At 47.1% G+C, this 72089-nt stretch overlaps 1 protein-coding gene across 1 annotated transcript; it reads left to right on the top strand.

Annotated features, from left to right (window-relative positions):
- Positions 1-58844: 58844 nt before the first annotated feature.
- Positions 58845-67898, top strand: LOC143809645 (uncharacterized). Its single transcript, XM_077292701.1, has 2 exons — positions 58845-58941; positions 67246-67898. Exons 1-2 carry the CDS (start codon positions 58878-58880, stop codon positions 67647-67649), a joined length of 468 nt encoding a protein of 155 aa, XP_077148816.1. The 5' UTR covers positions 58845-58877; the 3' UTR covers positions 67650-67898.
- Positions 67899-72089: the final 4191 nt, after the last annotated feature.

The following is a 72089-nucleotide window of genomic DNA, read 5'->3' as shown; positions in this document are numbered from 1 at the left end:
TCGCCATTGGTAATTTGCAACCTAAATTTATTTTGTCTGTGACTTTAATTTGCTCATTGTCTTCCTACCCTGTTATGGCGTTTGTGGATTCAGGTGCTGCCCTGAGTCTTATGGATCTGTCATTTGCCAGGCGCTGTGGTTTTGTTCTTGAGCCATTGGTAAATCCTATCCCTCTTAGAGGTATTGATGCTACGCCATTGGCGGAAAATAAACCGCAGTTTTGGACACAGGTAACCATGTGTATGACTCCTGAACATCGGGAGGTGATTCGTTTTCTTGTTCTGCATAAAATGCAGGATTTGGTCGTTTTGGGTCTACCATGGTTACAGACTCATAATCCAGTCTTGGATTGGAAGGCAATGTCTGTGTCAAGTTGGGGCTGTCAGGGAATTCATGGTGATTCCCCGCCGGTGTCTATTGCTTCCTCTACTCCTTCGGAAGTTCCTGAGTATTTGTCTGATTTTCAGGATGTATTCAGCGAGTCCAGGTCCAGTGCTCTGCCTCCTCATAGGGACTGTGACTGCGCTATAGATTTGATTCCAAGTAGTAAATTTCCTAAGGGAAGACTATTTAATCTGTCGGTACCTGAGCATACCGCAATGCGTTCATATATCAAGGAATCTCTGGAGAAGGGGCATATCCGTCCATCCTCTTCCCCTCTTGGTGCGGGATTCTTTTTTGTGGCCAAGAAGGACGGATCTTTGAGACCTTGTATTGACTATCGGCTTCTGAATAAAATCACTGTTAAATTTCAGTATCCTTTGCCTCTATTGTCGGACTTGTTTGCCCGGATTAAAGGTGCCAAGTGGTTCACCAAGATAGATCTTTGTGGTGCGTACAACCTTGTGCGCATTAAGCAGGGAGATGAATGGAAAACTGCATTTAATACGCCCAAAGGTCATTTTGAGTACTTGGTGATGCCTTTTGGGCTCTCTAATGCTCCTTCAGTGTTTCAGTCCTTTATGCATGATATTTTCCGGAAGTATCTGGATAAATTTATGATTGTTTATCTGGATGATATTCTGGTTTTTTCTGATGATTGGGACTCGCATGTAGAGCAGGTCAGGATGGTGTTTCAGGTCTTGCGTGAGAATGCCTTGTTTGTTAAGGGCTCAAAGTGTCTCTTTGGAGTACAGAAGGTTCCCTTTTTGGGGCTTATTTTTTCCCCTTCTGCGGTGGAGATGGACCCAGTCAAGGTCCGAGCTATTCATGATTGGACTCAACCCACGTCAGTTAAAAGTCTTCAGAAGTTCTTGGGTTTTGCTAACTTCTACCGTCGTTTTATCGCTAATTTTTCTAGCGTTGTTAAACCTTTGACGGATATGACCAAGAAAGGTTCTGATGTTGCTAACTGGGCTCCTGCAGCCGTGGAAGCTTTCCAAGAGTTGAAGCGCCGGTTTACTTCAGCGCCTGTTTTGTGCCAGCCTGATGTCTCACTTCCCTTTCAGGTTGAAGTGGATGCTTCTGAGATTGGGGCAGGGGCCGTTTTGTCGCAGAGAGGCCCTGGTTGCTCTGTTATGAGACCATGTGCTTTTTTCTCTAGGAAGTTTTCGCCTGCTGAGCGGAATTATGATGTTGGCAATCGGGAGTTGCTGGCCATGAAGTGGGCATTTGAGGAGTGGCGTCATTGGCTCGAGGGTGCTAAGCATCGTGTGGTGGTCTTGACTGATCACAAAAATCTGATGTATCTCGAGTCTGCTAAACGCCTGAATCCTAGACAGGCCCGTTGGTCATTGTTTTTCTCCCGTTTTGACTTTGTGGTCTCGTATTTACCAGGTTCAAAGAATGTGAAGGCTGATGCTCTTTCAAGGAGCTTTGTGCCTGACTCTCCTGGAGTCGCAGAACCAGTTGGTATTCTTAAAGAGGGAGTAATCTTGTCAGCCATTTCTCCGGATTTGCGACGTGTGTTGCAGAGATTTCAGGCTGGTAGACCTGACTCTTGTCCACCTGACAGACTGTTTGTTCCTGATAAGTGGACCAGCAGAGTCATTTCCGAGGTTCATTCCTCGGTGTTGGCAGGGCATCCGGGAATTTTTGGCACCAGAGATTTGGTGGCTAGGTCCTTTTGGTGGCCTTCCTTGTCACGGGATGTGCGGTCATTTGTGCAGTCCTGTGGGACTTGTGCTCGAGCTAAGCCTTGCTGTTCTCATGCCAGCGGGTTGCTCTTGCCCTTGCCTGTCCCGAAGAGGCCTTGGACACACATTTCCATGGATTTCATTTCAGATCTTCCGGTGTCTCAGGGCATGTCTGTCATCTGGGTGGTATGTGATCGCTTTTCCAAGATGGTCCATTTGGTATCTTTGCCTAAGCTGCCTTCCTCTTCCGATCTGGTTCCTTTGTTCTTTCAGAATGTGGTTCGTTTACACGGCATTCCTGAGAATATCGTGTCTGACAGAGGATCCCAGTTTGTTTCCAGGTTCTGGCGATCCTTTTGTGCTAAGATGGGCATTGATTTGTCGTTTTCGTCTGCCTTTCATCCTCAGACTAATGGACAAACGGAACGAACTAATCAGACTCTGGAGTCTTATTTGAGGTGTTTTGTTTCTGCAGATCAGGATGATTGGGTGACCTTCTTGCCGTTGGCTGAGTTTGCCCTTAATAATCGGGCTAGTTCCGCTACTTTGGTTTCGCCATTTTTCTGCAACTCTGGTTTCCATCCTCGTTTTTCCTCGGGACATGTGGAGCCTTCTGACTGTCCTGGGGTAGATTCTGTGGTGGATAGGTTGCAGCAGATTTGGAATCATGTGGTGGACAACTTAAAGTTGTCACAGGAGAAGGCTCAGCGTTTTGCCAACCGCCGCCGCGGTGTGGGTCCCCGACTTCGTGTTGGGGATTTGGTATGGCTGTCTTCTCGATTTGTTCCTATGAAGGTCTCCTCTCCTAAATTTAAGCCTCGCTTCATCGGTCCTTACAAGATATTGGAAATCCTTAATCCTGTGTCCTTTCGCTTGGATCTTCCGGTGTCGTTTGCCATTCACAACGTGTTCCATAGGTCTTTGTTGCGGCGGTACGTTGTACCTGTGGTTCCTTCTGTTGAGCCTCCTGCTCCGGTGTTGGTTGAGGGCGAGTTGGAGTACGTGGTGGAGAAGATCTTGGATTCTCGTCTCTCCAGGCGGAGGCTTCAGTATCTGGTCAAGTGGAAGGGCTATGGTCAGGAGGATAATTCCTGGGTGGTTGCCTCTGATGTGCATGCGGCCGATTTAGTTCGGGCCTTTCACGCTGCTCATCCTGATCGCCCTGGTGGTCTTGGTGAGGGTTCGGTGACCCCTCCTTAAAGGGGGGGTACTGTTGTGAATTAGACTTTTTTGGCTCCCTCTTGTGGTCACTAGTGATATGACTCTGGGATTGTCTTTCCTCAGTTTGGCACCCACCTGGGTCGTTAGTCCAGGGGTGTTGCTATATTAACTTCCTGAATTCTCAGTCTGGTGCTTGGCATCGTTGTAATCAGTCCTTTCTGTTTGCTCCTGTCTGCTGATCCTGGTTCTTGCAAAATTAAGCTAAGTCTTGCTTCCTTGATTTTTGGTTATTTGCATTGCTCTTATTTTTTGTCCAGCTTGTACTAAATGTGATTCTTGATTTTGCTGGAAGCTCTAGGGGGCTGGTATTCTCCCCCCGGGCCGTTAGACAGTTCGGGGGTTCTTGAATATCCAGCGTGGAAATTTTGATAGGGTTTTTGCTGACCGTATAAGTCATCTTACTATATTCTGCTATTAGTCAGTGGGCCTCTCTTTGCTAAATACCTAGTTCATTCTTACGTTTGTCTTTTCTTCTTACCTCACCGTTATTATTTGTTGGGGGCTTGTATCCAACTTTTGGGGTCTTTTCTCTGGAGGCAAGAAAGGTCTATCTTTTCCCTTCTAGGGTTAGTTAGTTCTCCGGCTGGCGCGAGACGTCTAGAACCAACGTAGGCACGTTCCCCGGCTGCTGCTATTTGTGGTGCTAGGATTAGATATACGGTCAGCCCAGTTACCACTGCCCTATGAGCTGGTTTTTTGTGTTTGCAGACTTGGTATTTATTTCTGAGACCCTCTGCCATTGGGGTCATAACAGACATCCTCACCGTTTCCCCATCTTCGGTGACGTCAGCACACCTTGACTCCTCGACTAGCAGACCAGCTGAAGAAGATGTCACTGCTGAGTGTCTTTATTGCATGGGAACCAGACACTTCTCAAGACTGGGTAAGTTCAAACGAAGCACTTTACTGGAACTTTTGACCAGAGCGGGTGGTAGAGTCCTTGGCTCAGAATAACAGACAGCATACGGAAAACAAACTTCTTCGTGTATAAGGCTCCAACTTGGAGCTGTAGTTGTCCTTGCAGGACTAGACTGCTCTTTAGCAGGGCTCGGCCATTATCAGGCAACGCCCACACCGGGTTCTGGAGCTGCAGAACGGAGACCATACACCGGCTCTGTATGACAGGCGGCTTAAACACACCAAAGCTCCCAGAAGGCAGAGAAACAGTCATTAACTTTGATGGAGAGGAAGTACTCTTGCCAGTGACAGCCTCTCCTACTGGCCCAGGGTTTTGGAGTACAGGCTTCACAGGGCAAAGACCATCTGAATGTTCCTTACAACCACAGGGATGCCGTATTTCAATCTCAGCACCAAATTCAGGCTGCAGATTTGCAAGCCCCCTCTTATTAGACCTCTTGGATCTTACTTGGGTGGCTGCTTTGGCAGGTTGTGGAACAGGTGAGTCTTGGACGGTCATGGATGGAAGCGACGGTTTACCTACAGGTTTCTTTCGTCTGGACCGTCTCTGTGAGCTTGGAGGGGAAGACTTCTCAGGAGATGCAGTACTTGGCTCATCGAAGGCTTTACAGAAGGCCACCAGGAAGGCTGGCAGATTCGAGGTGATGGGATCCCCTGCTTCCCAGAGGGGGTTGAGCCACATCAAGGCATCTCCTCTTAGGTAGGTCATTAAGAAACCTACTTTAACCCGGTCTGTGGCGAAATAGGCACCATTCCACTTGAAATAACGCAAGCACCGCTCCAAGAACACACGACATTGCTTTGGATCCCCATCGTAACATGGAGGATCTGCTGGGACGGGTTCGTCATTGGGAGCGCAGGCTTGAAGTCGATCAAACAGCTCATTAGAGATGACAATTGTGGGAGGAGCAGTGTAGGACTTGATCTCAGACCGGGTAAATATTTTCCTCGGAGGCCAATACTGGCAAGAAGAGAGCTCATCTTGCTCCGAGAGCGAAGGCACATGGGAGTCAGCGGGGACCATGGCCTGTGCAAACTGTAACGCTCGCGCCCTGACTGGTAGGCGTGAGCTCGGGGGGTTTGTGGCCCCACTGTGCCACAAACCAGACTACCCTGGAAGGGGCGTGACTATGACAGCTGCCTGGGTTTTCACTGGAGCCCCTGATGGTGAGGTCAGGCTTGTGCAGCAGGCAGCTGCCAGGTGCTACTCCAGGGCGGTGTCTGGCTGTGGCTGCTGATCCCACTTGGGAGACAGGAATGCCAGGATTGGTGCGGGCATCAGGCAGGACTGGCAGAAGAGCACAACTGAAACTCAGACGAGTAGGCTGGCACGGCTGAGACAGGGCCGGCAGAGACACAGCAGAGATCACAGGGCTGGCAGAGACACGGCAGAGAACACAGGGCTGGCAGAGACACGACAGAGAACACAGGGCTGGCAGGAACACAGGACTGGCAGGGACGGCAGGAAACACAGGACTGGCTAGGACGGCAGGAAACACAGGACTGGAAGGCACGGCAGGAACCGTAGGACTGGCAGGAACACGGGATTGGCAGGAACACTGGATTGGCAGGCACGGCAGAGAACACAGGACTGGTTGATGTGGTGTAAGAAGGAACAGGTAGGGACCTGTTCACACTAGAGGTGCAGGTACGGATATGTAGTTAGGAGGAACAGGTAGGGACTAGTGTTGAGCGATACCTTCCGATATCGGAAAGTATCAGTATCGGCCGATACCGTCAAAGTATCGGATCTAATCCGATACCGATACCCGATCCCAATGCAAGTCAATGGGACGAAAATATCGGAATTAAAATATACCCTTTCTTTCCTTGTAGGTTAATTCTACATGAAGGAAAACAACTAAGAATAATGTAGGATGTATTGGGGGAGGTGACGGAGACATTAAAGGCACAGAGGTTTAGCCCAATCAAATAGAATAGCAGGATTTTTATTTTTTTTTATGACGTTCGGCGTTAGAAAGATTTTGACTGTTATTTTTTTTTTTTTTATTTTGTCAGATATTGATGTTTCACTACTTCCACGCCCTTCACCTTCTTTTTTACTTCTCCCACACTTTCTTCTTCATTATCCTCATCATCAGCTTCTTTGACATCAACTTCTTCACCTTATTCATCTTCTTCTTCATCTTCTACCTATTATTTTTTTTGTTACATTGTTCATATTCTTTTTATTTTACTATTATCTTCTTCATATTCTACTTCTTCATCATATTCTTATTTGTGACAGGCATTCCCGTAGTTGTTATCTATAAAAGTTTGAAGATTACACCTTCCGTTCTGCCTGTCACAAAACAGTTACATTTGTCCGCGTTCAGTTTGGCCTGCAGCATCAGGCTTTATCCAGGGGCACCACGAGGAGGAACGGACTCACCCCCATACACTGCTTAGTCTTCTTCTGCTTATAATTTAGATAATATCTTTTGCTCTGATATTTAGTGTTATGCTTAATGTTCTTCTGCTCTTTGTTCTGCAGCCTCTTGTTCTTCTGCTTCTCGGTCTTCCAGGTCGTCGTCGTCTCCAGGGTCGTCGTCTCCAGGGTCGTCGTCATCGGGGTGGTCTTCAGGGTCATCGTCTCCAGGGTCGTCGTCATCACGGTGGTTGTCGTCTCTGGTGTCGTCGTCATCTTAGGGGTGGTCTTCTGGGTCATCGTGTTTAGTCTCTTGAACTTGGAAATGTAGCAGAAGGTACAAGAAGGCTGAGAAAATGCCGAGAAACAGCTGATGGAACTGGAACTCGGATGGCTACCCGAAGGTCCAAGAGCCAATGGAACTACCGAGGACCAGCTGACGTTACTGGAACCCGGTTACTAAGCAGGAGGTACCCGTGCCTGAAAGCACTACCAAGGACCACCTGACGTTGGTGGAACTCGGATACCCAGAGGGAGGCACCTAAGCCAAAGGCTCTGCCCGGAACCAGCTGACGGTGCTGGAACCAGGATGGGGAGCAGAAGGTACAAGAGCAAAAGACACTGCCGAGAACCAGCTGACGGTACTGGAACCCGGATGGGTAGCCGAAGGTCCAAGAGCCAATGGAACTACCGAGGACCAGCTGACGTTACTGGAACCCGGTTACTAAGCAGGAGGTACCCGTGCCTGAAAGCACTACCAAGGACCACCTGACGTTGGTGGAACTCGGATACCCAGAGGGAGGCACCTAAGCCAAAGGCTCTGCCCGGAACCAGCTGACGGTGCTGGAACCAGGATGGGGACCTATTCAAGCTTGTCTTCCTAGAGCCCCAACTAGCAGTGTTGGAGCAAAGGGTCAGCAGGAGGAGGAGAGGGAGCAGAGTGTAGGCCGAAGCCTGCACTGGCGGCAGCTTTGGGTCTGTTGTGTCTGCGTGGCAGTTGCAGGACACGTTTCCGGCTGCACAGCAGGGGAACAGCTGGCGGTGCTGAACCCCACTGACACATTGGCGAGGTGTTTGGCTCTGTGCAGCCAGCACATCTGGGCCCCAACTGGCGGTGTTAGAGCCCAGGGTCAGCAGGAGGAGGAGAGGGAGCGGAGTGTAGGCCGAAGCCTAATTGAACCAATTTCAAAGGTAACCTTAAACCCCCCCCTCAGGTGTTCCAAACTAGAAGAGCCACAGCTTATGCAACAGTAGTGCTGCACAAGACAAAGGTTGCTCTTTTAATTTTTCTCCTTGCACACGCTGAATGAAACACGTATAACATTTAGCCCTTTATACAGTCAAACTGTGTTGGAGGCGCGAGTTCCCTTCGTAATGAGACGCAGCACAGATGTCAAGAATCCCACCTTGGTGCTGGGTGCAGCCTCCTGAGCGTTGTTATTTGCTGTACAGGAGTCTGCGCTGTCGTGTTATCCCTTGGCCTAGCGCTGTTAGCGCTCCCCATCTTCTGACATCATTTAATGTCGGCCGGTGCGGTTCGCGATGACCATGAATCCCAGCCCCGCAGTGTCTTAACATTGTTAAAACACTGCGGGGCTGGGATTCATGGCCTGGCGCAGTACATATGTTCGCCTCTCACACTCGGGTCCTTACACCCGCTTCAGACTGTGCGGCGTCAGCTGATCCCTTATCGCATGCCACGGCCATGAAGCCGCACCGTCTGAGGAAGGCGGAAGGACATGAGGGACAGGCGAACATATGCACTGCTCATGCCCATCAATCACACCCTCACAGTCCAAATAAATAAGACACCGAGGGGCGTTGTGTCGGGCAGGGCGGCCGCAGAGGCGCAGGCAGCCAAACAATGATGCCAGAAGACGGGCAGCGCTACCAAGGGGGTTGCAGCGTGTCATTACAAAGGAAAGTCACACCTCCGGGACGGTTAAATGGTCACACAGAGGACACATTTTAGACGTGTTTTCAGTTCCACATGTGCGAGGAGAATACGTTTATGAGCCACCTTGCACACATGCAGCATTACTGCCGTACAAGGTGGCTGTAAAACATAGAAACACCTGGGGGAGGGGGGACAGGTTTCCTTCAATTTCAGTTCTTGTGTCTGCGTGGCATTTGCAGGACACGTTGCCGGCTACACAGCAGGGGAACAGCTGGCGGTGCTGAACCCCACTGACACATTGGCGAGGTGTTTTTCTCTGTGCAGCTAGCAGTACCGGGCCCCAACTGGCGGTGTTAGAGCCCAGGGTCAGCAGGAGGAGGAGAGGGAGCAGAGTGTAGGCCGAAGCCTGCACTGGCGGCAGTGCAGCGCCCCAGAGTCCTGGTCGTTGCAGTACTGTGGCTCCGCCACTAAGGGGAGCTATGGTACGTCTGATGGCACTGAAGGAGTTCATCTGACCAGGTATCACAGACACCAATACATTTCACAGTCGGGCCTCCAGGGGGAGCTAAGGGTTCTATTCACTAGGCCACTCCCCACCATTGTGGGTAAACTGGGGGTCAGGCAGGAAGTTAGATGAGAAAGCTGACTGGGTTGGAACCAGGCAACACCTTGTGGCAGAGGGTGTTGTGGGGGAAGAGACAGTAGGGTCTCTGTCAGGGGTGGGATCCTGACAGAGGCTTGGCAACTTGAACGAACGTAACGGGACCGTGCCTGCTCAGGATAGCGGCGGTGCCCAAGGAAGGATCAGAAGCGAGATAGATTGTGCTGAGTGAGAAACGAGATCAAAGCAAGAGGAGAAATACCAGTAGGAGTCGTGCTGTGAGACCGGGGCAACATCCTACTGAGGCGCACTACCGGTGGCCAGAACGCCAAGGGAGTATTACAACATTCAGCTTCAGGCAATACTCTAAACAGCGGCAGGACAGTCAGTCTAAGGCGGGCTGTCTCACTTAAATCACCTATGCAGTCTTGGGGGGCAACTTGTGGAGAGGGGCGACTCTAGGGTCCCGGAAGAGCTCCGAGCCTACCCGTCAAACGGGTGCCGTCCCAACCGTAACATCAGGGAGGGACGGAGGATTAGCAGAACATCATCTAATCGAGTTGTGAGGGAACTTAAGAAACAGACACAACAGTTGTGGGGACTTTCTGTAAGCACAGCAGGGAAGGACCGCAACACATAGCGTTAGAAGGAAGGCACAGATTTCCACCTGCAAAGAGGACTCTAGAGGTGCCATTGGACCGGCCGGACTTGCGCAGCCTGGTTATCCGGATTCCGGACTGAGGACCCAGAGATCTTCAGTAAAGAGGTAAAGAGACTGCAAACTTGGTGTCCTCGTTATTTACTGCACTGCACCACTATCATCATCTATCCACATCACTCACTGTGCGCCCCTCGGCAGGGTCACGGACCGGGGCCTAGCCACCGTGACAACCCCAGAGCAGAGACTCGGAGGCCCGGTACCGGGTACCCCTCGGCCCTGCGGCAGTGGGGGCGCTGCAGCAGCTTTGTGTCTGCGTGGCTGTTGCAGGACACGTTGCCGGCTACACAGCAGGGGAACAGCTGGCGTTGCTGAACCCCACTGACACATTGGCTGGTGTTTTCCTCTGTGCAGCTAGCAGTACCGGGCCCCAACTGGCGGTGTTAGAGCCCAGGCTCTGCAGGGGGAGCAGAGTGTAGGCCGAAGCCTAATTGAACCAATTTTAAAGGTAACCTTTAACCCCCCCTCAGGTGTTACAAAGTAGAAGAGCCACAGCTTATGCAGCAGTAGTGCTGCACAAGTCAAAGGTTGCTCTTTTAATTTTTCTCCTTGCACACGCTGAATGAAACACGTATAACATTTAGCCCTTTATACAGTCAAACTGTGTTGGAGGCGAGAGTTCCCTTCGTAATGAGACGCAGCACAGCTGGCAAAAATACCACCTTGGTGCTTGGCGCGGCCTCCTGAGCATCGCATTTTGCTGTACAGGAGTCTGCGTTGTTGCGTTATCCCTTGGCCATGCGCTGCCCGTCTTCTGACATTATTTAATGTCGGCTGGTGCGGTTCGCGATGACCATGAATCCCAGCCCCGCAGTGTCTTAACATTGTTAAAACACTGCGGGGCTGGGATTCATGGCCTGGCGCAGTACATATGTTCGCCTCTCACACTCGGGTCCTTACACCCGCTTCAGACTGTGCGGCGTCAGCTGATCCCTTATCGCATGCCACGGCCATGAAGCCGCACAGTCTGAGGAAGGCGGAAGGAGATGAGGGACAGGCGAACATATGCACTGCTCATGCCCATCAATCACACCCTCGCAGTCCAAATAAATAAGACACCGAGGGGCGTTGTGTCGGGCAGGGCGGCCGCAGAGGCGCAGGCAGCCAAACAATGATGCCAGAAGACGGGCAGCGCTACCAAGGGGGTTGCAGCGTGTCATTACAAAGGAAAGTCACACCTCCTGGACGGTTAAATGGTCACACAGAGGACACATTTTAGACGTGTTTTCAGTTCCACATGTGCGAGGAGAATACGTTTATGAGCCACCTTGCACACATGCAGCATTACTGCCGTACAAGGTGGCTGTAAAACATAGAAACACCTGGGGGAGGGGGGACAGGTTTCCTTCAATTTCAGTTCTTGTGTCTGCGTGGCATTTGCAGGACACGTTGCCGGCTACACAGCAGGGGAACAGCTGGCGGTGCTGAACCCCACTGACACATTGGCGAGGTGTTTTTCTCTGTGCAGCTAGCAGTACCGGGCCCCAACTGGCGGTGTTAGAGCCCAGGGTCAGCAGGAGGAGGAGAGGGAGCAGAGTGTAGGCCGAAGCCTGCACTGGCGGCAGCTTTGTGTCTGCGTGGCTGTTGCAGGACACGTTGCCGGCTACACAGCAGGGGAACAGCTGGCGTTGCTGAACCCCACTGACACATTGGCTGGTGTTTTCCTCTGTGCAGCTAGCAGTACCGGGCCCCAACTGGCGGTGTTAGAGCCCAGGCTCTGCAGGGGGAGCAGAGTGTAGGCCGAAGCCTAATTGAACCAATTTTAAAGGTAACCTTTAACCCCCCCTCAGGTGTTACAAAGTAGAAGAGCCACAGCTTATGCAGCAGTAGTGCTGCACAAGTCAAAGGTTGCTCTTTTAATTTTTCTCCTTGCACACGCTGAATGAAACACGTATAACATTTAGCCCTTTATACAGTCAAACTGTGTTGGAGGCGAGAGTTCCCTTCGTAATGAGACGCAGCACAGCTGGCAAAAATGCCACCTTGGTGCTTGGCGCGGCCTCCTGAGCATCGCATTTTGCTGTACAGGAGTCTGCGTTGTTGCGTTATCCCTTGGCCATGCGCTGCCCGTCTTCTGACATTATTTAATGTCGGCTGGTGCGGTTCGCGATGACCATGAATCCCAGCCCCGCAGTGTCTTAACATTGTTAAAACACTGCGGGGCTGGGATTCATGGCCTGGCGCAGTACATATGTTCGCCTCTCACACTCGGGTCCTTACACCCGCTTCAGACTGTGCGGCGTCAGCTGATCCCTTATCGCATGCCACGGCCATGAAGCCGCACAGTCTGAGGAAGGCGGAAGGAGATGAGGGACAGGCGAACATATGCACTGCTCATGCCCATCAATCACACCCTCGCAGTCCAAATAAATAAGACACCGAGGGGCGTTGTGTCGGGCAGGGCGGCCGCAGAGGTGCAGGCAGCCAAACAATGATGCCAGAAGACGGGCAGCGCTACCAAGGGGGTTGCAGCGTGTCATTACAAAGGAAAGTCACACCTCCTGGACGGTTAAATGGTCACACAGAGGACACATTTTAGACGTGTTTTCAGTTCCACATGTGCGAGGAGAATACGTTTATGAGCCACCTTGCACACATGCAGCATTACTGCCGTACAAGGTGGCTGTAAAACATAGAAACACCTGGGGGAGGGGGGACAGGTTTCCTTCAATTTCAGTTCTTGTGTCTGCGTGGCATTTGCAGGACACGTTGCCGGCTACACAGCAGGGGAACAGCTGGCGGTGCTGAACCCCACTGACACATTGGCGAGGTGTTTTTCTCTGTGCAGCTAGCAGTACCGGGCCCCAACTGGCGGTGTTAGAGCCCAGGGTCAGCAGGAGGAGGAGAGGGAGCAGAGTGTAGGCCGAAGCCTGCACTGGCGGCAGTGCAGCGCCCCAGAGTCCTGGTCGTTGCAGTACTGTAGCTCCGCCACTAAGGGGAGCTATGGTACGTCTGATGGCACTGAAGGAGTTCATCTGACCAGGTATCACAGACACCAATACATTTCACAGTCGGGCCTCCAGGGGGAGCTAAGGGTTCTATTCATTAGGCCACTCCCCACCATTGTGGGTAAACTGGGGATCAGGCAGGAAGTTAGATGAGAAAGCTGACTGGGTTGGAACCAGGCAACACCTTGTGGCAGAGGGTGTTGTGGGGGAAGAGACAGTAGGGTCTCTGTCAGGGGTGGGATCCTGACAGAGGCTTGGCAACTTGAACGAACGTAACGGGACCGTGCCTGCTCAGGATAGCGGCGGTGCCCAAGGAAGGATCAGAAGCGAGATAGATTGTGCTGAGTGAGAAACGAGATCAAAGCAAGAGGAGAAATACCAGTAGGAGCCGTGCTGTGAGACCGGGGCAACATCCTACTGAGGCGCACTACCGGTGGCCGGAACGCCGAGGGAGTATTACAACATTCAGCTTCAGGCAATACTCTAAACAGCGGCAGGACAGTCAGTCTAAGGCGGGCTGTCTCACTTAAATCACCTATGCAGTCTTGGGGGGCAACTTGTGGAGAGGGGCGACTCTAGGGTCCCGGAAGAGCTCCGAGCCTACCCGTCAAACGGGTGCCGTCCCAACCGTAACATCAGGGAGGGACGGAGGATTAGCAGAACATCATCTAATCGAGTTGTGAGGGAACTTAAGAAACAGACACAACAGTTGTGGAGACTTTCTGTAAGCACAGCAGGGAAGGACCGCAACACATAGCGCTAGAAGGAAGGCACAGATTTCCACCTGCAAAGAGGACTCTAGAGGTGCCATTGGACCGGCCGGACTTGCGCAGCCTGGTTATCCGGATTCCGGACTGAGGACCCAGAGATCTTCAGTAAAGAGGTAAAGAGACTGCAAACTTGGTGTCCTCGTTATTTACTGCACTGCACCACTATCATCATCTATCCACATCACTCACTGTGCGCCCCTCGGCAGGGTCACGGACCGGGGCCTAGCCACCATGACAACCCCAGAGCAGAGACTCGGAGGCCCGGTACCGGGTACCCATCGGCCCTGCGGCAGTGGGGGCGTTGCAGCAGCTTTGTGTCTGCGTGGCTGTTGCAGGACACGTTGCCGGCTACACAGCAGGGGAACAGCTGGCGTTGCTGAACCCCACTGACACATTGGCTGGTGTTTTCCTCTGTGCAGCTAGCAGTACCGGGCCCCAACTGGCGGTGTTAGAGCCCAGGCTCTGCAGGGGGAGCAGAGTGTAGGCCGAAGCCTAATTGAACCAATTTTAAAGGTAACCTTTAACCCCCCCTCAGGTGTTATAAAGTAGAAGAGCCACAGCTTATGCAGCAGTAGTGCTGCACAAGTCAAAGGTTGCTCTTTTAATTTTTCTCCTTGCACACGCTGAATGAAACACGTATAACATTTAGCCCTTTATACAGTCAAACTGTGTTGGAGGCGAGAGTTCCCTTCGTAATGAGACGCAGCACAGCTGGCAAAAATACCACCTTGGTGCTTGGCGCGGCCTCCTGAGCATCGCATTTTGCTGTACAGGAGTCTGCGTTGTTGCGTTATCCCTTGGCCATGCGCTGCCCGTCTTCTGACATTATTTAATGTCGGCTGGTGCGGTTCGCGATGACCATGAATCCCAGCCCTGCAGTGTCTTAACATTGTTAAAACACTGCGGGGCTGGGATTCATGGCCTGGCGCAGTACATATGTTCGCCTCTCACACTCGGGTCCTTACACCCGCTTCAGACTGTGCGGCGTCAGCTGATCCCTTATCGCATGCCACGGCCATGAAGCCGCACAGTCTGAGGAAGGCGGAAGGAGATGAGGGACAGGCGAACATATGCACTGCTCATGCCCATGAATCACACCCTCGCAGTCCAAATAAATAAGACACCGAGGGGCGTTGTGTCGGGCAGGGCGGCCGCAGAGGTGCAGGCAGCCAAACAACGATGCCAGAAGACGGGCAGCGCTACCAAGGGGGTTGCAGCGTGTCATTACAAAGGAAAGTCACACCTCCGGGACGGTTAAATGGTCACACAGAGGACACATTTTAGACGTGTTTTCAGTTCCACATGTGCGAGGAGAATACGTTTATGAGCCACCTTGCACACATGCAGCATTACTGCCGTACAAGGTGGCTGTAAAACATAGAAACACCTGGGGGAGGGGGGACAGGTTTCCTTCAATTTCAGTTCTTGTGTCTGCGTGGCATTTGCAGGACACGTTGCCGGCTACACAGCAGGGGAACAGCTGGCGGTGCTGAACCCCACTGTCACATTGGCTGGTGTATTTCTCTGTGCAGCTAGCAGTACCGGGCACCAACTGGCGTTGTTAGAGCCCAGGGTCAGCAGGAGGAGCAGGGGGAGCAGAGTGTAGGCCGAAGCCTGCACTGGCGGCAGCTTTGGGTCTGTTGTGTCTGCGTGGCTGTTGCAGGACACGTTGCCGGCTACACAGCAGGGGAACAGCTGGCGGTGCTGAACCCCACTGACACATTGGCGAGGTGTTTGGCTCTGTGCAGCCAGCACATCTGGGCCCCAACTGGCGGTGTTAGAGCCCAGGGTCAGCAGGAGGAGGAGAGGGAGCGGAGTGTAGGCCGAAGCCTAATTGAACCAATTTCAAAGGTAACCTTTAACCCCCCCTCAGGTGTTACAAACTAGAAGAGCCACAGCTTATGCAGCAGTAATGCTGCACAAGTCAAAGGTTGCTCTTTTAATTTTGCTCCTTGCACACGCTGAAAGGAACACGTATAACATTTAGGCCCTTACACAGTCAAACTGATTTTGAGGCGTGAGTTCCCTTCGTAAAGAGACGCAGTACAGCTGGCAAAAATGCCACCTTGGTGCTTTGCGCGGCCTCCTGAGCATCGTTATTTGTTGCACAGGAGTCTGTGCTGTCGTGTTATCCCTTGGCCTTGCGCTGTTAGCGCTGCCCGTCCTCTGACATCATTTCATGTCGGCCGGTGCGGTTTGCGATGACCATGAATCCCAGCCCCGCAGTGTCTTAACATTGTTAAAACACTGCGGGGCTGGGATTCATGGCCTGGCGCAGTACATATGTTCGCCTCTCGCTTGGGTTCTTACACCCGCTTCAGACTATGCGGCGTCAGCTGATCCCTTATCGCATGCCACGAACATGAAGACGCACAGTCCGAAGAAGGCGGAAGGAGATGAGGGACAGGCGAAGAAATGCACCGTTCATGCCCGTCAATCACACCCTCGCAGTCCAAATAAATAAGACACCGAGGGGCGTTGTGTGGGGCAAGGCGGCCGCAGAGGCGCAGGCAGCCAAACAATGATGCCAGAAGACGGGCAGCGCTACCAAGGAGCTTGTTGCGTGTCAATACAAAGGAAAATCACACCTGAGGGACGTTTTAATGGTCGCAGAGGACTCATTTTAGACGTGTTCAGTTCAACATGGGCAAGGATAATAAGTTTCTGAGCCACCTTGCACACATGCAGCATTACTGCTGTACAAGGTGGCTGTAAAACATAGAAACACCTGGGGGAGGGGGGACAGGTTTCCTTCAATTTCAGTTCTTGTGTCTGCGTGGCTGTTGCAGGACACGTTGCCGGCTACACAGCAGGGGAACAGCTGGCGTTGCTGAACCCCACTGACACATTGGCGAGGTGTTTTTCTCTGTGCAGCCAGCACTTCTGGACAGCAACTAGCGGTGTCTGGCTAGCCCGGGCTCTGCAGGTGGAGCAGAGTGTAGGCCGCAGCCTGCACTGGAGCAAGTTGAAAGGGAACCTTTAACCCCCCCCCCAGGCGTTTGTAGCTGAAAGAGCCATCTTGTACAGCACTAATGCTGGAAAAGGTAAACTTAGCTCTTTTAATTATGGTCCTTGCACATGCTGAACCTAACACTTTTGAAATGTGTCCCCTCACACGGTTAAACCGTCCGGTCGGTGGAACTTTCCTTTGTCATGTGACGCAGCACAGCCGTCATTCTTACCCCCTTGGCGCCGTGCGCCTCCTCCTCAGCGTTGTTTGAATCTGTCCCGGAGTCTGCGCTGTTATGTTATCCCTTGGCCAGGCACACTTAGCGCTGCCCGTCTTCTGACATCATTTGGTGTCAGGATGGCTGCGCCTGGCTGGAGGAGATCCCGCCTCGCTGTGTCATCTAATGTAATCACTCTGCGGACCTGTGATCCATGGGCATGAGCAGTGCATATCCTCGCCTCTCACTCCACTCCCTACGGCTTCTTCAGACTGTGCGGCGTCACGGCCGTGGCATGCTATTAGGGATCAGCTGACAGCGCACAGTCTGAAGAAGGCGTAAGGAGATGAGTGAGAGGCGGAGGTTCAGATATGCACTGCTAATGTCCATGGATCACAGGTCCGCAGTGGGATTAAATCAGAAGACACTACGAGGCGGGATCTCGTCCAGCGCGGCCGCACAGGCGCAGCCATCCTGACACCAAATGATGTCAGAAGACGGGCAGCGCTAAGTGTGCCTGGCCAAGGGATAACATAACAGCGCAGACTCCGGGACAGATTCAAACAACGCTGAGGAGGAGGCGCACGGCGCCAAGGGGGTAAGAATGACGGCTGCGCTGCGTCACATGACAAAGGAAAGTTCCACCGACCGGACGGTTTAACCGTGTGAGGGGACACATTTCAAAAGTGTTAGGCTCAGCATGTGCAAGGAGCATGACGAAAAGAGGCACTTTTTCCCTTTGCATCATTACTGCTGCACAAGGTGTCTCCTTCAGTAACAAACGCCTGGGGGGGGGGGGTACAGGTTCCCTTAAATTTAACTTGTTATGCCTGCGTGGCGGTCGCAGGACACGTTGCCGTATACACAGCAGGGGAGCAGCAGGCATTACTGAACCCCACTAGCACATTGGCGAGGTGTTTGGCTCTGTGCGGACAGCACTTCTGGACGGCAACTAGCGGTTTTGGAGCCCAGGGACAGGAGGAGGAGGTGGAGGTGGAGGAGATTGGAGGGATTGCCACACACACAGCTGGGGAACAGCTGACGTTACTGAACCCCAATAACAGAGGAGAGACTGTTGGGACTGTGCGGACAGCACTTCTGGACGGCAACTAGCGGTGTTGGAGCCCAGGGACAGGAGGAGGAGGAGGAGGTGGTGGAGGAGATAGGAGGGATTGCCACACACACAGCTGGGGAACAGCTGACGTTACTGAACCCCAATAACAGAGGAGGGACTGTTGGGACTGTGCGGACAGCACTTCTGGACGGCAACTAGCGGTGTTGGAGCCCAGGGACAGGAGGAGGAGGAGGAGGTGGAGGAGATAGGAGGGATTGCCACACACACAGCTGGGGAACAGCTGACGTTACTGAACCCCAATAACAGAGGAGGGACTGTTGGGACTGTGCGGACAGCACTTCTGGACGGCAACTAGCGGTGTTGGAGCCCAGGGACAGGAGGAGGAGGAGGAGGTGGAGGAGATAGGAGGGATTGCCACACACACAGCTGGGGAACAGCTGACGTTACTGAACCCCAATAACAGAGGAGGGACTGTTGGGACTGTGCGGACAGCACTTCTGGACGGCAACTAGCGGTGTTGGAGCCCAGGGACAGGAGGAGGAGGAGGAGGAGGTGGAGGAGATAGGAGGGATTGCCACACACACAGCTGGGGAACAGCTGACGTTACTGAACCCCAATAACAGAGGAGGGACTGTTGGGACTGTGCGGACAGCACTTCTGGACGGCAACTAGCGGTGTTGGAGCCCAGGGACAGGAGGAGGAGGAGGAGGTGGAGGAGATAGGAGGGATTGCCACACACACAGCTGGGGAACAGCTGACGTTACTGAACCCCAATAACAGAGGAGCGACTGTTGGGACTGTGCGGACAGCACTTCTGGACGGCAACTAGCGGTGTTGGAGCCCAGGGACAGGAGGAGGAGGAGGAGGTGGAGGAGATAGGAGGGATTGCCACACACACAGCTGGGGAACAGCTGACGTTACTGAACCCCAATAACAGAGGAGGGACTGTTGGGACTGCGGACAGCACTTCTGGACGGCAACTAGCGGTGTTGGAGCCCAGGGACAGGAGGAGGAGGAGGAGGTGGAGGAGATAGGAGGGATTGCCACACACACAGCTGGGGAACAGCTGACGTTACTGAACCCCAATAACAGAGGAGGGACTGTTGGGACTGTGCGGACAGCACTTCTGGACGGCAACTAGCGGTGTTGGAGCCCAGGGACAGCAGGAAAAGCAGAGGAACACAATGTAGGCCGAAGCCTGATTGGAGAAAGTCGAAAGGGAACCTTTAACCCCCCCAAGGTGTTTGTAGCTGAAAGAGCCAGCTTGTGCAGCACAAAAGATGCAAAAGGAAAAGGTGGCTCTTTTCATTATGCTCCTTGCAAACACAGAACTAAACACTTATAAAATGTGTCCCCTGAAACCGTGAGACCGTCCCGGAGGTGGGACTTTCCTTCGTAATATGACGCAGCACAGCCGCCATTCTTACCCCCCCCCCCCCGGCACCGTGCCACGGCTCCTCAGCGTTGTTTGATTCCGTCCCGGAGCCTGCGCTGTTATGTTATCCCTTGGCCAGGCACACTTAGTGCTGCCCATCTTCTGACATCATTTGGTGTCAGGCTGGCTGCGCCTGTGCGGACGCGCTGGCCGAGAGCCCGCCTCGCAGTGTCGTCTAATGTAATCCCACCGCGGGCCTGGGATCCATGGCCATGCGCAGTGCATATCCTCGCCTCTCACTCCCCTCCCTACGGCTTCTTAAGACTGTGCGGTCTCACGGCCGTAGCATGCTATTAGGGACCAGCTGACACCGCACAGTCTGAAGAAGCCGTAGGGAGATGAGTGAGAGGTGGAGGTTCAGATATGCACTGCGCATGTCCATGGATCTCAGGCCCCCAGTGGGATTAAATCAGAAGACACTGCGAGGCGGGCTCTCGGCCAGCACGGCCGCACAGGCGCAGCCATCCTGACACCAAATGATGTCAGAAGACGGGCAGCGCTAAGTGTGCCTGGCCAAGGGATAACATAACAGCGCAGGCTCCGGGACGGAATCAAACAACGCTAAGGAGCCGGGGCACGGCGCCAAGGGGGTAGGAATGACGGCTGTGCTGCGTCATATTACGAAGGAAAGTCCCACCTCTGGGACGGTTTTACGGTATCAGTGGACACATTTTATAAGTGTTAAGTTCTGTGTGTGCAAGGAGCTAAACAAAAATAGCTACCTTTTCCTTGTGCAGCATTACTGCTGCACAAGGTGGCTCTTTCAGTAACAAACGCCTTGGGGGGGGGGACAGGTTCCCTTACATTTCAGTTGTTGTGTCAGCGTGGCGGTCGCAGGACACATTGCCGCCTACACAGCTGGGGATCAGCTGACGTTACTGAAACCCAATAACACTGGGTCGTATGTTTTGACTGTGCAGACGGCACTTCTGAGCCTCAACTGGCGGTGTTGGAGCCCAGGAATTTAAGTTCAGGTGGTAGAAAGATGAACACAACAGGAGACCTGGATAACGTAGACAGTGACCTAATTATTTAATCAGGAAGAGGAGTGGCAAATTCCTGCGAGATCCAGGCCTTGTTCATTTTCAGGAAAGTAAGCCGGTCAACGTTATCGGAGGATAGTCGCATGCGACGGTCAGTTAGTACACCACCTGCAGCACTAAAGACACGTTCCGATAATACACTAGCCGCAGGGCAAGCCAGCACCTCCAATGCATACTGGCTTAGCTCTGGCCATGTATCCAGCTTTGAGACCCAAAACTTGAAAGGGGAAGAGCCGTCTGGGAGTACAGCAAGAGGGCAAGACATGTAGTCTGTCACCATCTGACGGAACCGTTGCCTCCTGCTGACTGGAGCCGTCTGTGATGGTGTAGACTTTTGTGGCGGGCACAGAAAACTGTGCCACAGTTCGACCATACTGGTCTTGCCTTGGGCAGAGGCACTGCTTCTGCTCCCTCTTTGTGCAGAGCCTCCACCACTGCCTGGACGCACTGAGCTGCTTTGTAATGCACTAGCAGCACTTCTCTCAGTTGGAATGGAGAAGATGATGGAATTCACCAGTGTGTCTTGGTACTCCCGCATTTTTCGCTCCCGGTTCAGCGGTGTGATGAGGCTTTCTACGTTGTCCCAGTAGCGAGGATCGAGGAGGGTGAACACCCAATAATCAGACATGTTGAGAATGTGGGCGATGCGGCGGTCGTTTCTCAGGCACTGCAGCATGTAATCCACCATGTGCTGCAGACTGCCAACTGCCCAAGAAACGCTGTCCCCTGCTGGAGGCGTGATCTCTGCCCGCTCGTCATCACCCCACCCTCGCTGTACACACTGAGTACTGGACAATTGTGTAACTCCCTCCTCTGGACGGATGTCTTCCTCCTCCATTGACTCCTCCTCATCCTCCTCACAAACTGTCCCCTGCCTACGCGTTTGTGAGGAACCACGTGGCGCTGACTGTCCAGAACATGATGGAAATGGTGAATCCTCATCCTCCACCTCTTCCACAACATCATCCCTTAGCGTTTGCAGTGATTTTTCAAGCAGGCAGATAAGGGGGACAGTCATGCTGACTAGTGCATCATCTGCACTCGCCATCCGCGTGGAATAATCGAAGGGACGCAAAACCTGGCAGACGTCCTTCATAGTGGCCCACTCTGTGGTTGTGAAGTCTGAACGGCGCGGAGTGCGACTTCTTTGCGCCTGATGCAGCTGGTACTCCATTACAGCTTGCTACTGCTCACACAACCGCTCCAACATATGTAACGTGGAATTCCACCTGGTAGGTAGGTCACATATGATGCGATGTTCCGGCAGGTGGTGTCGGCGCTGCAGAGCCGCAATGCGCGCTTTTGCCGTGCTGGAACGCCGCAAGTGAGCACACTCTAGGCGGACCTTGTGCAGCAGTGCATCAAGATCCGGATAGTCCCTCAAAAAACTCTGCACGACCAAATTGAGCACATGTGCCAGACATGGGATGTGAGTGAGGTTGCCGAGGCCCAGAGCTGCCACCAGATTTCGGCCATTATCACACACTACCATGCCTGGCTGGAGATTCGCTGGCACAAACCACACATCGCTCTCCTGCTTGATGGCATTCCAGAGCTCCTGCGCTGTGTGGCTTCGATTCCCCAAAGAAATTAATTTCAAGACGGCCTGTTGACGTTTGGCCACGGCTGTGCTCATGTCGGTCGTAACAGGTAAACGTTCATCACGGGTCCATGTGGAGGTGGACTGTGACGGCTCCTGCAGCGATGATTCTGAGGAACTGGTGTAAGAGGAGGAGTCAATGCGTACAGAATGGATTCCTGCAATCCTTGGAGTGGGCAGGACACGTCCTGCGCCACTCGCACGGTCTGTACCCGGCTCAACGACATTAACCCAATGGGCAGTGAGGGAAAGGTATCGCCCCTGTCTATGTTGACTGGTCCACGCATCGGTGGTGAGGTGGACCTTGCTACTGACGGCATTCAGTAGCACGTGTTTTATGTGTCCCTCCACATGCTTGTGCAGAGCAGGGACGGCTTGCCTGCTGAAGTAAAAGCGGCTGGGCACATTGTACTGTGGGACTGCCAATGACATCAAGTCACGGAAGCTGTCAGTCTCCACCAGCCTGAATGACAGCATTTCCAGTGACAGAAGTTTGGCAATGCCTGCAGTCAGAGCCTGTGCTCGTGGGTGGTTTGACGAGAAAGGCCGCCTTTTCTCCCATGCCTGTACTACCGATGGCTGTAGACTGGGCTGGGAGTGTGTGGATGACTGGGAAAGTGGTGCTGCGGGTGGAATTACAGCGGGTCTCTGGACAACAAGGCCAGAGGTTCTTCCACGGCGATCCTGGGAGGAAGCCGAACCAGCTGCGTGTGAGCTGGAGGAAGAGGCAACACGAGCTGAAGAGGTGGTAGCTGCCGCTGTTGGTTGGCCTAGCTCTTCAGTGTGTTTTTCTAACTCCGCCGCGTGCCTGGTGCGCACATGTTTCCACATGTTGGAGGTATTGAGGTTGCTGACATTTCGACCTCTTTTGACTTTGTGATGACACACCTTGCATTTGACATAGCAAATGTCATCTGCAACTGTGTCAAAAAAGGACCAGGCACTGCAAGTCTTGGGAGCGCCCTTTTTGGCTTTTGGAAGAGACATGCTCCTAACGGGTGCCAAAGTGGAGGCTGCAGGATCCGCAGTCTTCCCCCTCCCTCTCCCTCTTTGGGCCGTACGGGGAATCTCTTCCTCAGAGCTGCTCCCACCACCTTCCTGTCCCTCACGCCAAGATGGGTCAAGGACCTCATCATCTACACTACCCTCTGCCCCCAACTGCTCCTCCTGGGTAGTCTCAGCAGCTGAGCACGCACCAGTAAGTGGCACCTGAGTGTCATCATCAGCTGATGCGGCCTGCGATGTGGTGACCGGAGCCACTGGCCCACCCGCCTCTTCAGAGGAAGAGAGAAAAAGCTGTTGGGCATCACTGCACCCTGCCTCTTCTTCCATTTCTCCAATGCTGCTTGGCTGGCCCCCTGTTTCCAAGCCAAGAGATTCAGAGAACAGAAGTAGAGACGGCTCCTGTCCTGGGCTCTCTGTCTGCCTGGGCAATTTGGCAGGTGGTGAAGAGACAGATGGCTGCTCTCCAGTGCTCTGTGTCTGAGAGGATGTGGCACTAATTGAAGTTGATGCATTAGCTGCCATCCATCCGACAACGGCTTCAATTTGTTCTTCACGCAGCAGCGGTGTACGGCGCTCTGCGACGAAGCTGCGCATGAATGACTGTTCCCTGGTGAAAGTGGGTGCTGATGAGTCACCGGTGCCCGCAGCAGGCACAGAATCCCCACGTCCCCTCCCTGCTCCGCGCCCACGTGCCTTACTCACTGCCTTCTTCATCTTGGTTGACTGATAAAGATAAGCAGAAAAGTACTAACGGCTTTGTGTGCTTATTCCTGAACAACTCCTAACAGGTATAAGAAACACTAATTTTCTAAAGTGTGGACTAGACTTTAATATGAGCTAATGTGGCCTACACAAATGTAAAGTGGTGTCACTGGTGTGTTTGGTGAACTTTATTATTTTATTTTTTTTGTGGGGCTGAACTGACAACAGAGAGAGCTGCAGTCACACGGAGACCGTGCAGACAGCCGTAAACGGCGCTGCAAGGCCCAAAAACCCTCCTCTACGTTATCCTATGTAGTGTTTTTCCACAAGTTAGCTGGAGACGGGTGGAAAGACACTAATAGGAATTTTTTGAAAAAATGTGCAGCAGCCTGCACTACTTAAAACAAAAGGAAAATTGATTTTGCGGTATGACGCAGTGAAGAACCCTGAGCTGGAGACAACCAGGCTATGGCTGCTCACAGACTACAGGGCGAGCTGCAGTCACACGGAGACCGTGCAGACAGCCGTAAACGGCGCTGCAAAGCCCAAAAACCCTCCTCTACGTTATCCTATGTAGTGTTTTTCCACAAATTAGCTGGAGACGGGTGGAAAGACACTAATAGGATTTTTTTGAAAAAATTAGCAGCAGACTACACTACTTGGAAAAAAAAAAAAAAAAGAACAGTATGAGGCAATGAACCACCCTCCCTGAACTGAATACAACCAGCTATGGATGGCCTATGTGGCTGCACTCAGACTAGAGAGTGGGCTGCACTCACACACACACACACACACACACACAGACCTTGCAGATCTCTGTGAAAACAGCGCTACAAGGCAAAAGCAAGGTGATTAGTAGGTGAACACAGCGGTTGCTAAATTAGCCTTGGAAAAGCACAAAGAAGCAAATCGCTATCTCTAAACTGGCCCTCAGTCAGCAAACAGCGTCCTGTCACTAACTGAATTCACAGCAGAGTGAGCGCAAAATGGCGCCAGCGACTTTTAAACTGCATCATGACATCATTTCAGCAGCCAATCACAGCCTTGCCAGTAGTTTCATGCCCTCCATGCTGAACAGGATGTGCCCACACTTGGAATCATTCTCATTGGCTGATTTCGTACAAATTTGTGCAGTTTGAATCCTGGGAACTTCCGATTCCGGTATCCGATACGCGGCAAGTATCGGATCTCGGTATCGGAATTCCGATACCGCTAAGTATCGGCCGATACCCGATACTTGCGGTATCGGAATGCTCAACACTAGTAGGGACCTGTTCACACAGGTGGTGCGGGAACGGATATGAAATATGAAGGAACAGGTAGGACCTGTTCACACAGGAGATGTAGGTATGGAAATAAACCAGAAGGAAGGGAGAATGAAGGAACAGGTTGAGACCTGTTCACACAGGAAGAGAACCGCAAGGCTGCGGATAGGAGCTGCAGAAAGAGATTCTTACAGCAACGGGAGCGGAGCAGAGATGAATGGAGCAGAACCGCAAGGAATGCGGAGAGGAGCTGTAGAAAGAGATTCTTACAGCAACGGGAGCGGAGCAGAGATGAACGGAGCAGAACCGCAAGGAATACGGAGAGGAGCTGCAGAAAGAGATTCTTACAGCAACGGGAGCGGAGCAGAGATGAACGGAGCAGAACCGCAAGGAATGCAGAGGGGAGCTGCAGAAAGAGATTCTTACAGCAACGGGAGCGGAGCAGAGAAGAACGGAGCAGAACCGCAGAGGTAAAAGCCACAAAGGTACAGAGCAGGCAGAGCTGCAAGAGTGCAGAGTGTAAGCAGACTGAGAACACAAGGAAAGACACAGCAGGGAAGGAAGCCACAGACAAGGAGACAGAGATAAGACTAAGTACAGACAAGGCAATGGAATAAGACACAAGGGCAAAGACACAGGGACCAGGATATTCTGCCTCCTGGAAGGCGGACAACAAGACCAAGGCAAAAATACAGAGAAAAGCCTCCAGAGAGGGAGTAACTCACAGCAAGGCCTGGCAAACTCAGAAGCTAAACACTAACTGAGCTAACACATTGCACAGGTCCAGAACACTGGGTGGAGCTGCACTATATACTGGAGGCCTCTTGGTAATTGGTCAGGAACAGATTAGACAGATGCACCTGATTGCTATAAGAACCAGAGAGTTCAGGCGCCGCCCCCTATACACAAAGCCATGAAGCATGCAGAGAGCAGAGACACAGAACATGGAGCTGGCATAAAACAGAAACCACATCATGGCCTGGAGCAGTGGGTAAGATAGTGTGAGAGATGTGAGGCCATGCCGTGATGCCAGCAGAGTTGTTACAGGCATCAACTGTAAACTTGCTCCACTCAAGTTTATACAACACACAGGTACTCGTCCTTGTCGCCTTCTTACTGGCTGGATCACGAGTGACACGGGCCCAGTTGTTTTTATCCAGGCCGTCAGCCAACAATTGTCACACCTCTTTTAGCACTTTCATGCCCAGGGTTACAATGGGTCACCCTCCAGACCCCTTGGTCAGCATTATTCCCTTTCAACACAGGTCTTTTCCACACACCCGGACAAACATCCACACAACTCCAGCTACTGGGATGGGTAGTTGATTTGCCACCACCAATTGGATGGTGAGTTCTTTTTCAGAGCGAGCAACCTCAGCAGAGTGACTCTGGAAATACACTTCCGGCATAGTGGTCACCTTGGACCCTGTATCCATTAAGCAGTGGATGCACATCTCATAGAATTTAGGGGAAATAATGTGTCTCTCTGAGACAATATCCTCAGAGTTCTCTCCTCCACCCTTTGAGGCTCGAAACCCCACAGTATGCTCCATGACTGTGGGGCACACTAGTTTAATTGGCGCCCCTGTCTCCTCCTTTCTGCACTCGGACAGTCTCTTGAGATATATAGCCCCTTTCACTGCAAGTCCAACAACTGACTGATGTTCTGCTGATGAGCTACGAGCATGAAGTGGTGGGGCTTGGGAGCAATGACTTTCCCGCTGTAACTTCCTTTTACATGGGGTTGTGTGATCAGGCGGAGCAATGGCAGCAGGGGTCCCATTGACACTGCACAGCTCACCTCGAATGTCCTGGATCTCTTGACGTATCTCCCGTACCCAGTCGATCTCAGTACTGGTTGACTTGGGATTGACCACTTCATGACTTTGGACAACACTGGTCAGGACAGGGGCCTCTCTCTCCAGGACTCTCGCTTTGGCCCTGACCACAAGAAAGCCCAGATCAGGATTCAAGCATAGTCGCTCATTTAAGACCTGCCTCAGGATGGGATCTCTCAGTCCAGAAACTAGTTGATCCCGCAGCACTTTGTCCAATGGATCCAGCTGGTCCTCTGTGCCCATCTTGTTTCTTCTTGGTAATATGGGCTGTCACTTCATGCAATGTATTAACATATTAACATACTAAGCTATTGTCTCACTTTCTCCATAGACCCATTGGAACAATTGCATGCAGAGGCGCCCTAGGTCCGTGGTGTTGCTGTGCATGTCCTCCAGTATTTTTCTCAACTTATCCACAGTGCCACGGTCCCTAGGTGGGTGATACATAACCATCTGCTGGGCCATCAAGGGTCTGGAGGGCTAACTAGGCCTGAGCAGAAGAGGTCAAGGAATATATGACCAACATGCTTTTCAGCCTCTTTATCCAGTCCCACAGTGACATGTGGAGTGCCCGGTAGGACCATGGGGTACTTGGGCCAGGTCCGGCGGTACTTAAAGGGGTGGTCACGGGAGCTGTGACCTGGTCCGTGGCCCTGTGCATCCAATTAAAGGGGATGAAGTGTAGTGACAAATAAAGTCTATAAAGAAATGTTTGTGATGCCACCTGTGGTACTCGGCCAGGGATGGCCGATGCTGCTTAAAGGGATCCGCTGGGGCTGGTTGTGATACAGCCTAGATGGGTTTGCTCCCCACAGGTGGAACAGAAGCCCCAGGGCTACCAGGACAGTCTATGAGGGGTTGTAGATGTTTAGGTGCAGGAATTAATTGGAGGACACTGGGTTTGCAGCTTCTCTACCTTTTTAATTGCCAGTGCAGTCTGGAGCACAGGTTACAGGTGATCTTTAAAATCCGGGCAGCCTGGAAGCGGTTTGGAATCCCCCTAACCAGGTGGGCTTGGAAGCCTTCCTTCCTGCGCTGAATTCTGGGTTCTTGATGCATTAGCTTTCCTCAAGTCCCTCTCTCAATCTGTCCCTCAGATGGAACACTACCCGCATGGCAGGCAACTCGAGCCTTTTTACAGGTGTCCCTCTCTCGTGGTGCCTTCGGGTGTCAGCTGTGGCCAGGAGACCTACAATCTCCTGCCCTCCGGTTTCTGCTGTGGGGCATACAGTTCCCACACATCCTCGGACTCTGGTGTCCGTTTTTCTGCGCTCTATCTGGGGGGTGAGCTCAATCGCAGCTCCACTCCCAGGCTTCTCTCCTTTCGTGCTTCACTGTCTCACACAGACTGACCTCTAACTCCTCCTCCAGACCAGAACTTATAGGGAAGCTACCCTGAACCTGGTTTAGAGCTCCCCTTCTGGCCTGGAGTCAGGAAAGTGTTGTATGCTAGTGTTACCCATTAAGGGGATCCTTTCTCACTTCCAGGCATGGCATCACCCTCCCCGAGAGGCAGGCAATACCACTGTGGCACCCGCACCCCTGGGGCACCACACATGCTGCTCCCCGTGAACTTGGGAAGGTTGCTGAGCATTGCCCCAAGGATATTTGTCCCCTAAAGGGCTCAGTCACGGACTGGTCCGCCATTTCTGTGTCTGAATGTTGCATCCTGCCAACTACTCCAAATGTAAAGTAGGTGTCTGAATACAACACAGAGGGCATAAGGTGAAAACAGCCAAGGATAGTTGTAGTTCTATTTGTATAGAGTGTTTAAAAGTAATTCAAAACAATTAGTGTTAGTAACTAGGCAGATTAACGTTCAAACATGGATAACAGTAAATTTGGAAAAGCGAAGAAAGCCTTTCTCTAGCTAACATTAATGTTCTTTTCACCGAGGTTGTACGCTCAATCGGGGAAGCCACCACGTAAGTTTGCTCTCTAATATGGCTCTAGCAGGGGGTCACCGGGTTTTCTCTCTCTGACGTAGTATATCAAAGCCAGTTGAGCCTCGCTGTCACCAACCGTCCCTCTCCCAACTTGTCCTAATCCCAGCCGACCCTGGTAAAGTGTATGATAGCTGGAAGTGTCGGCCCTGCTCACACGCACTGTAGCTCCACAGTTGTAGGTGTGCCTTGCCTGTTGCAGTCTCCTCATGGATCTTTTTGGCGTGACCGTCGATGAAAGTTTTTGAGGATTGGAGCTGACTGAACTAGGTCTTGGCTCTCAATGGACGACGTCTGGTCTCATGAGCTTTACTGACACCGAGCGTGGAGCATGGATTCCGGTCCTGGCTAGCGCATGCAGATATCGGAGTCCTCCTGTGGTGGATTTGAAAATGTAGTGTATCCCATCTACTGTGGAATTTTTATAGTATTGTCCATGGGATGTAAATCAACGTTCTAGGACCAATTACTGAATGGTGTGAGATGATGGTTGTTTTATTCTCCAATAAAGCACCAACTTCTCCACTTTTACAGAAGATCGACTGTCCACTCTACTCTCAAGATCGTATCTCACCACCTGTGCACTTGACCCAATCCCTTCCCACGTCATCCCAAACCTCGCCACAGTCTTCATCCCTACTCTAACCCATCTCTTCAACCTATCACTAACAACTGGTGTTTTCCCCTCAAGCTTTAAACATGCCTCAATCACATCTATCCTCAAAAAGCCCTCTCTTGACCCATCCTCTGTATCTAGCTATCGCCCTATATCACTTCTCCCCTATGCCTCAGTGCCTGGATCCCCTTCCCTGCCACACATCAAGCTCACTAGACATCTTTGAGCCTGTTTCAGAAGAAGAAGTTTCAAAGCTCCTCGCTTCTGTTTGGCCTACAACCTGCAACAGTGACCCCATTCCTTCACATCTTCTGCAGTCTCTCTCACCAGTGGTCACCACTCACCTGACTAAAATATTTAACCTCTCTCTTTCTTCAGGTATCTTTCCCTCCTCATTTAAACATGCCATCATTAACCCTTTACTTAAAAAGCCTTCCCTGGACAACAACTGCACTGCTAACTACAGACCTGTCTCTAACCTTTCCTTCATCTGTAAACTCCTGGAACGCTTGGTCCACTCCCGTCTAATCCGCTATCTCTCGGATAACTCTCTTCTCGACCCCTTACAATCTGGTTTCCGCTCTTTACACTCCACTGAAACTGCCCTCACTAAAGTCTCTAATGATCTAATAACATCATTGCTCTCTGCTGATTCTCCTGGATCTATCTGCCACATTTGACACTGTGGATCACCAGCTCCTTATCACTATGCTCCGCTCCATAGGCCTCAAGGACACAGGACACAGCCCTCTCCTGGTTCTCCTCCTACCTCTCTGACCGCTCCTTCACTGTATCTTTTGCCAGCTCTTCTTCCTCTCCTCGTCCCCTTACTATCGGGGTTCTGCAGGGCTCAGTCCTAGGCCCTCTCCTTTTCTCTCTATACCAGTGATGGCGAACCTATGACACGCGTGTCAGTGCTGACACGCGTAGTCATTTTCAGTGACACGCCGGCCGCCGGCCGCGGCCCCATAGCAATTGCTTCTTTCCCAGGGTCTGAAGGAGAGGAAACTCTCCTTCAGGCCCTGGGAACCATATTAATATGTAAAAGAAAGAATTAAAATAAAAAATATTGCTATACTCACCTCTCCGACGCAGCCTGGACGTCCGCAAGGGAACCGGCAGCGTTGTTTGCTTAAAAATCGCGGTTTTCCTTCCTTACTTGAAGTCCCGGCTTGTGATTGGTCGCGTGCCGCCCATGTGACCGAGACGCGACCAATCACAGCAAGCCGTGACGTAATTTTAGGTCCTTCAGGATTTTAAAATTACGTTCCGGCGTTGTGATTGGTTGCGTGCGGTCACATGGGCGATGCGACCAATCACAAGCCGGGACGTCACGGGAGGCAGGACAAGCGCGCATTTTAAAATGCGCGCTTGTCCTGCCTCCCGTGACGTCCCGGCTTGTGATTGGTCGCATCGCCCATGTGACCGCACGCAACCAATCACAACGCCGGAACGTAATTTTAAAATCCTGAAGGACCTAAAATTACGTCACGGCTTGCTGTGATTGGTCGCGTCTCGGTCACATGGGCGGCACGCGACCAATCACAAGCCGGGACTTCAAGTAAGGAAGGAAAACCGCGATTTTTAAGCAAACAACGCTGCCGGTTCCCTCGCGGACGTCCAGGCTGCGTCGGAGAGGTGAGTATAGCAATATTTTTTATTTTAATTCTTTATTTTACACACATTAATGTTGTTTCGATACCGATACCCGATACCACAAAAGTATCGGATCTCGGTATTGGAATTCCGATACAGCAAATATCGGCCAATACCCGATACTTGCGGTATCGGAATGCTAAACAATGGCATCCGATCCGATTTTTTATCGGATCGGATGCCATGCAGGAGGTCTGTGGGTCCAAACAACAGAGCTCCGGTGCAGAGAGTCTAGGCCTGGGACTTCCGGTAGGCCAGGCGCAGCTCCCGGAAGTCCCAGGCCTCTGCGTCGGATCTGTGTTGTTTGGGCGACATTGCGCTGCTCCCTGCTGCGCCGACCAGAAGTCCCAGGCTGCACCGACCAGAAGTCCCAGGCTGCACTTCTGAGGCCTGAGGAGATAGCTGTCTGGAGGCCCTGTGATAGCTGTCTGGACTCAGGCCCTGTGATAGCTGTCTGGACTCAGGCCCTGTGATAGCTGTCTGGACTCAGGCCCTGTGATTGCTGTCTGGACAGGCCCTGTGATAGCTGTCTGGACTCAGGCCCTGTGATAGCTGTCTGGACTCAGGCCCTGTGATAGCTGTCTGGACTCAGGCCCTGTGATTGCTGTCTGGACTCAGGCCCTGTGATTGCTGTCTGGACTCAGGCCCTGTGATTGCTGTCTGGACTCAGGCCCTGTGATTGCTGTCTGGACTCAGGCCCTGTGATTGCTGTCTGGACTCAGGCCCTGTGATTGCTGTCTGGAGGCCCTGTGACTACTACAGCAACCATCATCCAGTGAACTGTGGGGTGTCATTGGCTATTACTGAGATAAGTGAGAGGGAGGCATCAGTGATGGCGAACCTGTGGCAGTCCAGCTGTTGCAAAACTACAATTCCCATCATGGCTGGCCATTCAAAGCAAAGGCTTTGGCTGTGAAGACATGATGGGAATTGTAGTTTTGCAACAGCTGGAGTGCCACAGGTTCGCCATCACTGGAAGAATTCCCCCTCACTTATCTTAGTTCACGGCACCCCACACAAGTTAAATAATAGCAAGACCAACAAAAGAAACCAACTGACAGATGAACAAAGAAGTCACTAAGCAGGTAAGTTAATTCTAATTATACATATTTGTTATTTAAACTATACATGTCACAAAATTATGTTTTTTTATCAAGGTGACACACCACCCAAGTTATGCTCGGTTTTTTGGCGAATTTTGACACACCGAGCTCAAAAGGTTGCCCATCACTGCTCTATACACTGCCCCTATTACTACAGACCCTCTCATCCCTTGGCATCATGGACTTGGCCCTATCCTGGATCTCGTCATACCTAACTGACCGAACATTCAGCGTCTCCCATTCACACACCACCTCCTCACCTCGCCCCTTATCTGTCGGAGTCCCACAAGGTTCAGTCCTAGGGCCCCTGCTCTTCTCCATTTACACTTTTGGCCTGGGACAGCTCATAGAGTCTAACGGTTTTCAGTATCATCTCTATGCTGATGACACACAGATCTACATCTCTGGACCAGATATCACCACCCTACTAACCAGAATCCCTCAATGTCTATCCGCTATTTCATCCTTCTTCACCGCTAGAATTCTAAAACTTAACATGGACAAAACAGAATTCATTGTCTTTCCCCCATCTCACGCGACCCCCCCCCCCCCAACGAACCTATCCATTACAGTAAACGGCTGCCCACTCTCCCCAGTCCCACAAGCTCGCTGTCTCGGGGTAATCCTTGACACTGATCTCTCCTTCAAACCGCATATCCAAGCCCTTTCCACTTCCTGCCACCTTCAACTCAAAAATATTTCACGGATCCGTACATTCCTAAACCAAGAATCTGCAAAAACCCTAGTCCATGCCCTCATCATCCCCCGTCTCGACTACTGTAACCTCCTTCTCTGTGTCCTCCCCTCGAACACTCTCGCACCCCTCCAATCTATTCTTAACTCAGCTGCCCGACTAATCCACCTGTCCCCCTGCTATTTCCCGGCCTCTCCCCTTTGTCAATCCCTTCACTGGCTCCCCATTACCCAGAGACTCCAGTACAAAAGCCTAACCATGACATGCAAAGCCATCCACAACCTGTCTCCTCCATACATCTGTGACCTCGTCTCCTGGTACTTTCCTGCACCCAACCTCCGATCCTCACAAGATCTCCTTCTCTACTCCCCACTTATCTCCTCTTCCCACAATCGCATACAAGATTTCTCTTGCGCATCACCCCTACTCTGGAACTCTCTACCACAACATATCAGACTCTCACCTACCATCGAAATCTTCAAAAAGAACCTGAAGACCTACCTCTTCCGGCAAGCCTACAACCTGCAGTAATCACCGATCAACAAAACCACTGCACGACTAGCTCTATCTTCACCTACTGTATCCTCACCCATCCCTTGTAGATTGTGAGCCCTCGCGGGCAGGGTCTTCTCTCCTCCTGTTCCAGTTGTGACTTGTATTGTTCAAGATTATTGTACCTGTTTTTATTATGTATACCCCTCCTCACATGTAAAGCGCCATGGAATAAATGGCGATATAATAATAAATAATAATAACTATCATGTTAGGGGATGTGGTAGCTTGCATCATGCACACCAATTCTCAGTACACCACCAGATTCTTTATTTTTAAGGTCTAAGACAGTGAGGAAGCATGTTGGGGAACATTGAAATGTAACGGTGTTGCCATATCATTTTTGACCTAAGGGAAAATGTAGTAAATAAAATTCTAACATCAGATGGACATGACTTAGGTGGTGTGGGAGTGCCCTTGTTTCCCTACAGCACAGCTATTTTGTGATAAAGACTCAGGGGGAAGGGTCGGAAATTAGAACTATGTGACTTATGTCTCTGCATTGTTAAAGTTTGGACACATGTCTGCTGCATGTGAAGACCTGGAAATAAAACCCTTGTATTATTGAAATAAGATTGTGCAATGAATTCTTCTCTAAATAAAATTCTTACCAGCTATGGGTAGGAGCAGTCATTGTTTGGTTATGGAGTCCATGGCACAGAAATGGCAGAAGCAAGGGACCTAATGGCTTGTCACTTTGACATCAACATAATATGATCAGCTGCAGTTCAGCCTTCTATAAAGAGAATAGAGGTTCCTATTACAGAATTTTCTATATCTATGTAAAAAATATAATCAATGATTTCTGTTGTCTCCAACTGCGACATAGAAATGATTTACAACTAAAATTGAATAAGCGATTAACAAAATATGTGAAGGCGAAATTTCTAGAAAAACTTGCTATTTATGGCTTCTCTTTATTGCACAATAAGTCAAACCTTCTTTATTTTAGCCATTAGTGGATGCACAGAATGTAATTAGCTGAACAACCACTTGACATGTCCATTACAGTATACAGCATTAGACCCAAGGCCATTTTCATACACCTTAGTTGGGTGCAGTTTTTACATGTCATTTTTTTAGCCGAAGCCAGAAGTAGATCCTAAACAGGGTGAGTATAGAGTAAAGGTTTAGATTTCTCCCCTTTTTGGTCTACTACTGATTTTGGCATGCAAGAACAGCACAAGAATTGCCGGGTGTAACGTTCCTTTATTAGCTTTTTCCAACTTTGGTGTTTAAAGCACTTTTATACTAAAATTCCCTTCTACATTAATTAAAGCAACTTATGTATAGGTTGTGTTTGTTTTTTTTTAATGTAACTTTTTAATGAAGGTTTAATAATAATAATACATAAATTGGGCAATACTATGATGGAATTGTGCTGAAATCCAAAGAAAAAAATCCATTAATGTATTAATATGAATATATGATACTGGCAACAGAATTAGTATCAAAAAAAATCAAATTTATTAATATGTCGGTATAGTGTTCAAAGTACTCAGTTAAACAGACGACTAATACCTAAAAATACTTTATTTGAAAAATTAGTTAAAATAGTAGTAGACAAAAAACCCGCAACCTACATATAATATAACCAATTGGGCTCCTAGTTTTCCCTATGTTACCCTATTGCACCCTTCCTAGCAGCGGAGGTTGGCACCCTAGCTTGTTCGCAAAATGGCGCCCCCACTCAACGTCGGCTGGTCCTGGTATACTCTATAAAGCCCTACTAATTAGCAGGACAGAAAGAAGGAGGCCCGTGTCAACACAATAAGTGCCGCTCGGAAGTGGAAACGGGACGTGATGACTAGTAGGGTAATATAACGGCCACAGCAAAAAATTAGAATGTGTCAGCCTGTACAACCAAAAACTGTAATAACCCTTATAATAAATCTTGATAAGTAACCACAGTTGAGATTTGGAATAGGGGTATAATTTGCTGTGGAAAGTCTAAATAAATAACCCTCACAGACCCTAAATATACTGTCCCTGCCTGGCTGCGGAGGTTGGCACCCCTATATAAACACGCCAGTGGCGCCCCCGCTCTCGTCGGCTGATCCTCAATAACCCTACCTACTTACCCTATCTTGACTAACAGTCAAGGGGAAGGGGAGGGGAGGAGGGGGGGGGGTTTAAAGGACAGAGGAAATATGACCAAAGTGGGTAGGGCGAGTAGATAGCTCCGTATATGATAGGGTTAATATTCAAGTGCTGCTTTATAGATACTGTATACTCGTAGCATATTAGGATAATATTAAGTCACGCTGATTATTATATAAAATATTGCACGGATATCTTACAGCTACCTATTACCAGTTGCTAGAATAGCAATATATACCGCAAGTCCAGATAGTTATCAACCTTAAACAGATGTTATATACGGCGATATAAAGGATATTGCACAAATGCCCAACAGCCAACTAATTCCAGTCACTGGGATAGTGATGTATACCATAGGTACAGATAATTATCAACCTATCATAACGGTTTATAGATAGTAAATTATTGCACGATTTTATTAAGCAAAATATTGCACAAATTCCTTCCAGCCACCTATTGGCAGTCACTGGAGTAGCAGTATATACCGCAAGTTCAGATAGTTATGCACCTAAAAGATGTTCTATACGGTAATATAAAGAATATTGCACAAATGCCCAATAGCAAACTAATTCCACTCACTGGAATAGTGATGTATACCGCAGATGCAGACAATTTTTAACCTATCATGACAATTTATTTATTGCACGATTTTATTGCACAAATGCCCTCTAACACATGCTTCCAGTTACCCAGGTAGTGGTGTTCTATAGAAGCTAGTTGTTATACATTTTATCCTCTATACCAGAGTGATATAACACACAATATTGGATGTTAGAAAGTCTGCCGATGAAACTATCTTTAATAACTCAAAATAGATCCCCTATCACGCTTTACCCCACATAAAGTCAGCACCCCCATATAGACCAAATCCACTATAGCCAAAAAACCAAAACCCAATTCACTTATCTCGTGTTCATATGTTTCTTTTGCGCCTCAACGCGTTTCCCTGCCATGATATCAGTTCATCAGGAGGCTAATGGAGAGACCTTTGTCCTTAGATGCAGCATACGGCCATCATAAAATACTGCTGTAGGTACAGGATCAGCCGACGAGAGCGGGGGCGCCACTGGCGTGTTTATATAGGGGTGCCAACCTCCGCAGCCAGGCAGGGACAGTATATTTAGGGTCTGTGAGGGTTATTTATTTAGACTTTCCACAGCAAATTATACCCCTATTCCAAATCTCAACTGTGGTTACTTATCAAGATTTATTATAAGGGTTATTCCAGTTTTTGGTTGTACAGGCTGACACATTCTAATTTTTTGCTGTGGCCGTTATATTACCCTACTGGTCATCACGTCCCGTTTCCACTTCCGAGCGGCACTTATTGTGTTGACACGGGCCTCCTTCTTTCTGTCCTGCTAATTAGTAGGGCTTTATAGAGTATACCAGGACCAGCCGACGTTGAGTGGGGGCGCCATTTTGCGAACAAGCTAGGGTGCCAACCTCCGCTGCTAGGAAGGGTGCAATAGGGTAACATAGGGAAAACTAGGAGCCCAATTGGTTATATTATATGTAGGTTGCGGGTTTTTTGTCTACTACTATTTTAACTAATTTTTCAAATAAAGTATTTTTAGGTATTAGTCGTCTGTTTAACTGAGTAACAGAATTAGTATGGCAATATTAAGAGCAGACATTCAATCAAAAGTTTCTAAAATCCTTAGAGCCTTGGGCTTTGATCACACATTGAGTTTTTTTTTACCATGAAAACCAATGCTGAAATTCTAGGAATTTTTTGCACAATTTAGGGGAATTTTTAATTTTTTTTTTGAGCGCCACTTTTTACTGCAGTACTTTGGTCAGCATTTTGCATCTCTCTGGAGCTTCTACTACTTAATGTTGCTTACTGATACTGCTTAAAATTGTTGACTACAATACTGACCTGTGAACGTGACCTAAAGATATATTCCCACAACTGACATTTATCAGCTATCGACAAGATAGGTGTTAAATATCTAATTGCTTGAGACCCCACTACTGGAACCTGAAAGGTTCCTAGAACAGGGGTTATGACCTCCCTTTTTCTTCTCACGGCACAACCATATAGTCACACTTGCGGAATCCTGCTTCAGTCACATAGGGAACTTTTCTACCCTTTTCATCATCTAAAGTTTTTAGGACTGACAGAGACAGCCAATCCAAACCAATCATGAGAACACGAGTAATAAATTCCTTGTGCGGACTACACTCTACTTCATTCTTTCTTGTAATTGTGTTCATATCACAGCTATCCAATGGATAAGTGCTAAATGTATTTAATATTCAGCTACATTCAAGATATTCCTTTCATCAGAATCTGTCATCAATTTGTTAAAATAATTTGAAAAAAAAAAAAACGGGTGGGACCCCTCTATTCTTGATAACCAGCCATGATAAAGATGGCAGCTGAGGGTTGCAGTCCGCAGCTGTCAGTTATGCCTGTGCTGGTTATCAAAAATAAATGAAACCCCCATGTCATTTTTTTCTTAATTTATTTATAGCGCACAGGTGCCAGCTGATGCTGTCAATATTGTAAAATAACAAAATCATGAAGTCATCTTCTCTTTCCCCCAAAAAATGTAGTACTGACCCTCCTGTAGTGCCAATTTTTTTTACATAAAGGCATCAAGTGACCACTTTAGCCAACCAGTGATGGAAGTGCAGCGCCCCAGAGTCCTGGACGTTGCAGTACTGACGCTCCACCGCTAAGGGGAGTGATGGTACGTCTGATGGCACTTAAGGAGTTCACCTGACCAGGTATCACAGTCACACATTACACTTCACATTCTGGCCACCAGGGGGAGCAAAGGGTTCTATGTATAAGGCCACTCCTCACAATCTGGTAAAACTGGGGGCTGGATAGGAAGTTAGTCAGAAGCTGACTGGGTTGGATCCAGGCAACATCCTGTGGCAGAGGGTGTTGCAGGGGAAGATTCAGGGGGGTCTCTGTCAGGGGTGGGATCCTGACAGTGGCCAAGCGAACAGAACAGAACGTTACGGAGCCGCGCCTGCACCCGTTGCGGCGGCATCCTAAGAAAGGAAACGAAGCGAGGTTTATTGTGGAGAAGTGAGAAACGAGATCGCAGCAAAAAGGAGATAAAGCCAGTAGGAGTCGTGCTGTAAGATCGAGGCATCATCCTACTGAGGCGCGTAGCCGGTGGCCGGAATGCCGAGGAAGTATTGGGCTCCAAGCATTACTTCAAACAGTGGCAGGACAGTTAATTTTAGGTTGGCAGTCTCACCTAAATCACCTAAGCAGACATAGGGGCAATTGTGGGAGAGGGGCGACGCTAGGGTCCCGGAAGAACTCCAGGCCTACCCGTCATACGGGTGCGTCCTATCCATATCATCTGGGGGATGGAGAAAGAATATCAGAACAGATACGAGATGTGAGAGAGAAGAACATCAGAAACAGACACAACAGTTGTGAGGACTATCCCGTGGTGCTCAGCAGGGAGGTACTACAACACACAGGCGCTAGTAGGTAGGCACTGATTTCCACCTGCAAAGGGAACTCTGGATGTGCCTTCGGACTGGCCGGTCTCAGCCAGCCCTGTTAGCAGTACTCTGGATTGCGGATCCTGAAGCCTTCAGTAAAGAGGTAAAGAGACTGCAACCCTGTGTCCTCGTTATTCATCGCGCCTTGCACCACGCACCACCATCGCATCTTTCATTGGACGCCCCTTAGCAGGGTCACGGACCGGGTCTAGCCACTGTGACAACCCCAGAACTGAGAGAGAGAGGCCCGGTACCAAGTACCCCGCGGCCCTGCGTCTGGGGGCGCTCCAGAAGTAATTACCCTACATGCCGTAAAAATTGGCACATTGACTTCAAATGTCTAAGCACTGATGTCAGCACTGATTGGCTGCAGTGGTCATGTGCAGTCAGCATGTAAATATTTACAATGAGTTGTAAAAGTGATGTAAATATTCTACTTCTCTAGTTCCCTGACAATTTCAGCTTCAGAGAACTACATAAATAACTGCACCAATATGTGTGAAAGGTCTCTTATGGATGGAATTGTGGTAGGTGCCCACTACTCCTTCTACGTCCCTATTAACCATGTGTTACAAAGGAAAGCAGTCCTTCTGTTGGACCTGACTTGTGAATGCATTTCTCTGATACCCCATAAAATTAATGGGCACAATGTAATGTTGCATCTTGCAGAAGAAACACATACCGGTATGTAGTGTGAGAGAAGAAACAGTTATCCCACCCACCCATATTGCAGTCCATGGCTCGAATCAGCTGGGCCACAGGATTATAAATCAGGAAAAAGGGGAAGATATTCCAGCGTCAAGATCTTCTTAAAAACAAGACTTTATTAGGCAAGTATAAAAATATATGACAAAGATGCTACAACCCCGCAGAGAATGTTAGCTAAATTGCTATAAAAAAATTCCCTGCGGGGTTGTGACACGCTTGTCATATATTTTTAGACTTACCTAATAAAGTCTTGTTTTAAGAAGATCTTGTCTCTGGAATATCTTCCCCCCTTTCATTATATATTTAGAGTGGGATTACGATTACATTGGCTGACTTGCAGCATTAAAACATCTGCTGATCAGCTACATATTTTTGGACTGGCTATATATTTGATTGGTGGCAGTTGCCATGTTATATAGGCAGACCATGAGCACAAAATGATCATAGATCAGGCTGCCATTGTTCTTGGCAGGACGTGTTCTGTTTACACGGAATGATGTGCTGCCAAAAACGGAGTGTGTTTTTTTTTTAAGCAACCCAAAAGATAATTTCACCTGATGAATGAGCATTTTGCCAGCAGTGCCACCAATCAATGGTGTGTTTGGCAACCTAGGAACAAGAAAGTGTCTTCAATGATAAAGGTCACAGTTAGCCATCTGATCTTGTGTGGGTGGCTGTACATAAACTATGCAATAAAGGTTTGCATATATTGTAAACATAGCAATGACTGTACAGATCACTTTCCAATAATCTAGTACAGTCAGCATTGCTTGTCTTTCATAGCGATTCTGTCATTTTATATTTACATGTATTTTAGACATGACTGCTCCATGAATTAAACATAACTGGAGTATGCTTATTCATACACGTAGAAATAGATGTGGAAAAAGTAGGAAATGGTTGTACTGGTATTTCTTACTATGTGTTTGATCATTATTTACTAAAGTGAACCTGTCAGCAGGATTTTGCTAAGTAAACTAAAGACATTGTCAGGTTGACAATGTTAAACTGATTAAAATGATACCTGGGGTGAAGAAATCAGTCTTGTTGTTCTTGTGTAATTAGTGTTAGACATTTTCAGATAATGAGATGCCCGTGCTCCAGGGCAGGACTGTAGGCAGAGTCTTATCTTCCTACTCTAGAGAAACCAAGGAGAGACAAGACCTGCCCACATGCCACCCCAAAGCACAAACATGTTCCTCATCATAGAGACAGACTGTTTGTGCTTTGGGTGGCGGCCTGTGGGCAGAGTCTTATTTTCCTGCTCTAAGCCAGAGAAACCAAGGAGAGACTGCATACAGGGCCAGCGTTAGGGACAGGCAGACCAGATAGCTGCCTAGGGCCCCCGCTCCTCCAGGGTCCCCCAGCTAGTGGCATGCCACTAATAGCACAACACGCTGACACCATGGGGCCCCTGAGTAAGAGGGGCCCGGCACCGCCCCCCACATCGTGCATTCAACTTAACTGCATCATAGAGAGTAATACAGTTGAAAGCAGTGATGGCGGAGAGAGCATCACCTGACGCACCCTCTACCATCACTCCCCCTCTGACTCAGCAGTGTGTGCCAGCAGTGGAGCTGATGAGAAGCTGAGATGCTCTGCAGAAGCCAGAGCACTGAGAGTAGTAGGGGAACAAAGAGGAAAGTATAGTTTATGTATGAATTATAGTGTGTGTGTTTGTCTGCTGCACTATACTGTGTGTGGAGGGACTGCACTATACTGTATTGTGTATGTATCTGCTGCACTATACTGTGTTGTGTGTGTATCTGCTGCGCTATACTGTGTGTGTGGGGGGACTGCACTACACTGTGTGTAGGGGGCTGCATTATACTGTGTGTGGGGGAACTGCACTATACTGTGTATGTGGGGGGCTGCACTATACTTTGTGTGGGGGGTGCGCTATACTGTTTGGTTGGACTGCACTATACTGTGTTGTGTGTATGTGTTTGTGTCTGCTGCACTACACTGTGTGTGGGGACTGCACTATACTGTATTGTGTATGTGTGTCTACTGCACCTTACTGTGTGTGTGGGGGGACTGCACTATACTGTGTGTGAGGGGCTGCATTATGCTTTGTGGGGGCTACACTATACTGTGTGTGTAATGGGCTTCACTATACTGTGTGTGGGGTGCAGTATACTGTGTTTGGGGGGACTGCACTATACTGTGTGTGAGCTGCATTATACTATGTGTGGGGTGCACTATACTGTGTTTGGGGGGACTGCACTATACTGTGTGTGTGGGTTGCATTATACTGTGTATGTGGGGGCTGCATTATACTGTGTGGGCTACATTATACTCTGAGAGGGCTGCTTTATACTGTGTGTGGGGGGCTGCATTATACTCTATCATGGATCATGGGGAGTGCATTTTACTATATGTACTATATGGGAACTGTAGTATACTGTATCAAGGATTATCTGTACCCATCATTCTTCCTTTGCCGGAGTAAGAATAGGTGCACACGGTCAGTAAACAATGCGAGTTGGACGCTGCATACTTGTGCAACGTCCAGATGTTACAGCATAGTGGATGGGATTTCAAGAAATCCCATGTCCACTATGTGTGCACAGACACCCGCGGATCACCTGTGGAGACGGACATGCGGCGCGTCCTTCCAGACCGCAGCATGTCTATTTATCTTGCGGAGACACGAGCTTCCGCAAGATAAATTTCACCCTCACAATGTATTGGACGAGCTGAATTTGCACGGTTCAATGAACGCATGCGAATTCACCTGCGTTCAATAGCAGTCAACCCTTTGGATGTAGCGGACATATGCTGCTTCCAAAGTGCTGCCCATTACTGAACGTGTGCACATACCCTAGGGAGGCCGGGAAGCAAGCGTTGAACGACTTCAATATTGTCGATCGCTCGTTTAGCAGCCTGAAAGTGCATATAAATACAACCAAAAGGTTTCTGTGTGATGGTGCAATTTGTGAGCATTTGGGGCCCCACTTTTAACTTTTGCCCAGGACCCACTTTGTCTAAAACCAGCCCTGACTGCACACAGGCCTCCCCGAAGCACAAACATGTTCCTCATCATAGAGACAGACTGTTTGTGCTTCGGCGGCCTGTGGGAAGGTCTCTTCATGGTTTCTCTGGCTTAGGGCAGGAAGTTAAGACTCTGCTTACAGTCCCGCCCTGGAGCACAGGCATATCATTAACTGAAAACGTCTAACACTGATTACACAAGAACCACAAGATGGATTTCTTCATCCCAGGCATCATTATAAGCAGATTAACATTGCCAACCTGACATTGCCTGTAGTTTACTTAACAAAATTCTGGTGACAGGTTCGCTTTAAGTTGCTTTTAACCTGATTATAATGGTGATTTACATAGATATGGGAATTAAGTCTGGCTACCAATAAAGGTACACCAATGGTCCCAGGAAGAGCTTTACAGTGGCCATGTGGCTTGTATTTTGGACAGAAGTAGAGTAGGGTGAAGAATTCCACCAAAGGACAATAAATGACTAGGAAAAAAATCACATACCCAAACCACGCGGTGTTTTGAAAAAAATGTGTATGTAGACTTATTAGTATTGTGAGGGAAAATCTGATTACAAATAACTGACATAAAAAAAGAAACCGTTGCGACTAGGGTTGAGTGAAACGGGTCGTTCATTTTCAAAAGTCGCCGACTTTTGGCTAAGTCGGCGTCTCATGAAACCCGATCCGACCCCTGTGCTTGTCGGCCATGCGGTACGCGACTTTCGCGCCAAAGTCGCGTTTCAATGACGCGAAAAGCGCCATTTCTCAGCCAATGAAGGTGAACGCAGAGTGTGGGCAGCGTGATGACATAGGTCCTGGTCCCCACCATCTTAGAGAAGGGCATTGCAGTGATTGGCTTGCTGTCTGCGGCGTCACAGGGGCTAAAAAGGGGCGTTCCCGCCGACCGCCATCTCACTGCTGCTGATCTGAGCTTAGGGAGAACTTGCTGCCGCTTCGTCAGAAGCAGGGATAGCGTTAGGCAGGGTCCACTAACCACCAAACCGCTTGTGCTGTAGCGATTTCCACTGTCCAACACCACCTTCGGTGTGCAGGGACAGTGGAAGCTATTTTTTTATTTTTTTTTTCTCTCAGCGCTGTAGCTCATTGGGCTGCCCTAGAAGGCTCCGTGATAGCTGTATTGCTGTGTGTATGCCACTGTGGAAACCAACTGCTTTTTTCAAAGCACATATCCTCTTGTTCCTTCCTTTCTGCACAGCTATCTTTTTTGTTTGTCCACACTTTTTATTTAATTTGTGCATCAGTCCACTCCTGTTGCTGCCTGCCATACCTGGCTGAGATTACTGCAGGGAGATAGTAATTGTAGGACAGTCCCTGTTTTTTTTTTTTTTTGTGGGAGATTAAGATTTGCATTTCTGCTAGAGTGCCATCCCTGTGTGTGCCATCTCTCACTAAGTGGGCCATAGAAAGCCTATTTATTTTTTTCCTTGATTTGGGTTCTAAAATCTACCTCACCAAAAAAACACTACATCAATCAGTGGGAGAAAAATATTGGCCTCAGTCAGGGCTTGTGTGCCACTCCTGTGTGTGCCATCTCTCATTCAGTGGGCCATAGAAAGCCTTTTTATTTTTATTTTTTTTTTATTATTTGGTTTCTAAAGTCTCCCTTAAAAAAAAAAAAAAAAAAAAAAAACAGTGGGAGAGTAATATTGCCCTTTCAGCTTGTGTGCCAGTCTTGACTACTGGGTGTGCCACCTCTCTCTCTCAAATTGTGGGCCATAGAAAGCCTATTTATTTTTTTCCTTGATTTGGGTTCTAAAATCTACCTCAACTAAAAAACACTACATCAATCAGTGGGAGAAAAATATTGGCCTCAGTCAGGGCTTGTGTGCCACTCCTGTGTGTGCCATCTCTCACTTAGTGGGCCATAGAAAGCCTATTTATTTTTTTCCTTGATTTGGGTTCGAAAATCTACCTTAAAAAAAACACTACATCAATCAGTGGGAGAAAAATATTGGCCTCAGTCAGGGCTTGTGTGCCACTCCTGTGTGTGCCATCTCTCATTCAGTGGGCCATAGAAAGCCTTTTTTTTTTTTTTTTTTTTTTATTATTTGGTTTCTAAAGTCTCCCTTAAAAAAAAAATTAAATAAAAAAACAGTGGGAGATTAATATTGCCCTTTCAGCTTGTGTGCCAGTCTTGACTCCTGGGTGTGCCACCTCTCTCTCTCAAATTGTGGGCCATAGAAAGACTATTTATTTTTTTCCTTGATTTGGGTTCGAAAATCTACCTTAAAAAAAACACTACATCAATCAGTGGGAGAAAAATATTGGCCTCAGTCAGGGCTTGTGTGCCACTCCTGTGTGTGCCATCTCTCATTCAGTGGGCCATAGAAAGCCTTTTTTTTTTTTTTTTTATTATTTGGTTTCTAAAGTCTCCCTTTAAAAAAAAAAAATTAAATAAAAAAACAGTGGGAGATTAATATTGCCCTTTCAGCTTGTGTGCCAGTCTTGACTCCTGGGTGTGCCACCTCTCTCTCTCAAATTGTGGGCCATAGAAAGCCTATTTATTTTTTTCCTTGATTTGGGTTCGAAAATCTACCTTAAAAAAAAACACTACATCAATCAGTGGGAGAAAAATATTGGCCTCAGTCAGGGCTTGTGTGCCACTCCTGTGTGTGCCATCTCTCACTTAGTGGGCCATAGAAAGCCTATTTATTTTTTTCCTTGATTTGGGTTCGAAAATCTACCTTAAAAAAAAACACTACATCAATCAGTGGGAGAAAAATATTGTCCTCAGTCAGGGCTTGTGTGCCACTCCTGTGTGTGCAATCTCTCACTTAGTGGGCCATAGAAAGCCTATTTATTTTTTTCCTTGATTTGGGTTCTAAAATCTACCTCAACAAAAAAACACTACATCAATCAGTGGGAGAAAAATATTGGCCTCAGTCAGGGCTTGTGTGCCACTCCTGTGTGTGCCATCTCTCACTCAGTGGGCCATAGAAAGCCTATTTATTTTTTTCCTTGATTTGAGTTCGAAAATCTACCTTAAAAAAAAACACTACATCAATCAGTGGGAGAAAAATATTGTCCTCAGTCAGGGCTTGTGTGCCACTCCTGTGTGTGCCATCTCTCATTCAGTGGGCCATAGAAAGCCTTTTTTTTTTTATTATTATTATTTGGTTTCTAAAGTCTCCCTTAAAAAAAAAATTAAATAAAAAAACAGTGGGAGATTAATATTGCCCTTTCAGCTTGTGTGCCAGTCTTGACTCCTGGGTGTGCCACCTCTCTCTCTCAAATTGTGGGCCATAGAAAGCCTATTTATTTTTTTTATTATTTGGTTTCTAAATTGTCCCTGAAAAAAACATTTTATCTTATTTGGTTTCTAAAGTCTCCCTGAGAAAACAAAAAAAAAAAAATAGGTGGGAGATTAATATTGACATTTGTGCTTGAGTGACAGTCCTGCGTGTGTAACATTGTGCCTGATTTTCCTTGTGGTCTCACCAACCTGTTAAGGGATATAGAAATCATACTGAAGTTATAGCTCACCGTGTAAGTTGTTTGACAGCAACAAATAAAGTTACTTTGGTTAAGTTTTTAAAACAATGAGGAAGTCTGGTGCAAGAGGTCGTGGCCGTGGGCGTTCATTGTCAGCTGGTAATGATGGTAGTGGTAGTGGAGCATCAGGTGGTCGTGGGGATCAAAATATTCCACCTAAGTCTGGAGCTGTGGAGCCAGTTTCGTCGTCTGGCTACACAAGGCCTCGAAAGCTTTCTTTTCTGGGAGTAGGAAAACCGCTTTTAAAGCTGGAGCAGCAACAGCAAGTTTTGGCTTACATTGCAGACTCAGCCTCTAGCTCTTTTGCCTCCTCTTCTGAAACTGGTAAATGTAAAAGCAGCACGTCGCTTGTGGATGTTCACGGTCAGGGACAAGTCGCTTCCTTGTCCTCCTCAGCAAAAACTACAACAAGAGAGAAGGATGCAGCAGGCGACACAACGGGTTACTCCATGGAGCTCTTTACACATACCATCCCTGGCTTAGAAAGTGAAACACTTAACAGGCCATGCCCATTACAAGTAGATTCTGACATGGAGTGCACTGATGCACAGCCACAGCCAGAGTACTATGCTGCTCCTTTGACTCAGACCACCACATTGCCCTCTCAGGATACTGATCCACAATCAGACCCTGATGAGACTATGTTGCCCCGCCACGAACGCTATACCACCGACCGACACAGTGACACAGACGAAGTTGCACACGAGCTCGAAGAGGAGGTAATAGATGACCCGGTTGTTGACCCCGATTGGCAGCCATTGGGGGAACAGGGTGCAGGCGGCAGTAGTTCAGAAGCGGAGGTGGAGGAGGGGCCGCAGCAGGCATCAACATCGCAACAGGTTCCATCTGCCGGGCCCCTATCTGGCCCAAAACACGTGTCAAAGCCAAAACCTGTTGGAGGACAGCGTGGCCATCCGGTTAAAGCTCAGTCTGCAATCCCTGAAAAGGGATCCGATGCTAGGAAGAGTGCAGTCTGGCATTTTTTTAAACAACATCCAATTGATCAGCGCAAAGTCATCTGTCAAAAATGTTCAACTAGCTTAAGCAGAGGTCAGAATCTGAAAAGTCTCAATACTAGTTGCATGCATAGACACTTAACCACCATGCATTTTCAAGCCTGGACTAACTACCAAACGTCCCTTAAGGTTGTAGCACCCTCGGCCAATGAAGCTAGTCAGCAACGCAACATCCCTTCCGTCACTGTAAGGCCACCATTTTCCGCACCACCATCAGTATCTGTGCAGGTTTCTTTGACAGCCAAAAGCAGTCAGGGTCAGGGAATCACCAGTTTTGTAGGAGGAAATATTGCATCTAGGGCACCGGCGGAAACAATTCCGTCTCCAACCGTCTCTCAGTCTGCCATGTCCACCGGCACACCCGCAAGTTCAACGATCTCCATCTCTCCAGTTCAGCTCACACTACATGAGACTCTGGTTAGAAAAAGGAAGTACTTATCCTCGCATCCGCGTACACAGGGTTTTAACGCCCACATAGCTAGACTAATCTCGTTAGAGATGATGCCCTACCGGTTAGTTGAAAGCGAAGCTTTCAAAGCCCTGATGGAGTACGCTGAACCACGATACAAGCTACCCAATCGACACTTTTTTTCAAGAAAAGCCAACCCAGCCCTGCACCAGCACGTTAAACAGCGCATCGTCCATGCACTCAGGCAATCTGTGAGTACAAAGGTGCACCTGACTACAGATGCATGGACCAGTAGGCATGGCCAGGGACGTTATGTGTCCATCACGGCACACTGGGTGAATGTGGTGGATGCAGGGTCCACAGGGGACATCAATTTCGGGACAGTTTTGCCTAGCCCACGGTCTAGGAAACAGTTGGCTGTAGGCGTTCGCACCCCCTCCTCCTCCTCCTCGTCCTCCTGCAGAAGCTACAGCTCTTCCACAGACCGCAGTCGGCCAACCACTCCATCGGCAGATGACACTGTTGCACACCAGTTGTCCCATTATGGGCCAGCTACTGGCAAGCGTCAGCAGGCTGTATTGGCTATGAAGTGTTTGGGCGACAACAGACACACCGCGGAAGTTCTGTCCGAGTTCTTGCAACAAGAAACGCAGTCGTGGCTGGGCACAGTAGATCTTGAGGCAGGCAAGGTAGTGAGTGATAACGGAAGGAATTTCATGGCTGCCATCTCCCTTTCCCAACTGAAACACATTCCTTGCCTGGCTCACACCTTAAACCTGGTGGTGCAGTGCTTATTGAAAACTTATCCTGGGTTCTCCGACCTGCTCCTCAAAGTGCATGGACTTTGCTCACATATCCGACGTTCGCCTGTACACGCCAGCCGTATGCAGACCTATCAGCGGTCTTTGAACCTTCCCCAGCATCGCCTAATCATAGACGTTGCAACAAGGTGGAACTCAACACTGCACATGCTTCAGAGACTGTGCCAACAGAGGCGGGCTGTTATGTTTTTGTGGGAGGATACACATACACGGGCAGGCAGTAGGATGGCAGACATGGAGTTGTCAGGTGTGCAGTGATCCAAGATACAAGACATGTGTCAAGTCCTTCAGTGTTTTGAGGAATGCACACGGCTGGTTAGTGCAGACAACGCCGTAATAAGCATGAGCATCCCCCTAATGCGTCTGCTGATGCAAAGTTTGACGCACATAAAGGAGCAGGCGTCTGCACCAGAGGAAGAGGAAAGCCTTGATGACAGTCAGCCATTGTCTGGTCAGGGCAGTGTACAGGACGAGGTAGCGGGCGAAGAGGAGGTGGAGGACGAGGAGGATGATGGGGATGAGTATATTTTTAATGCGGAAGCTTTCCCGGGGGCACTGGAAATTGTTTGCGTGGCAAGGCCGGGTTCTGGTTTTTTGAGGGACACAAGTGACGTAGATTTGCCTGAAACTGCCCCTCAACCAATCACAACCGGAGATTTGACAACTGGAACTTTGGCCCACATGGCGGATTATGCCTTACGTATCCTAAAAAGGGACACACGCATTACGAAAATGATGAACGATGACGATTACTGGTTGGCCTGCCTCCTTGATCCACGCTATAAAGGCAAATTGCAAAATATTATGCCACATGAGAACTTGGAACTAATATTAGCAACCAAACAATCAACTCTTGTTGACCGTTTGCTTCAGGCATTCCCAGCACACAGCGCACGTGATCGTTCTCACACGAGCTCCAGGGGACAGCAGACTAGGAGTGTTAGGGGTGCACACATCAGAAGTGGCGTTGGACAGAGGGGTTTTCTGACCAGGTTGTGGAGTGATTTTGCTATGACCGCAGACAGGACAGGTACTGCTGCATCAATTGAAAGTGACAGGAGACAACATTTGTCCAGTATGGTTACTAACTATTTTTCATCCCTTATCGATGTTCTCCCTCAACCGTCATTCCCATTTGATTACTGGGCATCAAAATTAGACACCTGGCCAGAATTGGCAGAATATGCATTGCAGGAGCTTGCTTGCCCGGCAGCAAGTGTCCTATCAGAAAGAGTATTCAGTGCTGCAGGTTCAATATTAACCGAAAAAAGGACTCGTCTGGCTACCCAAAATGTTGACGATCTAACATTCATTAAAATGAACCACAACTGGATTTCAAAATCTTTTGCCCCACCTTGCCCGGCCGACAACTAGCTTTCCTATGAAAAGCTCTTACCTGTGGACTACTGTGAATTACTTTTCTAATGTCTAATTTTCTGCAGCTGATTGTCCAGCCTACGACATGTTTACACCTCACTAAATGGCCAAACTCCCCACACGGGGCCTTGGTATCGCGACTTGGCGCAAGCACCCGTGAGACTGCTGTTTGTCTGAAGAGGTGGGTGTGCTCGCTTTTGGTCGACGGCATTGCTACTGGGTCCCTCATAGTACAATAAAGTGTCTCTGGTAGTGGTGGTGCGCACCCAACGTCAGACACACTGTTGTAACATGAGGGGCCCTGGGCCTGTACCGCCGGCCACAAGAGAGTTCACCCACCCCCAGGTCAAACATTGCTCTACCACTTCCACAGTTATCTCTCACACTTCCACCAATGTTTAGTCTATGCGCTGACATCCTTCCATACCTGCCACTGACAATACCATTGTGTTAACATGTATGATGGTACTTAACATAGTCAGGGGCAGTGTCCTCTATTTACCACAGTAAATACTTTGCGCTAAATTATTAGGTCTGAAACAACGCAGAGGATCCCACCCCTGAACCTAATGATTGCACCCTTTAGTGTTTTTGTTTTGTTTTAATGCGAGACATTCACATTTATTTGTTGTTTTGGACTACTAACTGGCAGACACTCATTACAATCGGCCTCCACTAACCAGACCATTGCTGCCCGTGTACCCCTGGAACCAATTATAAAGTGCCTACAGCCAGCCCATTTTATTATGTTAGGCCTTCGAAGCCTGTCTGCGGTCCCTCCTTCCACTAGGCCTCCACTGACCAGACCACTGCTGCCCATGTACCCCTGGAACCAATTATAAAGTGCCTACAGCCAGCCCATTTTATTATGTTAGGCCTTCAAAGCCTGTCTGCGGTCCCTCCTTCCACTAGGCCTCCACTAACCAGACCACTGCTGCCCGTGTACCCCTGGAACCAATTATAAAGTGCCTACAGCCAGCCCATTTTATTATGTTAGGCCTTCGAAGCCTGTCTGCGGTCCCTCCTTCCACTAGGCCTCCACTGACCAGACCACTGCTGCCCGTGTACCCCTGGAACCAATTATAAAGTGCCTACAGCCAGCCCATTTTATTATGTTAGGCCTTCGAAGCCTGTCTGCGGTCCCTCCTTCCACTAGGCCTCCACTGACCAGACCACTGCTGCCCGTGTACCCCTGGAACCAATTATAAAGTGCCTACAGCCAGCCCATTTTATTATGTTAGGCCTTCGAAGCCTGTCTGCGGTCCCTCCTTCCACTAGGCCTCCACTGACCAGACCACTGCTGCCCGTGTACCCCTGGAACCAATTATAAAGTGCCTACAGCCAGCCCATTTTATTATGTTAGGCCTTCGAAGCCTGTCTGCGGTCCCTCCTTCCACTAGGCCTCCACTGACCAGACCACTGCTGCCCGTGTACCCCTGGAACCAATTATAAAGTGCCTACAGCCAGCCCATTTTATTATGTTAGGCCTTCGAAGCCTGTCTGCGGTCCCTCCTTCCACTAGGCCTCCACTGACCAGACCACTGCTGCCCGTGTACCCCTGGAACCAATTATAAAGTGCCTACAGCCAGCCCATTTTATTATGTTAGGCCTTCGAAGCCTGTCTGCGGTCCCTCCTTCCACTAGGCCTCCACTGACCAGACCACTGCTGCCCGTGTACCCCTGGAACCAATTATAAAGTGCCTACAGCCAGCCCATTTTATTATGTTAGGCCTTCGAAGCCTGTCTGCGGTCCCTCCTTCCACTAGGCCTCCACTGACCAGACCACTGCTGCCCGTGTACCCCTGGAACCAATTATAAAGTGCCTACAGCCAGCCCATTTTATTATGTTAGGCCTTCGAAGCCTGTCTGCAGTCCCTCCTTCCACTAGGCCTCCACTGACCAGACCACTGCTGCCCGTGTACCCCTGGAAGCTATTATAAAGTGCCTACAGCCAGCCCATTTTATTATGTTAGGCCTTCGAAGCCTGTCTGCGGTCCCTCCTTCCACTAGGCCTCCACTGACCAGACCACTGCTGCCCGTGTACCCCTGGAACCAATTATAAAGTGCCTACAGCCAGCCCATTTTATTATGTTAGGCCTTCGAAGCCTGTCTGCGGTCCCTCCTTCCACTAGGCCTCCACTGACCAGACCACTGCTGCCCGTGTACCCCTGGAACCAATTATAAAGTGCCTACAGCCAGCCCATTTTATTATGTTAGGCCTTCGAAGCCTGTCTGCGGTCCCTCCTTCCACTAGGCCTCCACTGACCAGACCACTGCTGCCCGTGTACCCCTGAAACCAATTATAAAGTGCCTACAGCCAGCCCATTTTATTATGTTAGGCCTTCGAAGCCTGTCTGCGGTCCCTCCTTCCACTAGGCCTCCACTGACCAGACCACTGCTGCCCGTGTACCCCTGGAAGCTATTTTACAGTGCATAGAGCCTATTTTTTTTTTTTATTTAATATTAATGAAGCCAGGATGGACTACGATGTACCACGCTATGAGCTACCCAGTTGACAATTCTTTTGCGAGAAAAGCCATCCCACCCCTCCACCAGCATGTTAAAGACCGCATTGTCCTTGCATTCTGTCAATCTGTGAGTCCAAAGGTACACCTGACAACAGACACATGGACCTGTAGGCATGGCCACGGAAGGTTACGTGTACTTTGTGGCTCAATGGGTTAATGTATTGGATGCATGGTCCACACAGGGGACAGCCTGCTAAGTCTGTCTGCAGTCCCTAATTCATGTTGTCCTCAACTGAATAAAGCTGAGCTTCTACCTTCTGGTTCTGATTAACTGCTGTTTTTTAAAAAAAATGGTGGTTCCGGCCTACTAACGGTGTCTGGCCCTGCCTGGTGTTGTCCTCAACTAAATAAAGCTGAGCTTCTACCTTCTGCCTCTTATTAACTGCTTTTTTTTAAAAAAATTGGCCACCAGCTACAAAAACTTTCTCCTGCAAGTAGTTAACTGAAAGGTTTTTTTCCATTGAAAACACAGATATGGCATTCACCGAGTGTTGTCCTGTCGCGTCTTCTTTATATTATTGCCAAGAAGCTGCAACTGAATAAAGCTGAGCTTCTACCTTCTGCCTCTTATTAACTGCTTTTTAAAAAAAAAATTGGCTGTTCCGGCCTACTAAAGGTGTCTGCCCCTGCCTGGTGTTGTCCTCAACTGAATAAAGCTGAGCTTCTACCTTCTGTTCCAAATTACGATTTTTAAAAATGAAATTGGCTGTTCCGGCCTACTAAAGGTGTCTGCCCCTGCCTGGTGTTGTCCTCAACTGAATAAAGCTGTGCTTCAACCTTCTGTTCCAAACATACAACCAAAAAATGGTACAGTACAAAAATTGGCCACCAGCTACAAAAACTTTCTCCTGCAAGTAGTTAACTGAAAGGTTTTTTTCCATTGAAAACACAGATATGGCATCCACCGAGTGTTGTCCTGTCGCATCTTCTTTATATTATTGCCAAGAAGCTGCAACTGAATAAAGCTGAGCTTCTATCTTCTGCCTCTTATTAACTGCTTTTTTAAAAAAAAATTGGCCACCAGCTACAAAAACTTTCTCCTGCAAGTAGTTAACTGAAAGGTTTTTTTCCATTGAAAACACAGATATGGCATCCACCGAGTGTTTTCCTGTCGCGTCTTCTTTATATTATTGCCAAGAAGCTGCAACTGAATAAAGCTGAGCTTCTACCTTCTGCCTCTTATTAACTGCTTTTTTAAAAAAAATTGGCCACCAGCTACAAAAACTTTCTCCTGCAAGTAGTTAACTGAAAGGTTTTTTTCCATTGAAAACACAGATATGGCATTCACCGAGTGTTGTCCTGTCGCGTCTTCTTTATATTATTGCCAAGAAGCTGCAACTGAATAAACCTGAGCTTCTACCTTCTGCCTCTTATTAACTGCTTTTTTTAAAAAAAATTGGCTGTTCCGGCCTACTAAAGGTGTCTGCCCCTGCCTGGTGTTGTCCTCAACTGAATAAAGCTGAGCTTCTACCTTCTGCCTCTTATTGACTGCTGTTTTTTTTAAAAATTGGCTGTTCCGGCCTACTAAGTGTCTGCCCCTGCCTGGTGTTGTCCTCAACTGAATAAAGCTGTGCTTCAACCTTCTGTTCCAAATAACGATTTTTAAAAATGAAATTGGCTGTTCCGGCCTACTAAAGGTGTCTGCCCCTGCCTGGTGTTGTCCTCAACTGAATAAAGCTGTGCTTCAACCTTCTGTTCCAAACATACAACCAAAAAATGGTACAGTACAAAAATTGGCCACCAGCTACAAAAACTTTCTCCTGCAAGTAGTTAACTGAAAGGTTTTTTTCCATTGAAAACACAGATATGGCATCCACCGAGTGTTGTCCTGTCGCGTCTTCTTTATATTATTGCCAAGAAGCTGCAACTGAATAAAGCTGTGCTTCAACCTTCTGTTCCAAATTACAATTTTTAAAAATGAAATTGGCTGTTCCGGCCTACTAAAGGTGTCTGTTCCTGCCTGGTGTTGTCCTCAACTGAATAAAGCTGAGCTTCTACCTTCTGCCTCTTATTTACTGCTTTTTTTAAAAAAAATTGGCCACCAGCTACAAAAACTTTCTCCTGCAAGTAGTTAACTGAAAGGTTTTTTTCCATTGAAAACACAGATATGGCATCCACCGAGTGTTGTCCTGTCGCGTCTTCTTTATATTATTGCCAAGAAGCTGCAACTGAATAAAGCTGAGCTTCTACCTTCTGCCTCTTATTAACTGCTTTTTAAAAAAAAAAAAAATTGGCCACCAGCTACAAAAACTTTCTCCTGCAAGTAGTTAACTGAAAGGTTTTTTTCCATTGAAAACACAGATATGGCATCCACCGAGTGTTGTCCTGTCGCGTCTTCTTTATATTATTGCCAAGAAGCTGCAACTGAATAAAGCTGAGCTTCTACCTTCTGCCTCTTATTAACTGCTTTTTTTAAAAAAAATTGGCTGTTCCGGCCTACTAAAGGTGTCTGCCCCTGCCTGGTGTTGTCCTCAACTAAATAAAGCTGAGCTTCTACCTTCTGCCTCTTATTAACTGCTTTTTTAAAAACAAATTGGCTGTTCCGGCCTACTAAAGGTGTCTGCCCCTGCCTGGTGTTGTCCTCAACTGAATAAAGCTGAGCTTCTACCTTCTGCCTCTTATTAACTGCTTTTTTTTAAAAAAAATTGGCCACCAGCTACAAAAACTTTCTCCTGCAAGTAGTTAACTGAAAGTTTTTTTTCCATTGAAAACACAGATATGGCATCCACCGAGTGTTGTCCTGTCGCGTCTTCTTTATATTATTGCCAAGACGCTGCAACTGAATAAAGCTGAGCTTCTACCTTCTGCCTCTTATTAACTGCTTTTTTTAAAAAAAATTGGCCACCAGCTACAAAAACTTTCTCCTGCAAGTAGTTAACTGAAAGGTTTTTTTCCATTGAAAACACAGATATGGCATCCACCGAGTGTTGTCCTGTCGCGTCTTCTTTATATTATTGCCAAGAAGCTGCAACTGAATAAAGCTGAGCTTCTATCTTCTGCCTCTTATTAACTGCTTTTTTTTAAAAAAATTGGCTGTTCCGGCCTACTAAAGGTGTCTGCCCCTGCCTGGTGTTGTCCTCAACTGAATAAAGCTGAGCTTCTACCTTCTGCCTCTTATTGACTGCTGTTTTTTTAAAAAATTGGCTGTTCCGGCCTACTAAAGGTGTCTGCCCCTGCCTGGTGTTGTCCTCAACTGAATAAAGCTGTGCTTCAACCTTCTGTTCCAAATTACGATTTTTAAAAATGAAATTGGCTGTTCCGGCCTACTAAAGGTGTCTGCCCCTGCCTGGTGTTGTCCTCAACTGAATAAAGCTGTGCTTCAACCTTCTGTTCCAAACATACAACCAAAAAATGGTACAGTACAAAAATTGGCCACCAGCTACAAAAACTTTCTCCTGCAAGTAGTTAACTGAAAGGTTTTTTTCCATTGAAAACACAGATATGGCATCCACCGAGTGTTGTCCTGTCGCGTCTTCTTTATATTATTGCCAAGAAGCTGCAACTGAATAAAGCTGAGCTTCTATCTTCTGCCTCTTATTAACTGCTTTTTTTAAAAAAAATTGGCTGTTCCGGCCTACTAAAGGTGTCTGCCCCTGCCTGGTGTTGTCCTCAACTGAATAAAGCTGAGCTTCTACCTTCTGCCTCTTATTGACTGCTGTTTTTTTAAAAAATTGGCTGTTCCGGCCTACTAAAGGTGTCTGCCCCTGCCTGGTGTTGTCCTCAACTGAATAAAGCTGTGCTTCAACCTTCTGTTCCAAATTACGATTTTTAAAAATGAAATTGGCTGTTCCGGCCTACTAAAGGTGTCTGCCCCTGCCTGGTGTTGTCCTCAACTGAATAAAGCTGTGCTTCAACCTTCTGTTCCAAACATACAACCAAAAAATGGTACAGTACAAAAATTGGCCACCAGCTACAAAAACTTTCTCCTGCAAGTAGTTAACTGAAAGGTTTTTTTCCATTGAAAACACAGATATGGCATCCACCGAGTGTTGTCCTGTCGCGTCTTCTTTATATTATTGCCAAGAAGCTGCAACTGAATAAAGCTGTGCTTCAACCTTCTGTTCCAAATTACAATTTTTAAAAATGAAATTGGCTGTTCCGGCCTACTAAAGGTGTCTGCCCCTGCCTGGTGTTGTCCTCAACTGAATAAAGCTGAGCTTCTACCTTCTGGCTCTTATTAACTGCTGTTTTTTAAAAAATTGGCTGTTCCGGCCTACTAACGGTGTCTGCCCCTCCCTGGTGTTGTCCTCAACTGAACAAAGCTGAGCTTCCACATTCTGGCTTTCGGCCTATACTATCAGATATTAAACTGCATTTGGCCTACTAGTGTGGTTAGGCCCTTGAAACAGTGTCTGCTGCTCTTGGGTTTGCTACTCCACTGAACAAAGCAATGCCGCCTGTTTAGTCCTGTTACCAATTTTGAACTGCATTTAGCCTACTTTATTCTTTGGCCCTATATCTGTTTCCTCCTCATCCTGCCCATTGCCCAGCCACTGCTAGATGAGTCTGCTGGTACATTGACCTAGACCACTACATTCCCCTTGTACTCTACACAGCCAGAATCTGACCCTGCTGAAAGTAAGGTTCCCCTTCCCCCATGTTATACCACCTTACACAGGGACAAAGAGGAAGGTGCAGATGAAAGTGCAGGTTCCTTCATCAGGTGGGGGGGCATACTCGTTGGCGACGTCACTGGCACAGGGCCCCTCAGAGTACGCAAAAGTGTCGCTGCTGGTGGGAGGCGCCCCCGCCATGCAAACACACCGCCGTACTTTGAGGGGCCCTGTGCCAGTGCCAATGCGAACGAGTGGGCCCCCCCCTGCTTGCTCAGGATCACAGCACTTGCAACGTTGAAATACTTACCTCTCCCTGCAACACCGCCGTGACGTAGTCCGCATTTCCTGGGCCAACGAAAAACTTGAGCCAGCCCTACTCCCCCCACAACTTTTGCCAAATGACCCCCAATTTCCTATGCCCAACTATTATTATAAAGTTAATTAAGATTGACAAGCTTCAGAAACAAGAATGGATGTTTTTGGCATTAAAATGGGCACTGTAGGTGTTTTCCTGGCCTCCACTCACTGCCGACTATGCTTCCCCATTGACTTGCATTGGGTTTCGTGTTTCGGTCGATCCCCGACTTTTAGCGATAATCGGCCGACTGCACTCGACTCGACTCTGGACAAAGTCGGGTTTCACAAAACCCAACTCGATCTTAAAAAAATGAAAGTCGCTCAACCCTAGTTGCGACATCAAATGTCCAGCGAAACACAATGCAGAAACCAGTGTGTGAATACACTTCCAGGACTCCATTAACAGGTTTAGATAAAATCCCTACAACAAGAGCAGATAGCCAATAACAAGAGTCTATCAGAGGTCATTTAATAACATTTCCATGCTGCGTGAAGGTGTCATACTAAACCTTCTATATTTTTGTTGTTTCTCGTCAGCACATCCTCTCGTGTAAACAAGGGATGTGCTGTCGACGATTGATAATTCTGATGATCGCATAAAAGATGTGATTAACAACAAATGTTTTATAATTCATAATTTGACCTAGTGCCAATGGTGGACGAAGGTTCCTTCTCAGGACGATTGTTTGGGCGATCATCTCACTATATAAAAGGCCCTTTATGAATACAGCTTTTTCAAGATCCCAAAGACACAGCTTATATTACACATATTAGAACAAAAAAATTGTAACCTAATAAATAGCAGGGGACATGGACGTCACAGGTCATATAATGATGTAGCAAGTGGGACCTGCAGAACTGGTTGGGTGTATCTCCGTAGCTATCATTGACACATACTGTAAAAAGTGGATCTTCATGTTTGTGTACGGATTACAAGTGCAGATTTACAAGTGGCCATGAAAACTTTACAGCATGGTCATTTATTGTAAAGCATCATACATATTATACATCTGCAAGGTGGCTATCCTTCTCTCAACGTCCATGCATCAGCAACAGCCAAATCAATCCTGCAGATCCCAACTAGAATTTCCATGAGATGTTTTTTCCATTCAATTGTCCATTTTTATTAGATGTTCCCCCCAATAAGAAACTGAACGCCGAGTGCTGGAAGCCCCAGAAGTCAACTGTCATTCTTCTTGAATTAGTGCTTCACCTGTATTCCAAATTTCCTAATAAGGTATTTGAAAATTGATTCCTAAACCAGGCAACTCCATCAAGGTAGTGGTAGAAATATTGGGTTTTGTGTGACAATTTGATGATTCACATGAAATCCAATAATGCAAAATCTAAAAATTAACCTGCAATGTGATAACATAATTAGCGTCTTATAATAATATAATAATAATTTTTATTTATATAGCACCAACATATTCCGCAGCGCTTTACAACTTATAGAGGGGACTTGTACAGACAATAGGCATTACAGCATAACAGAAATCACAGTTCAAAATAGATACCAGGAGGAATGAGGGCCCTGCTCGCAAGCTTACAAACTATGAGGAAAAGGGGAGACACACTGCTGGGGAATCTGATCTTCTATTGTACATTCTCTTATAAGATCAGAGGTACCAGCCACTAAACCAACATTAAAAGAATGAATATTTTTGTCCATATAGCGTCTTGTGCTAATGTGACTCCACCTGCACTCTCCACCACTCCTCCCCTACATAAACGCAGCACTGTCCTCATATATGAAAAGGCAGCTCACCTGTGATTGTCACCTGGTACCTGTAATCCACTGACTGAAGAATGACAATGTACTTATCCTTCATACTCATCTGCTGCTGCTTCAAACAGATCTTCTCTGTACCAGGTAAATATAACTAATACTATTCCTATTATTACATATATTCTGTTCTTTCAATTATATTTTTACAGCATAAATGAGTACATCTCTTTTGAAAAGTAAGGTTTTAATTAATAAATTAATATCTCACTGAACATAAGAACAATTCCTAAAATTTTGACTGAGTTTCATAGAACATTTTTTTTACCCACAACATGAAAGTTAGATGAATAATATAATTTTCATTACAAAATCTTCAGTTTTACTTAAATTAGTTGGAACAAAATGAGTACACCCTAAACCAAAATTACTTTTAGGATTTTGAATGACCCCCATGAGTTTTAAGGACAGCACCAAGTCTTCTGGACATGGAATGAACAAGTTGGCGACATATTGCTGCATGTATATTTTTTCATTCTTCAATAACGACCTCTTTTAGAGGCTAGGCACTGGATGAAGAGTGATGACTACTTGTCTCTTCACAATTCCCCATAGGTGTTCGGTTGGGTTCAGATCAGAAGACGCTTGGCCACTGAATCACTTTCACCCTGTTCGCCTTCAGAAATGCAACAGATGTGCGTTTTGGTTCATGATCATGTTGAAAAAAATGCACATCTTCCTAGAGCATGGAGCGATATCAGCATCTTCTCTTTCAATATAGAGCTGTACATCTGTGAATTCATGATGCTATCACTGAAATGTATCTCCCCGACACCAGCAGCTCATGCAGCCCCACATAAGGACACTGCCACCACCATGTCTTACTGTAGGCACTATGCATTTTTCTAAATGCATGTGTCTACTGTAAAACGTGGTGGTGGCAGTGTACTCATGTGGGACTGCATGAGTGCACATAAACATATGTGTGTATAATTTATTTACCTTAAGTTTACTGAATCAGATCATGAGCCTATAATTTATTTATCAATGGACAGGACTAGTCTGGGTCGCCAGTCTCGACTGTCATCTGGGTCCCACTCACTGGCGTGTGCATTTCCCCCAGGGCCATACTGATAACTCGGCCGTGGCGACTCACTCGGCACATGTCCTGCTAGTCTCAATTGGCGCAAAACTGATTCTCACTATGATCTTTTATATTGGAGAACTGCCTCACAGAAGTACCAGACCCGGTGCTCTCTTTGGACCAGTCCTCCCTTCAACACTTCTGCTTTCTTCTGGTTCCGCATGGTTCAGTTAGAGTAGATGGCAGTCTCCAATCACAAATGGTACACACTGCTGGGGAATCTGATCTTCTATTGTACATTCTCTTATAAGATCAGAGGTACCAGCCACTAAACCAACATTAAAAGAATGAATATTTTTGTCCATATATGTTACAATTAAACCCCTCTTACCTATATATACAATATATACAGGGCCTTTATCTTTCTTGTCTTAAAGAGAAGCAGCAACCAATCAGAGCTCAGCTTTCATTTATTTAAAAGCTCTGGTAAAATAAAAGCTGCACAGTGAATGGTTGCTATGGGAAGAAGAGATAGTTTTTGAAGTCGGGAGAGGACACATAGAGGGAATAAATCATTAACACATACAGGACTGAAGGATGGAGAATTAAAAGTCTTTACACAGCGCGGTAGGGACATACAAGAATTACCGTATTTTGCGGATTATGAGATGCAACAGTTTATAAAAAGCACCACAAATCTGGGGAAGGAAAATAGACAAAAAATGCTATTTTTTTAAATAAAATGGTGGATATTATAATCCGCCTTTGTGGCAGCTTACCTGTGGGGCAGGAGTGGTGGTGCGGGGTTCCCAGGTGGCAGGGCTGGGTCGCAGCTGGCGGAGCCAGTAGATGCTGCAGGTTCCAGACTGGTAGGGCAGGGTATTCGCCGGCGGCAGGAGTTGGGCCATCACTACGGGCCCCAGACTGGTGTTCAGTGGTGCGAGTGCTCTGCCGACATTTTGTGAAAGCTCAGAGCCCTGCAGCTTCCAAACTTTCTAATGCGGTGGACTCTGGGAAAATGGCCGCTGGAAGTAGCACATGCCCAATTGAGATCTCGGGAGACAAGATCTCGGTGCCAAGATTTCAATTTGCTCCGGCGGCCATTTTCCCTGGAGTTCACTGCACAGAAGAGTATGGAGAGTGCGAGGCTCTGGGCTTTCACAAAATGTCAGCAACCAACTCGTCGTACCAGCCTGGGGCCCGCATCCATCGCCTGACTACTGCCTCTGGTGCAACCAGAAATATCCGGCTGCAGCGGCCATGGGACCCCACTCCACCGCAGCCAGTAAGCTCCACCACAGCAACAATTTGGATTATAAGACACACCCCCATTTTCCTCCCACATTTTTTGGGGAAAAAGAGCGTCTTATAATCCGAGACATGCAGTACAGGTATTGATATAACATTATAACTATGCACAGCAACATTTCTCCTGTCAGCATTGCTCCTATGGGCACTAGCAGATCACAAAACACAAGAATAACTAATGTAATCTCTACATGGGAGAGAGCAGAAGCACCGAGAAGAAGCAGGGCGCCGTGGGAAATGTAGCTGAATGAGGCAGCGAGAATTTCAATGCGCTATTCTTTTGCTTTCAGGTGTCTGGCAGCTGCTTTCTCATTCTTCCGCATTGAAATTGCACTAACGAACGGCCAATCCTCATAAGCAGGGCAGCATGGTGGCTCAGTGGATAGCACTGCAATCTTGCAGCGCTGGAGTCCTGGGTTCTAATCCCACCTTGGACAACATCTGCAAGGAGTTTGTATGTTCTCCCCGTGTTTGCGTGGGTTTCCTCCAGGTTCTCCAGTTTCCTCCCACATTCCAAAGACATACTGATAGGGAATTTAGATTGTGAGCCCCATCAGGGACAGTGATGATAATGTGTGCAAAGCTGTAAAGAGCTGCGGAATATGTTAGCGCTATATAAAAATAAAGATTAATATTATTATGGGGAGGTCAGACGAGATAGCGGTTTGTCAAAATAAATAATTAGCAAAGTTAACATAAAAATAATTCACAAAATTAGCATAAAATTTAATTCACAGGTATTTAGTGTAAAATGTCATTAGCATAAAATCTAAACAAAGAATGTATATCTACAGCATTAAAAAAAAATGTCAACATGTAAACAGCACTGGAATAATACAATTTCTGTCACATAAAACAACGACAGCCACATCAATGAAAAAATGAAAAAAAAAATATAAAAAAATGTGATGCAGAAATGCAAAGAGGCAAAATTGGAAAAATGTAGCAGGTCATTAAATTGTGGGAGGTGACGGACCCCTTCCATGTTGGATACCAGCAGCATCTGGCAGACTGCATTATCCAAAGGGTCTGTAAGGTTTTCACCTTTGGGCCTGGCATTTTACTGTGCTAATTTGTCTACTCGATCTGCAACAAATGCTCCAGTCTCCATAGCAGATGTGAGCATAAATGCTCGTAAGGTCTCATTCATTTAAAAGAAAAATAGTTACATTTGTTTCCTTGCACATTGCTTGTCTGTCTAAAACCATTTTTAGGGGAAACAAACCAGATCTGTTGTCAGATTTCACAATACAAACATACATTCCTAAACAAATTATTTAGTTTAAAAATCCATGCCATAAAGGCAGTCTAACACTTTATAAAATGTCAACTTATTCTCCTCCTACCTTTCCTGGTTGACAGCTCTTCAGTGTCTCTCCTTCTGCTGCGATCTCACACTGCTCAGTATAAAGTGCAGCTGTCGATCAAGCTGTCGACTACCTCTTGAAGCTCATCAAGAGAATGCCAAGAGTGTGCAAAGCAGTCATCAAAGCAAAAGGTGGCTACTTTGGAGAACCTAGAATATAAGACATATTTTCAGTTGTTTCACACTTTTTTGTTAAGTATATAATTCCACGTTTTAATTCATAGTTTTGATGCCTTCAGTGTGAATTTACAATTTTCATAGTCATGAAAATACAGAAAAATCTTTCAATGAGAAGGTGTGTCCAAACTTTTGGTCTGTACTGTGTATATATATATATATATATATATATATATATATATATATATATACAGTGGGGAAAAAAAAGTATTTAGTCAGTCAGCAATAGTGCAAGTTCCACCACTTAAAAAGATGAGAGGCGTCTGTAATTTACATCATAGGTAGACCTCAACTATGGGAGACAAACTGAGAAAAAAAATCCAGAAAATCACATTGTCTGTTTTTTTAACATTTTATTTGCATATTATGGTGGAAAATAAGTATTTGGTCAGAAACAAACAATCAAGATTTCTGGCTCTCACAGACCTGTAACTTCTTCTTTAAGAGTCTCCTCTTTCCTCCACTCATTACCTGTAGTAATGGCACCTGTTTAAACTTGTTATCAGTATAAAAAGACACCTGTGCACACCCTCAAACAGTCTGACTCCAAACTCCACTATGGTGAAGACCAAAGAGCTGTCAAAGGACACCAGAAACAAAATTGTAGCCCTGCACCAGGCTGGGAAGACTGAATCTGCAATAGCCAACCAGCTTGGAGTGAAGAAATCAACAGTGGGAGCAATAATTAGAAAATGGAAGACATTCAAGACCACTGATAATCTCCCTCGATCAGGGGCTCCATGCAAAATCCCACCCCGTGGGGTCAGAATGATCACAAGAACGGTGAGCAAAAATCCCAGAACCACGCGGTGGGACCTAGTGAATGAACTGCAGAGAGCTGGGACCAATGTAACAAGGCCTACCATAAGTAACACACTACGCCACCATGGACTCAGATCCTGCAGTGCCAGACGTGTCCCACTGCTTAAGCCAGTACATGTCCGGGCCCATCTGAAGTTTGCTAGAGAGCATTTGGATGATCCAGAGGAGTTTTGGGAGAATGTCCTATGGTCTGATGAAACCAAACTGGAACTGTTTGGTAGAAACACAACTTGTCGTGTTTGGAGGAAAAAGAATACTGAGTTGCATCCATCAAACACCATACCTACTGTAAAGCATGGTGGTGGAAACATCATGCTTTGGGGCTGTGTCTCTGCAAAGGGGCCAGGACGACTGATCCGGGTACATGAAAGAATGAATGGGGCCATGTATCGTGAGATTTTGAGTGCAAACCTCCTTCCATCAGCAAGGGCATTGAAGATGAAACGTGGCTGGGTCTTTCAACATGACAATGATCCAAAGCACACCGCCAGGGCAACGAAGGAGTGGCTTCGTAAGAAGCATTTCAAGGTCCTGGAGTGGCCTAGCCAGTCTCCAGATCTCAACCCTATAGAAAACCTTTGGAGGGAGTTGAAAGTCTGTGTTGCCAAGCGAAAAGCCAAAAACATCACTGCTCTAGAGGAGATCTGCATGGAGGAATGGGCCAACATACCAACAACAGTGTGTGGCAACCTTGTGAAGACTTACAGAAAACATTTGACCTCTGTCATTGCCAACAAAGGATATATTACAAAGTATTGAGATGAAATTTTGTTTCTGACCAAATACTTATTTTCCACCATAATATGCAAATAAAATGTTAAAAAAACAGACAATGTGATTTTCTGGATTTTTTTTTCTCAGTTTGTCTCCCATAGTTGAGGTCTACCTATGATGTAAATTACAGACGCCTCTCATCTTTCTAAGTGGTGGAACTTGCACTATTGCTGACTGACTAAATACTTTTTTGCCCCACTGTATATATGTGTGTGTGTGTGTTTGTGTTTTGAAGAATATTTCCTTTGAAAACGATGTGTAAATGACGTAGAGAATTGCTCTATGAAAAAGCTCATGTTAACATCACATTGCAATCGGATTTCGCACTGCATGCAGATGTAAATCGGATGCTAGGTGTTAAAAACGGATTGTACTCGCCATCCAGTGTCCAGGTGCGATTGTAACCCCTGCACCTATTGTAGTTACACCCCTGGTGCTGCTGACAATAACATACTGGGTTTAGTAAAATGATGATCACACAAATGTCATTTATCTAAACTTGATAACTGCAAAATGAAAAAATGTTATTAAATAAGAACTAATTGACTAACTATTGATGATGCTCCCAGTTTACCAATGGGAAAGAGTTTTACAGGATACTATGATATTACTCGTGTCATTATATACGCCGTATATAGTTACAGCTGCTCCTTACTGGCTTGAGGAGACAGCGTTCTAGTATTTAAAAGGGTTGTCCGGTCTTTTTCTCAGTCCTTACAGCATACGCAAGGCACTGTATGGTTGCCAAAAGTGCGTGATCTCGTGACCGCAAGCATGCGATTTACACATTTTCAACAATATTCCAACTAGACACGTTTGCCTTACTCAATACAAATGAATTGAGCGAGACTAAGCACGTCTGGTTGGAATGTGGCTTCTCCCTAGGCAGCAATGCCGAAGGATCCTGACAGCGTATGGTGCACACACTGTAAGAATTCAAAAGTCTGCAGTCACAGTGTGACTGAAAACTTTTAGCAGAAGATTGTATAATTAATTTAAGTAATAAATCAGAACAGCGAAAAAATGTAAAAGATGGGAAATAATTGTGATGTAAATAATTAGCAAATGTTACAAATTAAAGAGGTTCATAAATATAAAATATCAGGGCAACAAATGCCCATATTCAAATGTAACATAGATATACAAGGTAACATACTTCTAAAGCTAGCCTAGAAAGAAAAACTATAACTATAAATCCAATTAAGTTTGGTGCAGCACCACTCTTGACAACTGGCTGCATCTGGTATTACAGTTCACATGAATAATAACAGTAGTGCAGTTTATGGGAGCTTGCTTTTCTAATTGCATACAACCCCTTTAAATCTCACAAATTAGGACTCAACAGAAATCCTGTGTAAGATGCCCAAGCGAGGCAGTCGTGGGCGAGCTTCTGTTCCCACTCACTTTGGCATCCTACAGACATCTTGTGTGCTGCTTTGTGTGAGGGGCATCACACCTACTTTAGGGCTGCAGACCTCTTCTTCTTCTGAGCCCAGGAATCCCTGTTCTGGAACCAGGGCAGCAAATAATACTACAGTAATTGCTCTGGCGACATGGTCGCATATGCCCCACAACACTTCCCTGATGATGAGTATTAACGAAACCCGTCAGGAGCACGTGGGAGAGTGTCCACCATTCCTTTAGGAAGGACGAATCTTTAGAATGATGTATATCACCTTCTGGTTTGGGTGAGACCTTTCCATACCACTCACTATAGGCTATACTAGCGGTATGGATGTCTAACTGCATTGATAAGAAGAATCTTGGTTATTATTACATACTACCTAGTGTGCAAATGTATCTGTCTTTACATGTCGGACAGAGATTGAGCCTTTTTCCTTTTTGTCAATCTAGTCCGATTTGATACTTTATAAAATGTATAGTTAGTCTTGCTCACAATGTGGTAAAAAATACAAGACACTCCCTGAGAATCTCCGACCCGCCTCTGATTTATATACCGTAGTGGTTGTTTATATATTCCTGTAATAGAGGTATCATGTGGGGAGTATACCAGGTGTCAGGAGTATTCATTTACGTAGTTACTGGGTAGACTAAAGGCCTCCTGGAGTCTTACCACTGAATAGACTACTACATATCTATGGTTATGCCACACAATTGGAATTGTTTCTCCTTGCACATTGCACTTTTGTTTTTGTGTATTTGTTTTAGAGTTTATCATTAAAAGTTATATTTTATTCCAAACACTGCATATCTCAACAAATAATCCAGGAGACACGAGGGTAATAAAACCAACCAATCGTTTACTTGGTGAATAGCAGTATTTACAGGCAGATGTAGAGGATAAGGCCCAACGGGTTGTCCTCTTTCCCATAGGTACCAGATACCGAGAACTAGGGCTGAAGTTGTATCAGTAGAATGTCCCTATCACTTGATTTCCTAGCCGTAGGGAGTCTTCTCCACCACTAGCAGTATACTCGGATTGCAACACCTTCTGCCCCTTGTAGTCTGAGTCCATCTTTCCCTGTAGCTTCACAGGTTGAGGGTGCCCCAAGCGCTCGACATCCAACTTGAGGTTGCCCCAGGCCATTTAGACGGAACAAGGAAGGGTATTTTCGGCAATCCTCTGCCCTGAGTATTAGGCCCATGCTGTCCCTAACAGCCTCTTTTCTCAGGCCTGCTACTTCATTCACTGCTGTCCATGCACTGATTCACTCTCTCACTTCCTGGACCTGCTACCAATTCTCAGTTCCCCCCTCCCAAACTGGGCAGGCCACTACAGTTAACGCTACCTCCGCTAACGGCAGCCCCAATGGGTATCATCCCTTTATCATATACATGAACATCAAACGCATTTAACCCTTGGAGTATCAGGGAGCAATCCATCAGCCCCCACCGCTGCTACACCTGCATAACACTGAAAGGTAAATTGCTTAATGATATGACCTATTATTTTTTATAGATAATGGAAACACCAACAATGACACAAACATCACTGATTTTCATGAAAATAGCCAAAACCTACCCACAGAAATCAATTCTTCACTTCAACAAGATCAAAGCATGACTTCTGCATCAAATGAAATCTATGAAGAACTGATTGATCAGCACAAAGTTTTAGAATCTGATCCAGAATCAAAAGGTCAAGATCCCACCTTAGGCTCAGGTATGGAACCCGATAATGAAAAAGACCAGGGTTCTGGCATGGGACTAATATTTACTGGTCATGACCAAGACCAGGGTTCTGGCATGGGACCACCATTTACTGAGGGTCAAAATGAAGACCTTGGATTAGGTTCTGGATTTGAACCATTTGACCGCAATGAAGACCACAGTTCTGGCATAGACCATGAAAAGAAGAATTAACAACTTCTACATAATATGAATGATGCTGCGTACTGGCTCATACAACAGGTATAAGATCACAATGTGTGCATCATTCTAGCAAATAACCTGGGATAAAATTCTGTCTACTATCTATGTCATGAATCTACCATCAAGAATCAAGATGCAATAAAGACTCTATGGGACATTAGAGCTCCAGAGCAAAAATATACTAATTCTAATTTTTTTAATCTTTTTTTCTACTATATTCAACCAGAATAAGGGTGTGATAAATACTGATAAATACATTTTCTTGAATTCTTTGTAAATGCATTCAAATGAGGTTGCTTTTATTTCTATGACCATAAGGAAACAGAATATTACCATATCAATAAATAATTAGCTCTAGTTTTTAAAATAGGAGACGTGAGGCAATGAAATGAATGAAATACACAATTCATGGTTGTAAGCTGAAATTTGCAAAAAGTTTCCACACATTTATTGGGATTTTCTATTAAAAACTATCATTAGACAGTACATAATAAATAACTAAATACCGTAACTACATTTATTGCAATTTCAAATTGGGTGCTATCTCTTGGCCTGCCGTCTGTAGTGTAGCTCTGGAGCGTCTCTCTTGATTGTCCAGCAGTAGTCTCCTAATATTATTGGGCTCCATTTCCCTTCATACGTCTTCTCCATGGCTGCAATATCCTCATGGAATCACTCACTGTGTTCATCACTGATGGCTGTGACGTTTTCTGGGAAGAAGTCGGAGTCGGAATGGAGAAAGTGATTCTTCAGAGACATGTGTAACCCAAGTTTGTGGTAGTCATGAGCATCTCATCCAACAGTTCTTTGGAATTGGACACGCTTGTTTCCCAAAAATCCTGAACAAACACTCTTAACCCCTTCACGACGTTGGACATATAGGTACATCCAAGGTCGTGTCCCTGCCTTTGATGCAGGCTCCGACACTGAGTATGTATCTTTCCTCTTACAAGACAGTGGATCTATTTAGCTGTCATGTGCCTCTAACAGCCGTGGGTGGATCCAAGATCCACCCACTGCTGTTAACTAGTTAAATGCAGCTGTCAATCACTGATAGCGGCATTTAACATGTGCGGGCTGGAAATGTGTAACAAGTCCCACCCATCGGTGCCCTGTCACGTGATCGCAGGCTACCAATGGGTTGCAATGACAGCCGGGGGTCTGCTTGTGGCCGGCATTCATATGAAATCGTGATTTCTGATACACATAGCAGTGTATCAGCACCACTATGTGTAGCACAGGCGATCGGATGATCACAGCTTCAAGTCTCCTACAGAGACTACAGTAAAATGTAAAAAAAAAAAAAGCAAAAAAAACCAAGATCAAATCACCCCCCTTTTGCCCCATTAAAAATAAAACAATTAAAAGAAATTAATAAAATACACATATTTAGTATCGCAGTGTTCAGAAACGCCCGATCTATCAAAATATAAAGTAAATTAATCCAATCCGTAAACGGTGTAACAAGAAAAAACATTGAAATGCCAGAATTATTTTTTTGGGCTGCTGCAACATTGCAACAAAATGCAATAACAGGCGATCAAAATATCATATCTACCCCAAAGTAGTATCAATAAAAACATCAGCTCAAGGCGCAAACAATATGCCCTCACCAAGCCCCAGATCCCAAAAAACCTTACCTGGGGAATCATATTGCCAGGTCAGTTTTAGCATTTAGTGAACATGGTAAATAAAAAAAATAAAACAATTGTGGAATTGCTCTTTTTTTTGCAATTTCACTGCACTTGGAATTTTTTTCCCGTTTTCCAAGTACACAATATGGTAAAATAAATGATGCCATTCAAAAGTACAACTCGTCCTGCAATAAACAGGCCCGCATATGGCCATATTTACAGAAAATAAAAAAGTTTTGGCTCGGGGAATAAGGGGAGGAAAAAACAGAATCGCAAAAATGGCATATCTCAATGTGGTGAAGGGGTTAAAACGATTCATTGGTGCCTTCTCAACAGACTGAAGTATGTCATCGAACTTTAAATGTCCTAGTAAAGCTCCCTAATCTGTGGACCAACAAAGATACCCGCTTTCAATTTTGCATGACTTAAAGGGGTTGGCTACTATGTGGACAACCATGTCTCGATATAAATGTTTGGCCCCGATAAAATAAAAAGCCTACAATTTTGTTGTTATACAGTGTAATGGGTGGAAAACAGAGGGAAAAGTTAAATGGGTCATATAATTTTAGAAAATAAATCAAATACAGAATAGAATAAACGCAGTTATAAAACTTTGCTAAATTCTGATTTACTAATAAATATTATTTTTACGGTTTGGATGGAAATCCTCTAATACTTTGCAATGGGCCAAAAATTGTGTAGCTTGCTAAGTGTTATCACAGTTTTCTTTCCTTTGCCACCCTTATTGAATTTTCCTTTATCAATGTGTTTTTGTTGTCTTTTAAGGGAAAGGATCATGTGAAAATGAACTATTGTTTAAATATATATTTATAATTGCATTTTTCTCAATATCATAATGTGTATTAAAAAAATATAATGAGAAATCTTTTCATTATCATACCTGCCACTGAGGTGATTTTAGACTCTGACTTACTGTTTTTTCAAAAAATGCACATGTACATTAACAGCAATAGACTGACTCAGATCAGATCTGGAGCAGCCAGTGCCAGGCAGCGGCTGCCAAGGCAACCGGGATCATGGGGTGCTTTAATAGAGGTCTGGATACACATGATGAGAGCATTATACTGCCTCTGTACAAATCCCTGGTTAGACCGCACATGGAGTACTGTGTACAGTTTTGGGCACCGGTGCTCAGAAGGATATAATGGAACTAGAGCAAGTACAAAGGAGGGCAGCAAAATTAATAAATGGGACGGGGGAACTACAATACCCAGAGAGATTAGCAAAATTAGGATTATTTAGTCTACAAAAAAGACGACTGAGGGGCGATCTAATAACCATGTATAAGTATATAAGGGGACAATACAAATGTCTCTCCGAGGATCTGTTTATGCCAAGGAAGGTGATGGTCACAAGGAGGCATTCTCTGCGTCTGTAAGAGAGAAGGTTTTTCCACCAACATAGAAGAGGATTCTTTACTGTTAGGGCAGTGAGAATCTGGAATTCCTTGCCTGAGGAGGTGGTGATAGTGAACTCAGCCGAGGGGTTCAAGAGAGGCCTGGATGTCTTCCTGGAGCAGAACAATATTGTATCTTACAGTTATTAGGTTCTTTAGAAGGACGTAGATCTGGGGATTTATTCTGACGGAATATACCTAAGCTGAACTGGATGGACAAATGTCTTTTTTCGGTCTTGCTAACTATGTTACTATGTTAGATCTTTAGTATTGGAGCATCTAATGATCGATTGCAAAAAGGTTATTGTAAAGAGAGGGGGAGCAGGCGCAAGTGACATCATCTATTGTAATTGGTGGATCCTTTGTTATCAGCTGGCTATAGAGGAGTTATCAGTCATTGAAATCCTGCCTCTGATCACATGGAGTCTGCTGAAAGCTCTACCTGAGAGGATAGAAAGAAGAAGTCTAAAGAAAACCCCAGGGCCCAGTGTGAAAACTGCAAGATCTTCATTTCATGACCAGAGTACATGAAGACAGTAACCCGCACCCACTCTGGAGGACCAGTCGTTTCCCACTTTACACAGGTGAATAGATTTGAATGGTTACTGTAAAATGCATTTTTTCCTCTTATGGTGGCACTGCAGGAAATGAAACAAACACTTGATGCCCCAAATTCATGTGATATCTGATAACCGAGGGCTAATTCTGCCATCAGCTCTCTCTCCAATGCAGATGAACATGAACATCCATGTGTTTTCAAATATGAGAGTGGAGAAAGCAGCTACCAGACACTTCTGGCATCAGCTTATCTCCAGGAATGCAAAAGGGTCAGGCATTTCAAATTCACATTCTCTGCCCTTATCCCCCACCTCATTGATGACCCTATACACATTAGACCAGCCAATAATCGACAGGATAGGGGGCATTATTCCAGGATGGGGGACATTATACCAGGATGGAGATATACAGTATATATTACTGGAAGGGACCCAGGATGGGAGGGAATTATACCAGGATGGGGAATCTATATTACTGGAAGGACACAGGATGGGAGGGAATTACACCGGGATGGGAATATATATATTACTGGAACGAACCCAGGATGGGAGGCCATTATACCAGGATTATTATTATTATTATTATTATTATTTATTGTTATAGCGCCATTTATTCCATGGCGCTTTACAAGTGAGGAGGGGTATACATAATAAAAACAAGTACAATAATCTTAAACAATACAAGTCATAACTGGTACAGGAGGAGTGAGGACCCTGCCCGCGAAGGCTCACAATCTACAACGGATGGGTGAGGATACAGTAGGTGAGGATAGAGCTGATCGTGCAGCGGTTGGTTGATCGGTGGTTACTATAGGTTGTAGGC

This window comes from Ranitomeya variabilis, chromosome 2 (assembly GCF_051348905.1).
Source record: "Ranitomeya variabilis isolate aRanVar5 chromosome 2, aRanVar5.hap1, whole genome shotgun sequence".
Taxonomy (NCBI): Eukaryota; Metazoa; Chordata; class Amphibia; order Anura; family Dendrobatidae; genus Ranitomeya; species Ranitomeya variabilis.
The sequence above is the reverse complement of the archived record's forward strand: the minus strand, read 5'-3'. Positions and strand labels throughout refer to the sequence as shown.

Coding starts and splice junctions, on each gene's coding strand:
- LOC143809645 (XM_077292701.1), top strand. CDS start 58,878: ATGACAATGTACTTATCCTTCATACTCATCTGCTGCTGCTTCAAACAG. Junction 58,942..67,245: donor ACAGATCTTCTCTGTACCAG/GTAAATATAACT, acceptor TATTTTTTATAG/ATAATGGAAACACCAACAAT.